Below are 71,494 nucleotides of genomic sequence, written 5' to 3'. Positions count from 1 at the left end.
GGCTCCTCCTTCCTAGGCTCTCTTCTCCGCACCCATGGGCTCTGGGCTGCACATGGGACGTGGGTTTTCCTATGGGTGATTCCCAAGTTCAGTGTTTTCTTAAATCATAGAGGAATCCACCCTTATTTGGTTTATGTGTCAGATGCCGACAATAAACTTGATTATCAGATGTCTGAAACAGCATTCTTCTTTTCCAGAAAAGTTGGTTTGTAATTTGCTTTTAACTTATTTGAGAGGCAGAGACAGAGAGAGTTAATGCAAATGAAAGCTACTATGAGATGCCACCATTTTCTCTAGGATGGCTATAATAAAAGGAAAAAACAGACAGTGACAAGTGTTGGTGTGTTGGTGCAGGTGGAGACACTAAAACCCTCAGATTTTTTGGTGAAAATGTAAAATGGTGGTAGCCATTGTGGAAAACAGTTTGGCGGTTCCTCAGTATGTTAGATATAGGGTTATCATATGACCCAGCCATAGGGATTCTGAAAAGGTTCTGGAATTAGTGGTGATCATTGCACAACTTTGGAAAATACTACAAGTCACTAAATCGTACACTTTAAAGGGGTGAGTGAGCTTTATGGTATGTGAATTATATCTTCATTTTTCAAAGTTTTTATGATGAAATAAAGACAAGAAAAACTGTATAAAATACAGTTTTTTGGACAATAAAGGCTTATTCCCTATTTGTGGAATATCCTATTCAATATCCTCCCAAAGTCCGTATTGACTTTGATACTCACAATTCAAAATCTGACCAACCAACCAAATCCTCCAAAGAAACACTAAAATAGTATGTAAAATGCTTTCATGATCAGCCTGTGATCCACTCATTCATTACAAGAATGCAAGGAAAGATACCTATAAACCTGCATATCTCAGCCATTTGTCCATCCTGTGGCCTGGGCCCCTGGGATCTGTGGCCTCCGCTAGCTAGGAAGGGGAACCCATTTTTCTATCAGACTCCTCCTGAAGCCTCCTTGCATTTTTGCACTGATCCTGTACCCCTGATACTGGGTGAGACCACAAAGTGAGCATCTATAAGTGGAGAAGAAAGAAGGTCATACTGAGGGGAAAGGGAATATGCACAAAAGACAGAGAAGGAGCACTTAATGAGGTAGGAGGGACACCCAGGCAACGTAGTTTCCTGGAGGCCAAATGAAGAACATTATCATCAAAGAAGACAGAATGGCCAACTACATCAAATGCTACTGAAAAAAAAAAAAAAAAAAAAAAAAAAAAAAAAAAAAAAAAACCAGAAAACTGACATTTGCTGTTTGACAATGTATGGCCTATTCTAACACCCGAGGGCTCCTTGGTACTCTCACAAGAGCAATTTTGGTGATGGGTGAGGGTAAAGTTTGATTATAGTAAATCATGTACTCCAACCTGAAAAAAAAATACTTAAATGTTGCCAACATTTAAAAGCCATCATCAGCTGGCCTACTTGTTGTCCAACATTCTATTATCATTATCCCACAGAATCCCCACCCCACTTCATGCCCTGACTACGGAAGGCCAGAAACTTCTAAAAGAAGCAGGAAGAGCCCAGATGTGGAGTTGGCCCATTTGAGACACCATTAGTCTTAACGCTTTCTTCTCAGGGGTTTCTCAATTCTCCTTTTCTTTCCCCAATGTCGTCTTCCTAATTTATGCTTGAATTGCTGCACTCCTCTCTAGTTTACTGCATACAGTCTCTGTTTTCTAATCATCCTACATGCTCACATTAAATAACTGCTCTTTCTCTCCCTGCCACTTCCCTATTTGAAATCCTTCAATACCCACCCCCAATCAATCAAGTGTTAATAAAATTTAACTTTTTGTCTGGTTTTAGAGACCTCTATAATCCAACTCCTATCTTCCCAGATTTGCACAAATTCTCATTGGGTCACATACACTACCCCACTTGCATCCTAGGATTGCTTGTTTCTGCTCCTCACCAGGCTCTAATTCTGTCTCCATCGCTGCCTCTCATACTTCTTCAAAGGCCCTTTCCAGGTCCCACCTGATGAGAGCCACGTGGCGACCTGCACGTGCTCACCCCTAACCTCCTGAACATGTACCTGCAGGGCTGGGGCCTCATGGCTTCTGACTGCACCTCCAGGCCGCAGAGGACTGCACCAACTCCCTGGAAATCAACTCTGGCTTCATAGCACAGAGGCCCCTCTGCAGGTGAGCGGCGCTTGTGGAGGATGCGGATCCGTTGCACCTGGCTGAGATCCCAAAGCGCCGATGCAGGGATAGGAGGGGGATGCAGTATTTCCAAGATGGAAGCGGCTCTGCTTGCGGGTCTCCTGCAATGCCTATGGTCTGAGCGGCCGCTCCTCGTCGGCCCTGGGATCCCAGACATGCTCCAGAGGGATGAGGAACTGAGACTTCACCAAGCCAGGCACCAGTTTTTCACTTTGTGACTATGTGTGTCTTTGCTGAGGCATATCCTGTCTCCTGGTCCTGTTGTACGTACCCCCAACACTTGACCAAGTGACACAACAAATATACAAGTATTCTGGAGCTCAATAGTAGATGTATTTTCTCTCATTAGAGATTAAAAAAAAAAAAAGTTCAATACCTATTCTTCATGAGATCTCAGCTTTCTAAGGAGGCTTTATCATCCCAGCTGAGATGAACCACCTTGCTCCAACTCATCACTCTTTTCTCAGACATAGCCAGAGCGCCCCACTGCTATGTAGCAGAATCATTTCTGACCTCCCAGATCCATTCTACATTTCAGGAGGACAGCGGAGCTTTAGAGGCCTTGAAATGCCAGCCCATGGCATTTCAATGGACTGCGGATCCATTCTCCACAGCTATTTTTAAAACTTGGCAGTTAGTTTTTATCAACATTTAAAAGATGGAAAATTTCTCATTAAGAAATATGGATTTCAGGCCGGCGCTGTGGCTCAATAGGCTAATCCTCCGCCTTGTGGCGCCGGCACACAGGGTTCTAGTCCCGGTCGGGGCGCTGGATTCTGTCCCGGTTGCCCCTCTTCCAGGCCAGCTCTCTGCTATGGCCAGGGAGTGCAGTGGAGAATGGCCCAAGTGCTTGGGCACTGCACCCCATGGGAGACCAGGATAAGCACCTGGCTCCTGCCATCGGATCAGCACAGTGCGCCGGCCGCAGTGCGCCGGCCGCGGCAGCCATTGGAGGGTGAACCAACGGCAAAGGAAGACCTTTCTCTCTGTCTCTCTCTCTCACTGTCCACTCTGCCTGTCAAAAAAAGAAAGAAAGAAATATGGATTTCCTCTCCTCTGGAAGATTCAGAAAATCTTGCCACACTGGCCCTGTGCTCCTGCCTTGAAGATGCTGAAGCTGAGTAGCAGTCACCTCCTCAAGATGAGGCTCACGTTCTCCAGTGCCCTGAGGTTTCCATCTTTTATCTTTTCTAGGTGCCTACACCTCACTCACACCCTGAAGGCATCTGAGCATGTGATTCCTGATTCCAACACCTCTACAGAAACAAGGGATGGATGGATGGACAGATGGATGGACAGACAAAAGGAAAGATAAATGAACAAACTAACCTAGCATGTGGCAAGAAAAAAAAAAAAGAAAAAATTACATTATCCATGTGTTTTATGCCAGCCAAGGAACTCAACAGCTAAATTTTCAGAGCTGTTCCCTCTTCTTTTCTTGTTCTGGATCACAAGCAGACAAATTCTAGTGTAAGCATCAGTGGAGAAAAGAGATATGCTTTTATATATAAGGACTTTCTATTTTTCCTTCTCAGAACTCATGAGTGTGGGGCAGCAGTCAAGATTTTTTTTTTAATCATTTCATGTGCCTCTGTGTCTGAAACTGGGAAAGTAAAGAAGCATGAGAGATCCAGGCAAGTCTTTGCTTTGATGTGCCCCCTGGTGCCCCACGCTGAGGCAACACATGGCTGTGGGTTTCCATTATTTGAGTAAATGTGACCTTTCTTACTCAAGGGGATTGTGGTTTTGATCAATTGAAAAGACCGGGTGGGCAGCCAGGGATCAGGAGAAAGGGTGAAAGGTGAGCAATAAATATGCCCGGGCATTAACACAATCAGGTTTATAAAAAAGGCACTCAAGCAAAATGGAACATCGGGGGTTTTCCAAAGAACTGACATGTTCTGTGTTTTAGCGATGGATTTATGGCTAATTAACTGTCCACAACCATTCTAACTCCTGTACATGGGAAAACATAAGCTGAGACAAAGAGTGATTGATTTTAGTGGGAAAGTCCTGTATTGTGGAACGAGAGAGAGGGGGAGGGCAGCATAAGGCAATTATTTGGAAGTACTGAGTTTGCACAGCTTAGATGTAGAATCGGGATTCTGTTAGAGACTGGGTTTTGTTGCTGCTGCTATTGTCCTTGTTGCTGTTGTTTGTGTTGGTTTAAGTATCTTCTAGTAAGGCAGCAGTCATGCCTGTCACAGGAGGGTGGCTGGACCACACAATTTACTAGAACCTTTTGAGGTTACTGTCATTGGAATCCAAAGGGAAAAGGTATTAATCAGCTCTCATTCTATAGAGATCATGATGCTATCTTTAGAAGAGAGAAAACAGGAGCTTTGGCTTTAACAGTATTGACTTTTTTCCATATTTAGCGTTTCGCCAGAGTTTCAGGGGCTGAGAAAGTGCTCACAATAGGAACAGGCACTATCACATTTTAAAAATGTAAATAATTCCTGTTCAGTTCATTTTGTTTCCTACTCATTTCTGCCAACAGTTCCATGTATAGCCACTTTCCTAGACTTGCAATATGGTCAAACCAGGAGTGTACACATCACTGATGAGCATCTGTCTTCATGAAAAATAAGGCCTAAGCACAAGTAACAGCAAAAAGATTTACTACCTTTGTGGTTCGACCACCACCACTCTCTAAAGATACATTGCTCTAAGGGCTGGCGCTGTGGCACAGCAGGTTAAGCCACCCCTGGCCTGTAATACTGAAGTCGCAGCTGCTCCATTTTTGATCTAGCTCTCTACTAATGTACCTGGGAAAGCACTGAAAGATGGCCCAAGAGCTTGGGCCCCTGCCACCCAATGGGAGACCTGGATGAAGTTCCAGGTTCCTGGTTCCAGCCTGGCCAGCCCTGGCCATTGCAGCCATTTAGGGAGTGAACCAGTGGAAGAATGATCATGCCCTTAGCTATTCATATCCCTTTATATTCTGTTCAAATAAATCCAAACCTCTGGTCAGGCTGACTGGGGAAGACCAGATTACTTTGCAACATCAGCTGGCTTTCTCAAGGCCAGTTTCTCAAATCCACAGGAATTATATATCTGTTTGAATAAACGCTCTATGAGTTAGTCATAAGCTCAGTAGTTAGCTTTTGTTCGTCAGAAGATGAAAAGGAAAAGAAAGATGTTTTTGGTATGGCTACACTATTAGAATGGCTACAATAAAAAAACACAGTACTAGGTGCAGACAAGGATGCAGAACAACTGGAGCTCTCACACATTGCTGATGGAAATACAAAATGATACAGGCACACTAGAAAACCATTCGTCAGTTTGTTATAAACTGAAATGTATCCCAACAATCCCACGCTCAGTGTTCGCCCTGGAGAAATGAAAACTTGTGTTTGCACACGACCTGGTAAAAACAACTATATGTAACTGCCCCATACAGTGGGATACTATTCAGCAATAAAAGGAACAAACTTGGTACTACACAGCTTGAAGGAATCATAAAGGCACTATGTTGAGAAAAAGAAGCCAGTTTCACCAAAAGGTTGGTGTGAGAAGTAAGAATTATATACTTGGTCCTCGTCCCTGGTTTCTGACACAGAGCTCCTAAAACCATTGTCATTTTCATAGTGACAGGAGCAGCTTTTGTTATTCATAACAAGTCTCCTTCAACCACATGTGAGTTCACATTTATAAAATGACTCTTAGTGGTACCCTAGACAGCTTCAGGATGAGAGCTGATTGCCAGAGGAATCAACCATGTAAACAGAGGGCCGGAACTTTCACCACCACCCCTGAAACCTTCAAGGAGCAGAGGGGCTAGAAACTGAGCTAATCATTAATGGCCAGTGATTTAGCCAAGCATGCTTATGCAGTAGAACCTCCATAAAACCCCAAACACTGGGGTTCAGAGAGTGTCCAGGTTGGTGAGCACATGGATGTACTAGGAGAGGGCATGGACGCTCTGCACTCTGCCTTGCTTACCTGCTCTATGTGTCTTCATTTGGCTGTTCCTGAGTTGTATCCCTTTTCTTGAGAGACAGAGCTCTCATATGCTGGTTTGCTCCCCACATGCCTACAATTACTGGACTGAAGCCAGGAGCCAGGAACTATTGAGTGGGTGGCAGAAATCCAATCACCTGAGCCATTACCACCTGCCTCCAAGTGTCCACATCAGCAGGAAGCTGGGATCAGGAGCAGAGGCAGGTATCAAACCCAAGCACTCTAAAATAATCAGCATCTTAACTGCTAGGTCAAACACCCACCTCTGAGTTGTTACCCATAATAAACCAGCAACAGTAAACTGAGTTCTGTGAGCCACTGTAGCAAATTATTGAGCCTGAAGAAAGGGGGGTGGGAATTCACCAACTTTATACCCCATCCATCTAAAGTACAGGTGGCCCCAATTTGTGATTGGCATCTAGAGTGGGGGAGTCTTGTGGAACACTGGGCCTTTAGCCATGAGGTTTTTCATAACTCTGAGTAGTGTCACAATTGAACTGAAGTGTAGGGCACCCAGTTGGTGTCCACAGAGTTAATTGGCTAGTGTCAGGGGAAACACCACTCATTTGGTGTCAGAAGTGCTGTGAATAAAAGCAACTGAGAAATACATACTGGATGATACCATTTTTAAGATATCCTTGAAAAGAAAAAACTACAATGATGGAAAACAGATTAGAAGATTCCACAGGCAGGGATGACAAGAGGGTGTGACTACAAAGATACAGCAGGAGGGAGATTTTGGAGGTGAAAGAACTGTTCCATATCCTGATTCTTGTGGTGCTTACAGAACTCTGTAACTCAGAATTGTACACTAAAAATGTCAATGTCGTCTTACGTTAGTTTTTTTAAACTATATAATTTTAAAAGATATGACAACTGTTAAAAGATATTGACCACTGTTCAATATATGCCAAACATGTGACTTAACCACCAAATGAAACAGCTTGAGCTGCATTAATGGAAATACTAAATCCAGGTTAAAGAACATTGTAGGCCTATGGGACCCTAAACTGATCACACTACATCTATAGTACTCTTATTTGGGATACTGATAGATTCAAGACTTTCAAGAGGAACATGACCAAGATAGTCAAGGGATAGTGGAAAGGAGTGGGAATAGTCAGCCTGCAGAAGAGAAGGAGTGACATTGTAACTCTCTTCAAAAAGTTTGTGGAAGGGGCCGGCGCTATGGTGCAGCGGGTTAAAGCCCTGGCCTGAAGCACCAGCATTCTATATGGGCGCTGGTTCTAGTCCTGGCTGCTCTTCTTCCCATCCAGCTCTCTGCTATGGCCTGGGAAGGCAGTAGAAGACGGCCCAAGTGCTAGGGCCCCTGCACCATTGTGGGAGACCTGGAAGAAGCTCTTGGCTCCTGGGTTTAGATCAGCTCAGCTCTGGCCGTTGCAGACATCTGGGGAGTGAACCAGCAGATGGAAGATCTCTCTCTCAGTCTCTACCTCTCTCTGTTACTCTGTCTTTCAAATAAAATAAAATAAATCTTTTAAAAAAATTTTGTGTAAAATGCATATTTTGAAAAAACTACACATGGATTTCAAAATTCTTTGCACATAAATAAACTTGCCTGATAGCTCAAGTAATTTCAGTACTTCTATTCCACAATGGAGGTCTGGATTGCATTCCTGGCTCCTGGTCCCAGGCCATTCATTGCAGGCATTCAGGGAATGAAGCAATTAATGGATCACTCTCTTTCTGCCTCTCAAATAAATAAAGTTTTAAAAAAAATAATAATCTTATATTTTAATTCTATTTTTCAAAGAACTTTTTGAATTACCATTATGTTAGAAAAAATGCCCAGTAATTTACTGAAACTTACACTGTATTACTTCTGAAGAAAATCTGGGTTCCCTAGAGAGGAGCTGCAAGAAGGCAGACCTCAAATCACTATAAAGAAAATCTTGTAATTCAAATTGAGAATAAATAAAATTACCTGCCTAGATAAACAGTGAGTTCCTCATCATTAGAAGTCATTGAAAATGTTCAAGCAGATGTTAAATAATCATCTATCAAGGTATTGTCAGAGGGATTACTTCACTGAGTAGGAGACTGATCTATTTAACCTCTAGGGTCTCTTCCAGCTCCACCTCTTCTATTCTAAATTATAAATGATGTTGTAAATCACCCTCGTGCTGTGTGCATCTTCAACTCCCTACAACTCATACTGAACACCATAGACTGAGTGCCACAAAATCCCTATGGAATCTTCCTAATACTCAGTGCTACAAACAGCCTTCGAGGTTACTTTGATGATTTCTACCCAGCAACAAGGAGGATGTGCATAAGAACATGTGAAACAACCAAAACCTGTGCCAAGAACAGACAGATGGCTTCGAACAAGGATGTCCAGGGAATTTTCGATGCTGCTCTGTGTTTGATGAGTTAATGTATAAGTGAACATAAAGTCTGAGCCCTATTTTGACTTGTCTGATCTGGCCTTTACTCTAGTCCAGACAAGAACACTGGGAAGCTCCATGTCATCAGATTACCAGTATGCAAAAGGAAATGCCCCTGTTCTCCCTTACCCTTTTTAATTCTTTGAATCCCCACCCCACCCCACCCCGCCCCGTGTATTTGATTCTCTAGCTTTCTCAGTATGAATTATCTAGGCCTGAACCTTTCAAAAGTCTGCCTTCAAATCAAAAGCAAGAGTGATTAGGTAAGATCCCAGCACGCAGGATCAGGGCAGGTAGCAGGCTTCACAAACATCAAGCCAACAAGGACTGGGACAAGCGGCTGGCTATGGAGCTTATTTTGTCTAGCAGGATGAGTCACAAAATTGCTCAATATTGGGACATCTTAAGTTGGAAGGGCAATATCTAAAACAACAGAGCAGGCAAGGATTAGATAGGACTTTGAGCAGGGGTCACATGGTATCGCAATGATCCTAAAAGAGCTCTGTTACACTGCCCAAGTCCAAGGCCATAACACCTTCATCCTCAGAATCCACAGGCTTACTCAGTTGACCTCATTTACTTGTGCCATCCTCCACTGCCATCCCGGGCCACAGCAGAGAGCTGGACTGGAAGAGGAGCAACCGGGACAGAACCGGCGCCCCAACTGGGACTAGAACCCAGAGTGCTGGCGCCGCAGGTGGAGGATCAGCCTAGTGAGCCGCAGCGCCAGCCCTTTTTCCAAATTATTTACAACTTTCTTTTTTTTAGGGTATTCACAAAAATATCATATATAACTCCATTTATTAAGTTCATTATTGCATTTTTAAAAGATTTATTTATTTATTTGAAAGAGTTACACAGAGAAAGAAAAAGAGGCAGAGACAAAGAGAGGTCTTCAGTCCACTGGTTCACTCCCCAGTTGGCTACAACAGGCAGAGCTATGCCAATCTGAAGCCAGGAGCCAGAAGCCAGAAGCTTCCTCCGGGTCTTCCCACGTGGGTGCAGGGGCCCAAGGACTTAGGCCATCTTCTACTGCTTTCCCAGGCCATAGCAGAGAGCTGGATGGGAAGTGGAGCAACCAGGATCTGAACTGGTGCCCATATAAGATGAAGGCACTGCAGGCACTGCAGGCAGCAGCTTCACCCGCTACACCACAGTGCCAGCCCCCATTATTGCATTTAAAAGTCTCTTTGGCGTTGGAAGTCACGTTACCTGTTGCAGCAGGTAATCACTGGAAGGAAACGGGAAGTTTCTAGAGTCCTGGTAAGATTGGTTTTTGTTTGTTTTATTTTCATTTTATTTGAGAGAGAGAGAGAGAGAGAGAGAGAGAGATCTTTCATTTGCTGGTTCATACCCCAAATGCCCACAACAGCAAGGACCAGGCCAGAAAAAAGCAGGAGCCAGAGCTGGGGAGCCAGGAACCTCATCCAGATCAAACTTGTGGGTGCAGGAATCCAAGTACGTGGGCCATCATCTACTAACTCTCAGTTGCATTAGCAGGAAGCAGTATTCAAAGCATGGAGTAACTGGGACTGAAACCAGGCACTCCAGTATGGGATGCAGGCATCCCAAGCAGTGGCTTAACCAGCTGTGCCACAATGCCTTCCCTGGCAATGTTTCTTGATCTAGGTATATTTAAATTAGAAATTCTAGTTGTGCACTTACGATTTTTATACCTTTCTGTATTATATTATATTTATGGAATAAGAATATTCCAAAGTTGGGGGAAGTCCTGGGCAGGGGATTCCCAACACCATTCTAGTTAGGGGGCATCCAATAATACAATCAAGAGGCCTCAGCCTGTGACTCTCAAATCCTATTTCTTTCTGTCCCTGTATGTGCGTGCTCACACAGGCACACACACAGAGATACAAACAAGATGTGTTCAGAGGCAAGAGAGCGAGACCAGCGAGCACAACCCAGAGGAGGGTGTTTGCCTTCTAGTCTCATCTCTGACTCAGGCAGCTCCGGGCTTGGCTGACTCCATTCTGCAGAACAGGATTTTAATATTCTATTCCTTAGTGTCAAAAGACAGGTCCTCCTCATTTCTACAGAAATTCAGACTCCCTGTGGCACAAGGAATAGGATAACTTCAAACATCAGTTGACTAATAATATGAAAAGTATATATTTTTGTACGTTTAGCAAAAAGAAAAGAAACACATCTCAATGTCAACAGCTACTTCTGCTGAGTGATGAGATGAATTTGACTTTTTTTTTTTACCTTAACATAGTGCACTGTTATATTTTTATGTGATCCTGTCTTACTTTCAAGAAAAAAATGTAGGGGCCGGCGTTGTGGTATAGTAGGCTAAACCTCTTCCTGTGGTGCCCATGCCATTTGTGTTCCAGCTGCTCCTCTTCCAATCCAGCTCTCTGGTATGGCCTGGAAAAGCAATAGAAGATGGCCCAAGTCTTGCACACCTGCACCCATGTGGGAGACCCAGAAGACGCTCCTTGTTCCTAGCTTCGGATAGGCCCAGCTGCAACTATTGTGGCCATTTGGGGAGTGAACCAGTGGATGGAAGACCTTTCTCTCTGCCTCTCCCTTTCTCTCTCTGTAATTCTACCTCTCAAATAAATACATTTTAAAAAAAAAGAGAAAAAATAGTAAAAATATTTTGTTAATATAGTATATTATCATTTTCAAATATAAGCATAAGCTAGTGTTCTTTGTATATTTTGAATACAAGCATCAGATGTTTGACAAATATTTTCTCTGACAGTAATTTATCTTATTCTCTTTGCAGTGTCTTTTGCAAAACAGAATTTTAAAGTTTATTGAAGTCCAATTTATCATTTTTTCTTTCATGTTATACTTTTGGCATTACATCTATAAACTCATCACTGTCAATCAATTCTTTTCTATTATTCTATTTGTAACAAAGAAATGATTCTCTGGTATTATTTGCCTCCATTTTGTAGATGAAGAAACCAAGACTCAAAGAGTAATTAACTTAATCAAACTCAGGTGGGCAGCAAATAATAAATCCAGGACTCATCTAAATTTCAATGCTCTTTCTACTAAATGACACTGCATGGGGCCAGCACCGTGGCACAGAAAGTTAATCATCCGTCTGGGGCGCTGGCATCCCATGTGGGCATGGTTCGAGTCCCGACTGCCCTTCTTCCAGTCCAGCTCTCTGCTGTGGCCTGGGAAAGCAGTAGAAGACGGCCCAGGTCCTTGGGCCCCTGTACCCACGTGGGAGACCCGGAAGAAGCTCCTGGCTCCTGGCTTCAGATCGGTGCAGCTCCAGCCATTGTGGCCATCTGGGGAGTGAACCAGCGGACAGAAGACCTCTCTCTCTGTCTCTCCCTCTCACTGTAACTCTCAAATAAAATAAATAAAATCTTTTTAAAAAATAAAATAAATGATCCTGCAATGCTAGCTAAACCTACTCTTCTTGAATACACTTTTGGCCTGGTGGTTAAGATACCAGATGAGACCCTCCTTGTCTCTCAGTTTTCAGCTAAAGCTCCCAAACTCAGCTTCCTGACAATGCAGACCTTGGAAGGCAGCAGAAGATGGCTCAAGTAGCTGGGTCCCTGCCACTCACTTGGGAGACATGGATGGAGTTCCCAGCCTGTGGCCACTGCAGGCATTTGAAAGGTGAACCAGTAGACAGGTTCTCTCTCTCTCTCTCTCTCTCTCTCTCATAAACATAAAATATTTTTAAAAGTTAGTAATTGTATTGTTTCCTTTGTGCTTCTTTCCTTTTTACTTTTATCTTTTAAAGTTTTTTTTAACTTAGGGTGTATGTGGTTTGCCTGCAGAAATGGCAATGTACAGAGTAAAAAAGATATTAATGCAAGTTCAAAGTTTATCATAATGATATTGTTAGAAACATGCTCTAAGGCAGCAATGTCACATATCATGGGAGTCCCAGAACCCATGAAGCGTCAAGGGTCCCTTTCCCTTGGAATACACATTTAACGCCATTTTTGCATTCAATTTTAGGAGTTCCAGATGCCATAGCTCTACAACATAAATGTGTGCAGAATTAATTTAGCCCATAGTCACATGGGGAAAATATAAAATAGCATTAAAAATGGGGCAGGCAATTGGCCTAGGTGTTTAGATGCCCATATCCTATATCCTGGGTTTGATTCCCAGCTCTGGCTACCAGTTCCAGCTCCCTGCCCCTAGTGGTGACTGGTCAATTAAGTAGGTTTCTGCCACCCATGTGGGAGATCTTGATTGAGTTCCTGGCTCTTGCCTCACCTTTGCAGTTAATTGGAGAGTGAATAAGCAAGTAGGATCTTGGAATTCATCTATTCATTCTCTCTCTCTCTCTCTCTCTCTCTCTCCCCATCTCTCAATCTCTCTCACATCTACCTCTCCTCCTTGAATAAATAAATCTAAATACACATATATGAAAATGCTATCACAGTTCCTGGGCATAGTAGGTACTCTATGAAAACTCTGAACTTTATCTGAAGTTAATTTGGTTACTCTCTGCTAATATCCTCTATGCCAACAACTGGCCACAGGAGGTCACTATTGCTCTAGGGAAAAATTTGAACAGCACGCCCTCCCAACCCTTCCCCATCCCCTTTAAAAGGGCTAAGTAATGCCTGTTCAAGAGGAAAGGGTGGGTGAGGGTGCAACTCTTCTATCTCTAGAGCATAGGTAGGGTTTTTTTTAATAATTAATGTAATATTAACATAATTCATTATATTTGAATGTTCTATGAAAAACATTGCATCAACATACTTCAGAGTTGCTCTTGGTGTAGAAAACAAAAAGCAAGCAAACAAACAAAGCACTCTTTGGGTTCAGAGATTTCATTCCAACCAGAAGATCCAGGGGGAGTTTCAATCACTCATTTATTCATTCATCAAGAATTTATTAAAAACCTACTTATGTGATAGGCACTAAAGAAATCATAATTGCCAAAAGATTTGGACATTCCTGCTTACTCTTAAATAGCTCTGGGTAATTAGGCTACAGGTTAAAGTAGCAATAGGAGAGATTTAGTTCGGAATCCCTACAAAGAACCTGGTCTCCCCTAACAACCTCTCTATGATATTTCTCAGGCCAAGTAGCCTGTAGTTACTATATCTGATATCCCACAGTACTGCCTGGGGTGACAGCCACCCCTCATTGCCAAGGTAAGCAGCAAGTAGTCACCTGTTAAACACTCACCTGGCCTGTGCTATCTTCCTTCTGGACGCCTATGGAGGCACAAGAGAAAAAGCCTACAACACGCATATGGCACTTGTGTTTTATGATAACATTTTTGAGAGACAATTCACAAATCATACAACCCCTTTTTAAAGGGCACTCATCAGTGGTTTTTCAAATATTCAGACAGTTGCGCAATCATCATCACCACTATTGAAACCCCATGCCCCTGGTAACCACTGATCTACTTTCTGTCTCCATGGATTTGCTTATCGTACACTCACATAAATAGAATATGTCAATGTGAAAATGGCTAAAGAAAGTAATTGTTACCTCTACTCCAACTACCATGGTTTCTGTTTTCAGAAAAGAGAAGTACAAAAATCTGCAAATCTTTAAAGATCCAGATCACGAACTCCCTTGGGAGAATTTTTTTTATCTTGGCTAAACAATATAGCCAAACTGAAGTGAAGGTGGTTTCATTCAGTGATTGAAATTAATCATCCTCTGAAATCATTTCTTTTTTAAAACATGTTCTACAAGATTGTAGAGCCTGCTCAGGTATGGTGTTTGTATCTATTATCTTATATTCTGAAGCAGGAGACAAGAAAAATGAGTTACAAGTCCCTGTTAGTCTACCTCAATTAATCATGAGATAAACAGCCCAGGTACAGAGAACAGAGTGAGCTGTGATAACTGGCCTGGCAGTGGAGAACTACATCCACAGAGAGAAACGGTGCCCACTGCTGGGCCGGCCATTTTCCTTCCACCAATCTTGCCATAGTAGGTACTAATATTTTTTGAGATTTACTTATTTATTATTCATTTATTTGAAAGTCAGAGTGGCAGAGAGAGAGAGACAGACAGACAGAGAATCTTCTATCCACTGGTTCACTCACCAAATGGCCCTGATCTGGGCCAGGCTGCAGCCACTGGGATTAAACATGACAATAGGTCTGATCTGATTTCATCATCATTTAAAAAATCATCTATTATTTTTCACTTTATGTTTCTGTGTGGGAGCAAACTGTTGAAATCTTTACTTAATGTATGCTAAACTGATCTTCTGTATATAAAGAGAATCGAAAATGAATCTTGATGTAAATGGAAGGGGAGAGGGAGTGGGAGAGGGGAGGGTTGCGGGTGGGAGGGACGTTATGGGGGGGAAGCCATTGTAATCCATAAGCCGTACTTTGGAAATTTATATTCATTAAATAAAAGTTAAAAAAAAAATAATGGTGGTTGCAGAGAGCTGTGGCCTGAGCTGAACTGGCAATGCTGTGACACTTGGCCTTTTGGTGTCATGTACTAGTTCTGTACAGTGAGAACATTGATGATGCCACCATTCACACTCCAGACAAAGGAAGATATTTTCTTGCTCATGTCTCAAAGCAGTAGGGATAATTTAGCTGACTTATGACTATAATGATAATCATGCTGCTATTACCATGGCTGGCTTGATCAACAATGTCTTTATTTTAAGAGGAACAGGTCCTTTAAGCTCTACATGTCTGCCTGGCTTTCTAAAAGGAACTTCAGGCATGGAGGGTAGGGGAAGGTGTTCCCCAGAACATAAAAAAGAAGGAAAACTTGACTTGTAAGTTTCCTTAATAAAATATATTATCTCTACATTCATCCAACTGCTTACTTATCTCCCTGGAATTGATTTGGAGGAGAATTAATAGCCAATCAATAAATAAATCCCTGCCATGCCTGACCCTGGAGCTGTGGTATGCTTGATTATATAAGTAGAAGCTCATTAATAATCCAAAACCTACCTGATTAAGTAAGGCTCTTTCCCCCAAATTCTAAAACTTCACTTCACTTGAATAATAATGATGTCTTATTTTTTTTTTAAATATCTGTTTAATTATTTAAGAGAGAGAGCACTTCCATTTGTTAATTCACTCACCAAATGCTCTCAGTGGCCAGGGCTCAGAAGTCCAATCTACGTCTCCCATGTGGGTGGCAGAAACCCAATGACTGGAGCCATCACCCCACCTTTCAGGGTCTGCATTGGCATGAAGCTGGAAATAGCAGCTGGGACCAGGGATGAAACCCAGGTATTCTGAGTGGAATCTTAACCATTAGGCTAAATGTTTGCCTCCAATTACCTTTTAGAACTTAACTAAAGCATTTCTTCCACCAGAAGACTTCCCTGCTCCACCACCATTCTCCCCTTCGAGTTCAGGTTCTTGCTGTCTAATCTATTCAGTGCCGCATTCATCACGTATATAATATTGAAATGATCCATTCCCTCTCTAGATGGTTGGTCCTATAAAGGGCACTTTTGAATCCTGAATACTTAGCACAGTGCCAGGCATCTAGTAGGTGCTTCATAGATGTCTGTTGTGGAATGGAAATAATCTAACACTCAATTCAGTACTCATTATCATTGGGTAAATCATATTAGAAGACATTCTTTTTTGGTCAGTAGTTTCCACTTTATCTCTACCTTTCTGTGACAGCAAAGAAATAAACCACAGGGGCCAGCTCCCTGCTAATGTGCCTGGGAAAGCAGCAGAAGATGGCCCCTGCATTCATGTGGGAGATGCAGAAGAAGCTCCTGAATCCTGGCTTTGGCCTGGCCATGGCCATTGCAGCCATCTGGGGAGTGAACCAATGCATGGAACATGTGTGTGTGAGTGTGTGAGCGCGCGTGCACACGTGTGTGGGTGTGTCTCTCTCTCTGTGTAATTCTGGCTTTCAAATAAATAAATATATCTTTAAAAAAATAGTGAACCACAATATTCTCTTATTGAGGGGATCTATCCCTGTACATACATACCTATGATAAAGCTGAACTTATAAACTGGGCATAGTAAGAGACTAACAACAACTAATAATAAAATAAAACAATTTAAAATGCATTGCAATGAAATTGTAAGAATAACTACTCTTGTACTTTGGGAACATTATTAAGTAAAATAAAGCAGTGTGATACCAGTCAGTCTGATAAGTACAATGGCTACTAAGAGACTAATGTATGGGTTGTGCACACAGCATAAATACACTGAACAAATTAATGTTCCATGTCCTGGGCAGAATATGAAATTTCCTCATGCTACTCAGAATAGCACACAATTTAAAACTTATGAATTGTCTATTTCTGAAAGTTTCCATGTAATATTTTTTTAATTATTTAATTATTTATTTGGAAAGCAGAGTTACAGAGAGAGAGATCCACTGGTTCACTTCCCAAATGGCTATAATGGCTAAGGCTGGGCCAGGCTGAAGCCAGGAGCCCAGAGCTTCTTCTGGATCTCCCACGTGGGTGCAGGGGCCCAAGTACTTGGGCCATCCTCCACTGCTTTCTGACATGCATTAGCAGGGATCTGGATCGGAGGTAGAAAAGCTGGGTCTGGAACCAGTGCCCATGTAGGATGCTCGTATCCCAGGTGGTGGCTTTACCCACTATGCCACACTGCTGGCCCCTCCATATAATATTTTTAGACTTCGATTTACCATGGGTAACTGAAACCGTGGGAAGTGAAACTGTGGATAAGGGGGTATGGTATGCTGCTTTACAATTGTATTACAAAGTTTAATCAGGCTACATATTTATCTTGGACCTTATACTGAGGTAATGTAATTCTTGTTTATTCTGTAAAGAAGGAAAGCAACAGAATTGACCATATACACATAATTATAAACAATCTAAATTTATTATTGGAACTAAGTTTCTTTTCAAAGTTTATACTCAAACTCTTTCTTTAGCTAATCTCTGTTACTTGCTTGTTATAGACATTTATCTGACTTAGTTTTATCTTGTTCTTTGTGTTTTTTAATGTTAGAAATTTCTTTTACTACTACTTATTAAACACCAGCTTAATATGGTCAAAAATTTCACCTCATCCTTCAACAATCCATTCTCCCTTTCCCCCAACCCGAATTCTTGACCAAGAGCCTTTCAAGTAAAGAGACGCTGTCTTCTGTGCAAAACTTGATGAAAAAAAGGGCAAAAGACCGTGTATCTTGACATAGATGCTGCCCACTCTCCTTGCTCTGCCCAGGACCTCAAAGACTCTAGCCCATGAACAGTCTCTTCACAAAGCAAATATGTGCTCCTGCCTTTGCTGCTTTAAGTAGACTCTCACTCCATTTTCCTATTTCCTTGTGAGTTTGACTTAAATTTTTCATGAAGGGGTAGACCAGGCTCTCCAGGCACGGGAAAATCAGCAAGTATCACCTAGGCTTTTGGAACTGCATGTTGGAGTCTTCATTTTCTTTCTTTCATTCTTTCCCTCTTTGTTTATTTTGCTTTCTTTCCTTCTTGAAAGGCAAAGATAGAGACAGAGAGATCTCCCAACTGCTGGCTCACTTGCCAAATGCCCACAATTCCTGGGATCAAGCTAGGAGCTAGGAACTCAACCCAGGTCTTCCATATGGGTGGCAGGAACACAATTACTTGAGGCATCACCACTGCCTCCCAGGGTGTGCGTTAGCAGAAAGCTGGAGGGAGGAGTCAGAGCTGAGCATTGAACCCAGGCATTATGATGTGGGACACGGACATCTTAACTACTAGACCAAATATCCTCCTCTGGAGTTCTCTGGACACTCAGAAATGTAGGGTTATACGAATATATTGGAGGAGCTTACAAAAACTTTGTGGAAAATTTTTCATTATCTTTTAATTCCATTTTTCCAGACTTTTTTGGAGCCCCCTCATATTAGAGTCCCATCAACTTTATTCTTACTTTCACAGTTTTTGAAAAAGATGGTGAAGTCATAAATGACTTCATTTTACAATATCTGTATCTTTAGTCTCTTTAGAGTGGGTCCTTTGAACTGCTTTCAGATAGGTGAGAGAGCCATGTTTGCAATGAGTTTGCTGAAAGGGTCCATGAGAAAAGAGTAGTAAGCTGGTATCTTGGCAGCACCTGGCTCTCAGCTCAAATAAACAGGACCTGCTTTTACTTTTTGGTTTTAATATTGATGTTCCCCAACAGAATAATGAAATAACTACAATAGCGCTGTGATTAAATACTCCCCATTGTGAATGCAATAGCTGTCTGAAATGGGAGAGTGATCAAGATGGCTGCCTAGAGAGGATCTGCACTTGCATCAGTTACAGGAAAGTTCTAGAACAAAGGAAGGACCATGTTTGCAGAAGACTGACTCAGGTGAAACTTTAGTGAAGAAGTGACAGGAATTGCAGACAGCTGACTCCAAAAGCCAGCTAAGAGGGAGGAACAAAGCATGCTGTGGCACTTACCCTGGCTCCCCAGAGTCACATATATCAGAGTTCACCTTGGTTCACACCAGATGTTGCAGTGCTTAATATATAAGTGATACAAATGAAAGAAAAGTGAAATATGACTGAAATGTTGGTATTTGTTTTCATATAACACTAGATTCTACCAACATGCAGATGGTTAAGTGCATGTTTACATTTTTCCCTGATGAATAAATATTAACTCATTAACTGAAGAAGAACACCACGCCGAGTGCTGGATACAATGCTACGTGGCAAATGCAATTGGAGAAGATAAAGAGCAGCTCCCGAGGCTCTAGTAAGGAGTCCTGGTCCTCGTCCTTGCCCATTCCCAAATGAGGCAAGTGGCAAGTGTGCAAATGAGAGGACACATGTCCTGAAGGCCAAAGAATCACTAGGTTAGATTATGAATCCTATAGGAATGAATATAAGAGGAAAAGACATTCATCATTGAACCCCTAAGTCATCATTTTTCTCCATATGAAAAAAGATCTTAATCTATATGAACTTTAGATGTCAGCAGTATTACTTTGCTCCTATCAATGAAATAACATTGGGTAAAACATCCACTGCACATTCTGTACAATGCCCAACAATGTCTCCAGGATGTCTCTGATATCCTGGCGGGGGCAGGGGGAGTGATGGGGGTGGGGCTACATTTTCATAGTTGCCTATGGTTCCAAGTTTTTCCTTCCTTTGAATTAATGAGTTCAGATTATGGATTGCTCCATCTTTATAACCCCTTGTTCCTGTTCAAGCTATGAAACTCAGCTCCTTTTTTTGATTCTTATGGAGGTGAAGAGACATTCACACAAAGCCCTTGTATTGAGAGAATTTACTTAATGGTTTTGTGAGATGAATGAGGTTTATATCACAATCCCACAGAAAACTTAAAATTGGGACTTAAATGCCCATACCAATCAAATGGCCTTATTTTAAGTGTTTATTTTCATCTATTTGAAAGAGAGAGAGAGAGAGAGAGAGAGAGAGAGAGAGAGATCTCTACCTACTGGTTCATTCTCACCAGGGCTGGGTCAGGCAGAAACTAGGAGCCTGGAATTCAATCTGGGTCTCCCACAAGGGTGACATGGGTCCAGGCACCTTGCCTATCATCTACTACCTTTCCAGGATGCATTAGTAGGAAGCTGGATGGAAAGCAGAGTTGCTGGGACTGGAACTGAAACTTTGATAAAGGGTGTAAGTATCTCAAGTAGCAGCTTAACCTGCTGTGCCACAGCACCTGCCCCTGCTTCTGCCATGTTTTGACACTGCCATTTCTACTTCAGCCTCCCTCCAGGCTACTGGCTACCACCCTCTCACCATGCTTCCCCACCCCCCACCCCACAATGTGAATATTGTAAAGCTGTGTTGTTGTTTGTTTGTTTAAAGATTATTTATTTTGAAAGTAGTTAGACACATAGAAGGAGAACCAGAGTAAGAATGAGAGTGAGAGTGAGAGCGAGAGCAAGAGCGAGAGAGATCTTCCTTCTACTGGTTCACTCCCAAATGGCTGGGGCTGGGCTAAGCTGAAACCAGGAGCCAGGAGCTTCTTCCTGGTGTCCCACATGGGTGCAGGGGCCCAGGTGCTTGGGTCATCTTCTGCTGCTTTTCCAGACTGGAAGGGAAGTGAAGCAGCCAGGATTTGAACCAGCGCCTATATGGGATCCCAGTGTCACAGGTGGCAGCTTTACCTGCTACCCCACAATGCCAGCCCCATGCTGTATAAATTGATTGCCTTCTGGAAAGCATTTTTTTATTTTTAATACTGTTTAATTTTTTATAAGTACAGATAATATTACAGCTTACAAAATGTTTTTTTTTAATTTTTATTTAATAAATACAAATTTCCAAAGTACAACTTATGGATTACAATGGCTTTTCCCCCCCATAACTTCCCTCCCACCCGCAAACACAAAATGGGTTTTCTAAGCATACTAGTTATGTTATAATCAGTAAACAGAAAGTCCAAGAAAAAGATTTTTTTTCTTCTTTCTATAATCTCTCTAATCCTTAAAACTTGACCTGTTGGTTAATGTACTGTAACTAGTTCCAACATCATCAGATTGTTTTTGTGTTTTGGATTTGCATGAAAGATTAAGAACAATTAAACTCATTCCATTCATAATGTTTATGTCTAATGCTGTGAAGACTTGCACTTTTATCAGTCCATTGAGCACTGAAACTCAATTTGAGTGTACAAATCACATTGAAAGGCAAAATAATAACCTTCAAAATGTGTGCCATGTACTATCGATGGCATGCCGTTAAAATATCAGGGCACTATGACAGAACTACTTTGGAAGTATGCAATAAAAATGATTGTAAAATTAGTTTTATAAAATGATTATTATTGAAATATAATAATTACAGATATTTTCCTTCCCTTTTATATAGAAGATGTACAGGAACTGTGAGATAGGTTGTCTTTGATCAAGGCTATGCTATGCATATCATACACTAGTATTACAATATGGATGTAAACCACCATAGTTAGTTATGGTAAGGGTGGCTGCCACAGAAATGCCTATTATCTTGTCAGTACAGGTCAACTTATAAAGGCCTGGCCAGTGCTAGGCATGTAGCCTAGTGGCAGGATTCCCTGGTCCCATGTTGGAGTACCTGGGTTCAATGCTCAGCTCGGGCTCTTGGCTCCAGTTTCCTGGTAATTTAGACCCTGCCAGGCAGCAGCAATGACTCAAGTAATGGGTTCCTGCCACGCACTTGGAAGACCAGGATTGAGTACCCATTTCCCAGCTTCAGCAAGACCTAGTTCTGGCCACTGTGGAGTGAACCAGAAGACAGGCGCTCTGTCTATCTCCACCTCTGCCTCTCTCTCTCTCTCTCTCTCTCTCTCTCTCTCTCAAATAAAATCTTTAAAAGAGATTTTAGATTTTATAAACTATGTTTAGGTTTACTGAATGTCTTCTAAAAAGATATGTCTGCTTGGAAGAAAGAGTAGTAGTATGTGAGTGCTTAATGAAATGTGATAGCTGACACCTCAGAGGAAATGTTCTTATTATCCACAAACTCGCAACATTAATAAATAAGGTAATCAGTTGTTAAAGGAGATGAGCCAGGCAGAAATTTGGCCTGGTGACTGAGACACCTCTTGGGGTACCTGCATTTCACATTGTAGCTCTGCTCCTGATTCCAAGTTCCTGCACACCCTGGGGGACAGCAGGTGATGGCTCAAGTGGTTGGTTCCTGGCCACTCATCTTGGAGACCCAGAAGTGAGTTCCTGGCTCCTGCCTTTGGCCTGGTCCAGCCACAGCTGTTGTAGGTCTTTGGGGAGTAAACCACACAATGGGCATGTGCTCTCTCGGTCCCTTTATCTCTCTCTCAAATAAATAAAACAAATAAATGTACAAAAAGTATAAACTAGGGGCTGGTGCTGTGGTGTAGCCAGTAAAGCCACAGCTTGCAGTGCCGGCATCCCATATGGGTGCCAGTTGGAGTCCTGGCTGCTCCACTTCTGATCCAGCTCTCTGCTGTGGCCTGGAAAGCAGTAGAAGATGGCCCAAGTCCTTGAGCCCCTGTACCATGCAGGAGGTCTGGAAGAAGATCCTGGCTCCTGGCTTTGGACTGGCACAGCTCCAACTGTTGCAGCCAACTGGAGAGTGAAGCAGCAGATGGAAGACCTTTCTCTCTTTTTCTCTCTCTCTGCTTCTCCTTTTTTCTCTGTGTAACTCTGACTTTCAAATAAATAAATAAATCTAAAAAAGGAAGGAAGGAAGGAAGGAAGGAAGGAAGGAAGGAAGGAAGGAAGGAAGGAAGGAAGGAAGGAGTGGGGGAGGGAGGGATCTTCCATCTACTGGTTCACTTCCCAAATGGTCACAATGGCCAGGGCTGGGCAAGGTGGAAATCAGGAGCCAAGAGCTTCATCTGGGTCTCCCACGTGGGTGCAGGGGCCCAAAGACTTGGGCCAGCTTTTGCTGCTTTCCCAGGCACATTAGCAGGGAGCTGGGTCAGAAGTGGGGCAGCGGGGACTTGAACTAGTGCCTGTATGGAATGCCAGCATTGGAAGTGGCAGCTTTACCCACTATGCCACGGCACCAGCCCCAATTATGCACCTTCTTATTTAACAAATATCTTCTTATTCAAAGTCCTTTTCTCATGAGTCCCACATAACTCATTTATTTATTCATTCATTTAGTAAGTACTTATTGATATCTCATTAGGTTCCAGAAGCTGTGCTAGCTACAGACGATACAGTTAGCAATTCTTTTACAAGTTAAACATATCCCTACCACATGACCTAACAATTCCACTCCTAGGTATTTAATCCTGAAGAAATGAAAACCAAGGAGTGGTACAGCAGGGTAAGCCACCTCTTGGGACACCCACAGGTTCAAGTCCCAGCTGCTCTGCTTCCAATCCAGTTTCCTGCTAATGCATTCTGGGAGGCAGCAGGTAATGGCTCAACTACTTGAGCCCCGGCTACTCCCAAGGAACCCAGATGGAGTTCCAGGTTCCTGACTGCAGCCTGGCCCAGTCCTGGCTGCGCTAGGCATTGAGGGAGTGAATCAGCAGATGGAAGATCGATCTCTCTCTCTTTTTTTCTCTCTCTCTTTCCACTCTGTCTTTTAGGTAAATTAAGATAAGCATTAAAAAAGAGTGAGAGAGAGAAATGAAAACATATCCACAAAAAGAATTACGCATGAATTTTTCTAGGCAATTCTCTTTAGCTGGGCATGGATGTTCTTAGCAACTTCCAGTCAAAAAATGGAAACAATCTAAATATCCAACATGTGAAATAAATTTCAGTGTATCCATAGAATGCAGTACAAGACTACAATTAAGAAAAAATTAACTATTGTATCAATGTATGAGTTAATGTAACAATATGGACAAGCTTCCGAAATATTATGGCAAATGAAAGAAGCCAGATATAAAAGAACACATCTAGTACAAAATTTATTTTTTTTTTTACCTTTTTTTTTTTTATCTTTTATTTAATGAATATAAATTTCCAAAGTACGACTCATGTGTTGCAATGGCTTCCCCCCCATACCGTCCCTCCCACCCACAACCCTCCCCTTTCCCACTCCCTCTCCCCTTCCATTCACATCAAGATTCATTTTCGATTATCTTAATATACAGAAGATCAGCTTAGTATACCTTAAGTAAGTATTTCAACAGTTTGCTCCCACACAGAAACATAAAGTGAAAAATAATAGATGATTTTTTTTAAATGATGATGAAATCAGATCAGACCTATTGTCATGTTTAATCCCAGTGAGAGTCAAGTTGGGAATTGATAATTTCTTTCTTTTTTTTTTTTTTTTTTTTTTTTTTACAGAAGATCAGTTTAGTGTACATTAAGTAAAGATTTCAGTCGTTTGCACCCCCATAGAAACACAAAGTGAAATATACTGTTTGAGTACTCGTTATAGCATTAAGCCTCAGTGCTAGTACAAAATTTATTGCACAATTTATATGAAAATCTAAAACGCCCAAAACTAATGTACAGTTTCACAAAATTTATGTTGTATTTAATCACAATAAAAAAGTGAAAAAAAAATGTATTGTGATAGAAAGCAAATAAGTGATTTCCTGGGGCCTGGAGTTGACTGCCAAGGAACAGAAGGAAAGTTTTGGGGGTAACAGAAGTGTTCTATATCTTGATTATGGAGTCATTATGTAGATGAACACCCTTGTCAAAACTCATCAAAGTGCATGCTTAAAAATAGGTGTATTTTATTAAATGTGGTGTCATGGCTTAGCAGGTTAAGCCACCATCTGTGACACCCTCATCCCTCATGGACACTGGTTCGATTCCTGGCCACTCCATTTCTAATCCAGCTCCCTGCTAATGCACCTGGGAAAGCAGCAAAAGATGGCCCCTGCACCCACGTGGGAGATCTGGATGGTATTCCAAGGCTCCTAGCCTCTGCCTGGCCCAGCCCTTGCTGTTGTGGCCATTTGAGGAGTGAACCAGTGGCTGGAAGAACTCTCTCTCTGTCTCCCTTTCTCTCTGTAATTCTTTCTTCCAAATAAAAAATAAATCATACATGTATATATATCTATACACCTCAAAAACATTGACTTAAAAGGAAAACACACATATACAGCTTTACTTACAAAGACAGGATGGGTCATGAGCACAAGTACTGCCACCTTACAGCTGCACCTCCATCTTAGGACAGTCCCCTATAACGAAGCACAAATCAGCAAGCAACACAACCCCACTCAAAAGCCCCAGAGCCTGTGCAAACCTCGTCTAGAGCCCACCCACCAAGAACCATCTCCAGGGTAAGAAAACCTACTCATGACCTTTCACCTGAAAATCCCCAGTACTTGGCCCAATGGATAACACATAGGAGCTCTAGATAAGGGTTTAAATCTGCAATTATCAAACTTATGGTCCCGGGGCTTCATTATACTCCTTTTTTTTTGTATAAAGATCTTTCTTTAAATTATATTTAAGTTATACAAGTTTCATATGTTCCATATACACAGATTTAGGACATAGTGGCACTCCCCCTCCCTTTTTTATTTATTTGAAAGGCAGAGTTACAGACAGAAAGAGGAGTCTTCCACCTGCTGGTTCATTCCCTGAATGGCCACAAAGGCTCAGCTGGGCCAATCCAAAGCCAAGAACCAGGAGCTTTCTCTGGGTCTCCCATGTGGGTGCAGGGGCCCAAGCAGTTGGGCCACCTTCCACTGCTTTCCCTGGCCATAAGCAGAGCTGGATCGGAAGTGAAGCAGCCAGGACTCCAATAGGCTGACCTGCCCACATGGGATGCTGGCGCCTCAGGCAGAGGCCTAACCTACTACGCCACAGTGCTGCCATCACTATACCCTTAAAAAAAACCTTATTGAATACCTAAATGAGGTGATATCTAGGAGTCATGTTTATTCATATTTACTGAGATATTTTTTCATTTAAAAGTAACAATAACTCATTATATACTAATATGTAATATTTTTAAAGTAACTATATTTTCCAAAAAAAAAATCTGTGGGAATAACATGGATTCACACTTCTGCAAATCTTTTTAAATTGAGGTTTCATAGAAGGCAGCTGGATCCCGCTCTGCTACCACATTCAATTACACATAACACATCTCTGGACAACTCCACTCAAGGAGAGTTTAAAAGGGCAAATAAGGATTGCAAATAGAGTTTGGCCTTGTGGGCCCCCAGGGGCCACGGATGTAAAGAACTGCCACCGTTGAAAGACCGCACTTGGATTCATCCCAAAAAGTACCTGCTGACTGCTAGGCACCGTTCAAAGCAGCAGCTTCGGTCAGACGGCTGTCCGAGAGACACCCAAGGATCAGGGGCGAGGGGGTGACCTGTTACCAAAGCACCGGCCATGCAGGCGTCCCAGAAACAGGGGTTCCAGAGACTGGCGCCCACCCAAGGCTGCCAGCCCGGCCTGGCTGAGGTGGAGCCTGAAGGAGCCGAGGCAGCCTGAGGTCGGCTGGCAGGGCAGGGCCCAAGTAAGGAATTTGTAGTTTTAAGTTTAAATTACATGGCTACGTAAATGGGGGGCAGGGACGGGGTGGAAAACGGACGTCTATTGGACCGAGGAGAGTCGTCTGGAGTCAAGCACAAGAAGATAACTCAGCTTCCGGTAGATTCCCAGCCCTGACTGGGTTTAAAGCGGCTTAGCCACGAGGGCAGCAGGAAAAGGCGCGCGCGCTACCTCGGGGAAGCTTGGGTCTCGGCGCCCGCCGTAGACGTCGTGCCAGACGCGGCCCGTTGCCTTGGAGCCGGCGGGACGCGGTTGGGCCTCCACCCCCGGCCGCGGACCTCGGCCACCATGTCCGTGCTGGACGCGCTTTGGGAGGACCGGGACGTCCGCTTCGACGTGTCCTCACAGTGAGTTTCCCAAGGTCCCCTGGGACGTGTGGTGTGGTTTGAGAGCGGCGGCGCTAATTCGGGACCTGCGGGCGGAGGTTTGCGCCGGGCGTCCGCGCCTCGGGAGACCCCCCAGGCCGGCTGGGCCGCTGCGGCTCCCGGAGGCTGGCGCCACAGCAGGAGCGCGGCTACACTGCGGTTTCCGCCGCGTGCCATCTTCAGCCCGGTTCTGGCCCGGAGGACACTTGATGGATGTGTGGCCGGGCGTGGCAGGGACCAGCTAGGGCTTGGGCGTCAAAGTAATCCAAGTGAGCTTGGGATTTCAGTGTGGTGTGGCGGAAGGATCGCAGGACAGGGACTCAGGACACCGGGGCTCTAAACCTAGGTCTAGAATCGCGGCTCTTGACTTCCATCATTCTGAGCCTGAGACAGAGAGGGAGGAGTAATAAGCACTCGAGTGTGTGTCCATGGTAAGCTTTCGTCCTGTGACCCTCCGTCGCAGGGAGGAAGAGGAGGCCTGTTCCGGAGCCTCTCCAAACCACAGTCCCGTTTTTAAAGAGACGTAGAAACTTCCTGACTGTAAGTCCAGGCGGGAAAAAAAAAAAATGATGTCCATTGAAATATTAAGGAATGGGAAGCATTAAAGCTAACGTTCTTAATGGATGACGTGGAACTTTTTAGCCACTTAGTATTCCTTATCGTGGGCTGCACGTTCTTAGATGGAAGGGTGAAATATGGATGCGTTTCTCCGGCGTAGTTGTAGCTGGACACCTAAACACTTAGCATGGTGTTAGATCCTTTAATAAGTTGGGAGGAAAAGGAATTTGTGAAATTACAAACCGTAGTTAGCTATCGCACGTATTCTCTGACTTTTTCTGTCTTTCTTGGAGTGTTCATCATCGAGCAACAGTCCATGTCATTAATGTCTTCAATTTACTAAACATTTGTCAGATGCTTCCTATGTGCTAGTTACCGTGTGGATCGTTAGAGATAGGAAGTGGATCGCATACTCCTCCATTCTAGTGAGGCAGACAGACAACTAACTGTTCTGAATGTGGTAATTACCCTCCTGAAGTAATGAACAACAGGCCGAGAGATCATAGAAGCAGGACAATTCATTTTGCCGGAGAAGGCTCCAAGAAGAAATAGTGTTTGAGTTGGGCACCAGAGGCTGGGGAGGGCCTTTTCAGGGTCGCAGGAATGTCCACCACGGGGAAGAAGGAAAAGGGAAAGTTCCACATGGGTCAGAAGCAGAGTCCTGGAGGACTGAACCCTGTTGGCTGGGAAGCAGGGTCTATTACAGGAGAGGTTGTAGCTACAAATAGGAAGTGAAGCTAACTAGGTTGTGACATTTTCAGCTGAGGACTTACTTCCTGTTGTCTCCTGTGTGTGTTTGCTAACTCCCAAAGATGCTTTATATACCCCTGTTCTGCAGCCATTCCTTCCATAACTCCCTGATGTCCTTTCCTCTGCTTAGAAACCTCTAGGGGTGTTCTTCGTTGACCAGAGTAAGGCCCATCCCTACCAGCCTGACATTCGGTGTTCCCATAGCCTTCGTTATCCAGCTGTTTTTCTCTCACCACTTCTCAATACCTCTTCCCCAACCAAGCCAATCTTCTTGCGTGTCCTTGTGATTTCTTGCTCCTGGCCCTTAACTGTGGACTCTCCCCTTCGCCTTTCTTCCTGAAAATCTTGCCCCTTCTTCTTGTACTGGCTTAGTCCAGGTGCCACTGATTTCCAGCTTCTGGATGCTCTTGAAGACCTTTTATTAGTGAATGCATGAACACTTGCTGCAGTTTTATTTATACTTTTAACTGTTTTGTATGCATTTATGTTTTCTCCCTAAATAGATTGTAAGGGTATTGTAATTAAACAAAAATTTAAAAAATTTAAACCATTATATTTATTTTAGACAAATGAAAACAAGACCTGGAGAAGTCCTGATTGATTGTCTAGATTCAATTGAAGACACTAAAGGAAATAATGGTGATAGAGGTGAGTATACTTTCTCATTATTTTATATTTCTGGCTTAATTCACAAAGGTTTAACCATACTATCTGGAGAATATATGAAGCAACAGCATATGTAAATATACTTGTGAGGGGGGCTGGCATGGTGGCTCACTTGGTTAATCCTCTGCTTGCGGCACCAGCATCCCATATGGGCGTCGGGTTCTAGTCCTGGTTGCTCCTCTTCCATTCTGGCTCTCTGCTGTGGCCCCGGAAGGCAGTGGAGGATGGCCCAAGTCCTTGGGCCCTGCACCCGCATGGGAGACCAGGAGGAAGCACCTGGCTCCTGGTTTCGGATCAGTGTAGCTCCGGTTGTAGCAGCCATTTGGGGAGTGAACCAACGGAAGAAAGACCTTTATCTCTGTCTCTCTCTCACTGTCTGTAACTCTGCCTGTCAAATAAATAAATAAATACACACACACACACTTGTGAGAATGGGAAAGTTAAAATCCATACATGACACTTCCCGGGCTGAAGCAGAATGAGTGGTATTAACCAGTAGCCAGGGGTCTCTGGTTGCCCCTTACCTTCGGTCCTTCAGTAAGTCCAGGTTCTGATAAGTGCATGGCTCCGTTTAACTGTTAGAATTCCAGGAGCCCTGTTTGCAAGGGAAATGAGATACTTATGACCCTTGCAGCTCTCTCCCCCAAAAAGGACAAGGGGCCATGGAACCTAAGTAGATGCTAGCTGTGGTACATGGAGCCATACTTTGTTTTTAAGAAACCCAGGAGTAATGCAGTTACCTAAGATTAGCATCTGGAGATGTTGTGGGGAGCAGATTTAGTGCTGCATTATGTAGTCTATTTATAGGTCAAGTACTGGAACATCCTGTGAGACTTTTCTGTCACTGAGAAAGAGCCACAGCTGGACTCTAGAGTCCTTCCCATACCAGTTGTCCCCAAGACTGGAACTTAAAAAGCCCAGGCTACATATAGCAGCTATCCATAAGGCCAGTGACCAGTAAGCAGCAGGTCTTGGAAGCATCAATACTGGTTTTCCTTTTTAAAGATTTGTATGTTTGAGAGAATGACAGAGGTGGGGGAAGGGTGGAACAAAAGAGACAGAGTTATCAATATCCTCTATTTCCTGGGTCACTTCCCAAAAGGCCACAGTAGCCAAGCTGGGCCAGGCCAAAGCCAAGAGCCCAGAATTCCATCCGAGTCTCCCCTGTGGGTGGCAGGGCCCCAAGTACTTGGGCCATCATCCTCTGCTGCATTAACAGAGAGCTGGATTGGAAGCAGAGCAGCTGAGACTCGAACCAGCACTCTGATGTAGGATGTGGGTGTCCTGAGTGGCCAGATAACCTCTACACCACAGTGCCCACCCCCATTATTGTTTTTCAAGGATGAAAATAGGAGATGAGGTGTAGTAGCTTAATGTATCCAGAAAAGCCCTTTTTGGAGCAAACCACTTGCTGGGCAGAGGAGTGAATGGGGAAATGGAGGAGACTTCAATCAGGTAAGGGGATCAGTAAATCCTAGGGAAGGATCCATAACCCCTACACAGAACGTCTCTCTGCAGCCTCCAGAGTGGCCACTTGCCCTCTCAGCCTTTCTTCTGGTCTGCTCTGGGGTGAAATTATAAGCCTTTGCTATTATAAGCCTTTCTTCTCTGTGACCGGAACCTGTCACCATAGCGGCTTGTGGGTAGCTAGGGCCCACACTTAAAGGAGTCCTTATATCACATTTCTGAAATGTTCCCAGGTGAGAGTGAAATGTGACGATCTAGCAGCAAACAAGAAATCCTGGTTTATGCCATAGAGGTTTGAGTAATAATAATATCACCTTCAAGGTACCTGCATCTTAACAAAATCTGAGTTAACCTGAGAAAGCCAAGTGTAAGCTTGATGATGCTCATAGTTTGACAAAAACTCTTACGTGGCAGCCCGTCCACTACTACAGACAAAGACCATGGATAATAGAACTTTCTGTGAGTTGGCACTCATTGACTGCAGAGTCCTGGTGAAGCAGGTAGGACAAGAAAACCTTCCTGGACAGAAATCCCCACCACAGGGCCTGAAATCCTACTGTTAATAAAAACAGCTCTGTGTCTGCGAGACCTCAGAAACCTTTGTTCAGATGAAATTTGATAGTTGTATGAAGAATTGCTGGTTATGAGGAGATAGAAAAGGAAAGGAGAATCCTGCCTTCCAGCTGTCTTCCCCTACTTTCCAGCAGTTTGAAATGACCAAGTTAAGGCATTGCCCAGTTAGAAACCCTGTATTAAAACGATGAGTACCTCCAGAAGATTATCACGTTTAATCCACCTGGACATGCAGTGATCAGATTAGCTTTGTGCGTGGATGCTATGTGACAATGAAACAGGGGCAGCCGTATTTCAGCATTTGAGAGATTAGGAGAAACGGACAGCTGTATCTTGGTGTCTAGGAGGCTGGAGAGAAAAGTCCATGCACGGAACACTGGAGTCAGAGCTGTAGGATAAGGTCATTCAGGAGCAAAGAGGCAGTGTAGGAATGCTGGATACTTACAGGAGAAGTATCAAGAGCAGAAAAAATAAACCATTCACCAGAGGCTTAATAAGGCATTCCTACTCCTAAATTTTTTCTTGTGATCCTGATAGGAAAACATAAAAGAATTAATTAATAGATTTCTGGACTGATAGCCCAGTTGTAGAGGCAAAATGTCTCCTGAGAGAAATGGCATGAGGAAAGCATTAACCAATTTATTTAGTTTTTTTTTTTAATCTTTTTTTTTTTATTTTTTGACAGGCAGAGTGGACAGTGAGAGAGAGAGACAAAGAGAAAGGTCTTCCTTTGCTGTTGGTTCACCCTCCAATGGCTGCCGCGGCCGGCGCACTGCGGCCGGTGCACCACGCTGATCCGATGGCAGGAGCCAGGTGCTTCTCCTAGTCTCCCATGGGGTGCAGGGCCCAAGCACTTGGGCCATCCTCCACTGCACTCCCTGGCCACACAAGAGAGCTGGCCTGAAAGAGGGGCAACCGGGACAGAATCCGGCGCCCCGACCGGGACTAGAACCTGGTGTGCCGGTGCCACAAGGCAGAGGATTAGCCTAGTGAGCCGTGGCACCGGCCCCAATTTATTTAGTTTTTAAAAAGTTATAAAAATGAATTGGTAAACAATGAAAATATTTTTAAAATAATACATGTTAACATTTTGAAAGTTTACTATTTGTCAGTCACTGTTCTGGCTGGATCTTTTATATAATATTTAATCTCATTTCATAATAAAATGTATATATCTCTCTATACACACAGAAGTAGATATTACTATCTTTTTTTCCCTTCAAATACTGAGGAACAGAGAGGTTAGTTAACTTTTCTAAGATCACGTAGCTACTAAATGATGAATCAAATTGCCTACATTGCTTTCTAAACTGCTTTCTAAACTATCACATTATTCTCCAATCAGAAATTTTGAGTTTTCCTAAGTTTCAATCTTAAACCCCAACCCAACCCTCCTGCCTGCAGTGCTAATAGATGTAACTCTGAATTTCTTGGTATTGCATTGCAGAGCTGCTAGTTTGTCCACAACCTTTCTTTGCCTGTGCCACTGGTTTCCATTTGTCCCCCAGGTCCAGCACCCTCCGCCCTTCTCCCCTCACCCTGAGAAGATGGCTTATGTCAGTTATATCAAAGGGCTCCTCTGCACTCTGGCCTCCAGCCAGAAGAGCTGTGGCAGAAGATCAAAAGGAGGCAGAGAAGTGAGGCTTCAGTATTTATTTCCTGGGTTCTTTCCCAGTGCTAGGCTGGCTTTGTCTCTCCTCTCAAAGCAGTTGTCTCCATGAGTCTTATTCCTTCTAGATGTTCACTGCTCCCTCTTCTTGCCCCTTTGGCTCAGGGATGGTCGCAGGTTTGGTGATTCCTATGGTGCCTATGGCCTATATGGTTCCTAACCTCTCACCCATGCCTTTGTGGTACGTCTATTTGTAAATGAACTTTAGTCATCCATCCAGCCCACCGATGCAGTGCCTCATCTCCTGTGATCTTTTATGAACCTTGCCCTCCAGCCACGCTTCAGTACTTTTATTTGTCAAACATAACCTGTAATTTGCCACAGTCTCCTTCTGAGTGCCCTCCTTTTTTTCCATTTCTCATTTGCTATCCCATCTCACTCTGGTATTTATTAAGGCTTCGTTCCCCTGACTTTAGACATTCTGGGGGTTTTCAGGGAGGAGAGTATGACTTGGCTGTTTATTACCAAAATATTTCTGTAGTTATAATTTGGAAAACTGTTGTGTTTAAGAAGTTGAGTTTTATTATTTCATGATATCCTAATATGTGGGGAGCAACTGGGAGCAACTCAGACTAGACTAAGTTACTGGAATTAAGACTTATTCTATGCATCTGCTCTCCCACAATATGGCGCTGAGAAGGGAGAAACAGCTTCTACACAGCTGCCTCCAGTTCAACCAATAAACTGTAGGACTTGCTCCTGATTGGAGGAGAGCAGCGTACTCGGCGTGTGGGTAGCAGAGTTGGGATTGGTGGAAGAGGACTATAAAGGAGGAGAGAGACAACATGCACCAGGAACATCTAAGGGGAACATCTATCTGAAGGAACACCTGTGCAGCCCCCGAGAGAGCCGGCCAGCGGTGTGCCGCTCCCCCGCGGAAGTGGGGAAAGTGGCTAGGGGGAACCGCCCTTCCACGGAGGTGGAAGGGTCGGTAGCCAACCCAGAAAGAACCAGCAGCAAACCCGGGGAGGGCCGAGCAGACAAAAGAACAGCGCAGGGTCCTGTGTCGTTCCTCCGCGAAGAGGGGGAGCGACACTAATATGCTAATTGTGTTGTAAATATCTAAAACACATAGTTTACCATGCTCAGATTTATTTGACTTTCTTTCCTTTTTTTAAAAAAAAAAAAGATTTATTTATTTATTTGAAAGGCAGAGTTAGAGGAAGAGACAGAGAGATCTTCTGCCTGCTGATTTACTCCCCAAATGGCTGCAACAGCCAGAGCTGGGCTGCTGTAAAGCCAGGAGTCTCCCACATGGGTGCAGGGACCCAAGTACTTGGGCCATCTTCCACTGCTTTCCCAGGCATGTTAGCAGGGAGTAGATTGGAAGTGGAGCAGCCAAGACTCGAACCAGCACCCATATGGAATGCCAGTCCCATAGGCAGCAGCTTTACTCACTGTACCATGGCACCAGGCCCAACTTTGTTTTTTTTCTTTTTATTGTGGCATTCTTAGGAATTACTGTTATTCCACAGGACACATTTTGAGAAATAGTTTTTCTAACTTTGTATTTCAGTTTAGGGACATCAGTCTGATGCTAATAATGAGACATACAAAGCCAGAAACTGACTTCAGCCCGTTCAGCTTATAGCAAATTTGGGTATATAAGTATATGGAACATCTAGATGAGAACTACTAAGTGAATACTCCAGTGCAGCATTAGTGTATATATGAGCATCATTTGAAAACTGTAATATCGGTGAATGGCTTTATAATTATACTATCCCATACTCATTCTCAGTTGTACCCATGTGACCTAAAAACGGAGACTCTACAGCAGCTTCTACCAAGACAAAAACATAATACACACGAGCAGCATTGTAGTATAGGAGGTTAAGCTGTCTCTTGGGATGCTCACATTCCCTATCAGAGTGCCTGGGATCAGGTCCTACCTCTACCTTCACTTCCAGTCCAGCTCCCTGCTGTTGTCCTTGGGAGGCAGCAAATTCCTGTATCCCTTTTAAAATCCTCAGATTTTTGTCTTTCTGGATTCTGAATCATTCATTTTATATTTTACATACAAATATTTTCAATTAATATATATGAGAAAAACATCTATCACTGTTGCTACTAATATTGGGCTAGAAGTTCCATGTCCATGCTATTTTGTGCTACAAAAATGTGACCTTACATGAACTAATCTATTTTTGTTTGCTTTTAGGTAGACTCTTAGTAACAAATTTAAGAATTATTTGGCACTCTTTGGCATTACCCAGAGTCAATCTTTGTAAGTATCTTTGTTCAGTAATTTAAGGGGAAAAAAATCCTTTGTCAGGGAGTCGCATAGTAACTTTGGATACCACAAAAGCTGTATCATGAGATATGTAAAATTTGAAATTGATAAAAAGATTCAAAAACACTAGACTAACCAAACTGCATCATAATGCAAAATAAATGGCTTATTATTATTTTTCAATCTGTCTATTTTGTATCTTGAATACCTATGAGATAAGGGCTTCCATGTTGAATGGTTTTGTTTTTTGCTTTTGGTTGACAACTTGCTGTAACTTCTGTTTCAAGTAATCCCACAGAAGGGAGATCTAAGCTCTAATAAAAGTAGTGTCTTGTGTCCAATTTTGCTTCAATTTTTTTTTTAAGCTGTTACCCAGCTAGACTTTTTGCTTTTATGTGATGTGAAAATTTTCAGTAAATGATGCTGTTCAGGTTTTAGAGAAGCAGCTTCCTTTTTCCCATGTTATGAATGCTTTTATTTGTTGTTCAGAGGCAGAATTGACTTTCCAGTTCTTTTAATTATTTAACTTAAATTTGTAGTTTCATAAAAAAAAGTTTAATTGTTTTGCTATAAGTGTTTAATTTTTAAAATTAAGAATTCTGTTTATAGCTGTATTACAGAAGTTTTTTTCCCTAAGTTTAGTGTATCATGTTCTTTAAATTCTTTGCTTTTGAATTTTAGCCATCGGTTACAACTGCATATTGAATATTACAACAAGGATTGCTAACTCTGTAAGTCTGAAAAATCTTATTCTGAAAAAACATAAGATATTTGAGTTTAATACTTGTTTCACTTTAAATGAGAAATTCCTCTTAAAATCCAAACTTTTAAATAAATTTGTCTTTACAGAAATTGCGAGGTCAAACAGAAGCTCTTTATATACTAACAAAATGTAACAGTACTCGTTTTGAATTTATATTTACAAATTTGGTTCCTGGAAGTCCAAGACTTTTTACTTCTGTGATTGCAGTACACAGGTATTATGATACTTTATGAATTATTGAAAATTTTATTTATTTGAGAGACAGAAACAGATCGCTAATCTACTAGTTCCAATCCTCAAATGCCCACAGTAATCCCTGGCTGGGGCCAAAGCTGGAGGCTGTGAATGTCCAGGTCTCCCATGTGGGTGATAGGGACCCAACTACTTGAGCCGTCACCTGCTACCTCCCAGGATACACACCAGTAGGAAGCTGGAATGGGAAGCAGAGCTGAGACTTGATCCCAGGCACTCAATATGGAATGCAGACATCCCGAGTGCCATATTAACCAGTACACCAACTACCCATCCCTATTGACTACTCTGAAGACAATTCTGTAATATAGGGATTTACAGGGTAAGGTATGATGCTATCTTCTGCAAGCTCTATTGCTAGTGATATAGAAGTTTTTCATGTATTTCATACATTTTTGGTCATTTGTAATTTCTATTGTGAATTTCTTATACCCTTCTATTTTAAATTTTAATTTCTGTCATATTTCTTAGTTTACTAGTTTGGTATTTGATTTTTAATTTTGTTAAATTTTTAAATATACATAATTGTTTATTTTTTTTACTTACAATTCACACAACCTAAAATTCCACCTAACAAAATACATCAATAAAGGAAATAGATTATATAAGTGGGTTCTAAACTTATTAAGAAACTTAAATTTTAATGAGTAGAAAAGCTAGCCCAACTTCATGTGGACTAAGATTGCAACCAGCTGATCAAAAGTTAACCAGAGTTTTCTTTTCCATATTATTTTTCAGAATGGAGACATGGAAAGGAACAAAGTAATAGGGTTTTTATTCTCTCCCTGTCTCTCCGTCTCTCTCCCTCTCTACTTTTCCCTTCCTCTCCTCAGTCTCCTTTGAAATTGTACAGACTCATTCTGTTTTTCTGAATGGAGGTGGATGTGAGCAGTGTCAGCAGATTGTGGTGTACAGAATAATTGAACCCCTCTTTATGTCAAAGAATAATAGTACCTTTGACTAAAACTAGAAATTGAAGAAAGGGAAGCATTTGATAGGAAAACAGAAAATACATTCCTATCATTGAGGCTGTATGATGTGTATTACCTTGAAAATTAGACATCTAAAAAAATAGGTTACTAGAATAAAGTGAGCAAGAACTATACTAAAATAAGAGAGAGGTCTACAGAAAACTATATTCACCAAAGCTTATTGAAAGGAAATTTGAGTGATGGACATAAACACGAATGTGTGTTTTGAGTGAGTGAGTAATCAAAGCCTAAGTCAATTTTGGTTCTTCTTTATAGAGCCTATGAGACGTCTAAAATGTATCGTGATTTTAAATTGAGAAGTGCACTGATTCAAAATAAGCAACTGAGATTATTACCACAAGAACATGTATATGATAAAATCAATGGAGTATGGAATTTATCCAGTGATCAGGTATTGTGCAAACAACTGATGAATTTTGGGGTTTTATGAACATTTTTTCATTCTTGTTTGGGTTCATACAGTCATTCCACTGTAATTAAATTCAGTATTACAGCATTTGATAAATTATCATCATAACTCTTGGTATAAAATAATCTTCTGGTATCTAATTTTATTATTTTATGCTCTTTTTAGCAACTTTTGTTCTGTATAGGATTTGGAGCTGGAATGAACCTTTGGAATCATCTGGCTGGGTCACCTTTTCTCATAGATTAAAAACTCAGTTCCCAGGAGTTGCGTTCTTGCTCATTCAGTTTGCCCCATACTATATTGCCCTCTACCTCTTGATAACTTGTGCTAGTGAAAGAGACCATACTGAGGACAATCATGGAAGCCTTTTAATATGATTTTTGAGAATTAAAACATGCAACTCATGTTGATGACTCTTAAATCCATTCTAATTTTTCTTTTCCTTTTGAAGTTACTACCATTTGGAACGTGTAAGCCCGTAATAGCTGAAACAAGTAAACGTAATTAAGTTTTCTAGAGAAAATTTTATCTCTTACTAAGAATAGTTTTCAGCTTGTGTGTATGTTATAAACTAGGCTGATAACCACTGTTGTATTTGAATGAAATGCTTCTTGCTAAAGCATTGAATCATATACATAAATTGTAAATAAACCTTGCTCATTTGGGGAGATTTGGTTTTAAACTGATAAACGTTCTATAGGATATAGACAGCTCCCCATATGAATAATTCTTTCTCATTCTTTGGGTCAGGGGTCAGCAACATTTTTCTGTGAGAGGATAAATAATAAATATGTCTTGCCATTGTAGCATGAAACCAGCTGTTTGATGTAAAGTGAGCTTGGCTGTGTATCTGTAAAACTCCACTTATGGACACTGATGTTTGAATTTAATACAGTATTTATATGTTGCAAAGTATTCTTTTGACTTTTTTCCAACCATTTACAAATGTAAACATTTTTATTAGCTGTGGGCCCATGGGCTGTGGTTTACCAGCCTCTGCTTTAGATCATAGCTTAGATGTCACTTTTTAAAAGCAGCTTTCCATGAGTTCCGCTGCAGCTTGTACTTAACAAATGTACTCCAAATCATTACTACTATAAGATAGAGAGTGTGGCTATAGCTCCACATTAGATTGCAGGCTTTATAATGGTAGGGGGGTGTTACTCTGTTGTTAGATCCTTACCACCTAGGACATGGCATTACCTTTTTTTTTTTTTTTTTTTTTTAATTTATTTGACAGGTAGAGTTATAGACAATGAGAGAGAGAGACAGAGAAAGGTCTTCCCTCCATTGGTTCATTCCCTAAATGGCCGCCACAGCCGGTGCTGCACCAATCCGAAGCCAGGAGCCAGGTGCTTCTTCCTGGTCTCTCACGCAGGTACAGGGGCCCAAGCACTTGGGCCATCCTCCACTGCCCTCCCAGGCCACAGAATAGAGCTGGACTGGAAGAGGAGCAACCGGGACTAGAACCCGGCACCCTTATGGGGTGCTGGCGCTGCAGGCAGAGGATTAACCAAGTGAGCTGCGGCACCAGCCCCGTGGCATTACTTTTTTAAAGATTTATTTTATTTATTTGAAAGAGTTACAGAGAGGTTGAGACAGAGAGAGAGGTCTTCCATCCACTGGTTCACTCCCCAAATGGCTGCAATGGCCAGAGCTGAGCCGATCCAGAGCCAGGAGCCAGGAGCCAGAGCCAGTATCTTCTTCCGGGTCTCCCACGCAGGTGCAGAGCCCATGGACTTAGGCCATCTTCTACTGCTTTCCCAGGCCATGAGCAGAGTAGCTGGATCAGAAGTGGAGCAGCAGGACTCAAACCGGTGCCCATGTGGGATGCCAGTGCTGCTAGTCAGGGCTTCAACCTGCTCCACAGCAGCAGCCCAGTACCTGGCATTTTTGATTAATCAGGTTTTGATTAATGTCTCAGGATTATCACATATTTCATTTTATTAAAAATAATGGTTATTGTCAACCTAAGTTTCATTCATTGAAAAACAAGAAGATATAAAACTTATTCTCGTTTTTTAAAAATATTTATTTAGTTTATTTGAAAGTCAGAGTTATGCAGAGAGAGAGAGAGTTCTTCCATCCGATGGTTCACTCCCCAGATGGCCGCAATGGCCAGAGATGCGTTGATCCGAAGCCAGGAGCCAGGAGCTCGTTCTGGGTCTCCCATGTAGGTGCAGGGCCCCAAGGACGTGGGCCATCTTCTACTTCTTTCCCAGGCCATAGCAGAGAGCTGGATGGGAAGTGGAGCAGCCGGGTCTTGAACCAGTGCCCATATGGGATGCTGGCACTGCCGGCCAGGGCATTAACCCATTGCACCACAGCACCGGCCCCTATTATTATTTTAAACTGTCCTTGGGAGTTTCTGAATTATTCTCTTTTTTCAAAATAAGAGGAAACAATGACATAAAGAATTATTCCTTATAAATTCAGACTTAGTATTAATTAGTGGGATTTGATGAGGGAATAAGGAAGGCTAGCATGTTTTCTTTAGCAATTTCTTACAAGAAGAGAGTGGAGGGGAAGAAATAAATACTTACACATGTGTTTGTTTTCATCTCTGGTGTTTCAAGTCTGGTCATTCCAGAAGACGGCCTCTTAGGTTCTGGTTTTGATTGTGTATTAATATTTTATGCTCAACTTGAAAGTTCAGAATAAGGCCGGCACCGCAGGTCACTAGGCTAATCCTCCGCCTGTGGCGCCGGCACTCCGGGTTCTAGTCCCAGTTGGGGCGCTGGTTCTGACCCGGTTGTTCCTCTTCCAGTCCAGCTCTCTTCTGTGGCCCGGGAGGGCAGTGGAGGATGGCCCAAGTGCTTGGGCCCTGCACCCACATGGGAGACCAGGAGGAAGCACCTGGCTCCTCTCTTCGGATCGGCGCGGTGCCAGCCATTGTAGCCATTTGGGGAGTGAACCAATGGATGGAAGACCTTTGTCTCTGTCTCTCCCTCTCACTGTCTGTAACTTTACATCTCGAATAAATAAATAAAATCTTATAAAAAAACGGAAGTGAACATTGATTAATCTATCCTTCTGTATTTTACAGGGAAATTTAGGAACTTTTTTTATTACCAATGTGAGAATTGTGTGGCATGCTAATATGAATGACAGTTTTAATGTCAGTATACCCTATCTGCAAATTGTAAGTACATGCTAACCTTATTCTAATGCAGAATAATTCCTGTTCAGCAGTCAATAGGACTTTGCAGATTTAATGCATTTTTCTGTCTCCTTTTTTAAGTGTATATCAACTTCTTGCAGGTTCTGTCTTAGCCACTGTCACCTCCAGCCACTCACTTGGTTAGATTACCTATTGACAGCCAGGTGCCAGTGTTCCATGGTTCTTAACTGGGATTGTGTGTACTCCTGGTGAAGTGTAAAGTAGTTAGATGACAGGCCAGGCTTTCATAACAATACTGTTAAAGCTTTTCTCTTTATTCTCTCTTTTTCTCAGAGTTCAACTTCCAGTGCCCATCTATCTGGAAGTGTGATGTGTTATCACCCAACATAGAATACCCATCTCTGGGCTTTTGGTCTTCTGGTTTAATGTTAGATACGCTGTGGCTCTCCATTAACCCCCAGCATGTTTTATGTGTGTATCACTTTTTGACAGGCACCATCTGCCATTGTGCTGTTACCCCTCCTCTGTTCTCCCAGACCACTGGAGTCACTGCCTGTCTCCTACTGACAATCATTACCAATAATGAATGCCCATAAGCTGACTTTTTAAATGTTTGTTTTTATTTATTTGAAAGGCAGAATAAGAGAGAAATCTCCTATAAACTGATTTACCCCAAATGCACTCAACAGCTGGGTCTGGGCCATGCCAAAGCCATAAGCCAGGAACTCCATTTGGGTCTCCCTGGTAGGTGGCAAAGACGAGCCATCATCTGCTGCCTGCCTCCCATGGTGTGCATTAGCAGGAAGCTGGATTGAAAGCAGTGGTGGGTGGTACTCAGTCCCGGGCACTCCAATATAGGATGTAGGGCTACCCAGCAGCCACCTAACCCACTGCACCACAAAGTCTGCCCCACCATTAGCTTATTCAAAAAAAATGGAAATTCAAGTTTTGTTTGTTTTGTTTGTTTGTTTTTTTTGACAGGCAGAGTGGACAGTGAGAGAGAGAGACAGAGAGAAAGGTCTTCCTTTGCCGTTGGTTCACCCTCCAATGGCCACCGCAGCCAGCGCGCTGCGGCCAGCGCACCTCGCTGATCCGATGGCAGGAGCCAGGAGCCAGGTGCTTTTCCTGGTCTCCCATGGGGTGCAGGGCCCAAGCACCTGGGCCATCCTCCACTGCACTCCCTGGCCACAGCAGAGAGCTGGCCTGGAAGAGGGGCGACCGGGACAGAATCCGGCGCCCCAACCGGGACTAGAACCCGGTGTGCCGGCACCGCTAGGCGGAGGATTAGCCTAGTGAGCTGCGGCGCCGGCCCGGAAATTCAGGTTTTTTAAGAAATAATTTAGCCACCTGTGATGTGAGAAACAGAAGGCAATGTGACTTTTAAAAACTAACACAGGTTCAGGAAGAACCATGAAAGCCAGTGGTTTGCCATGATGAAAAGATTGCTAATCTTTTATCCAAAATATTCAGAAAAGTTGATTGTCTGTAAGTAAAGGGTATTTTAGTCAATTTTTTTTATGTATGTCATGGATGTCATCTTTGTGTTTGCCACCTGTTTTCAGGATGCATCTGGGTTTATTTACTTGAACTCTGTGTGAGTTTCAGGGAGGAAAGAAGGATAATTATATTCTTTAGACAATGAAAAGTAGATTTTGTGTAAAAGCTTAAAAATTTGTGTTGACAAGATAATAACATGCATTTTTTATTTCCATTTTATATCTAGCGTTCAATAAAGATTAGAGATTCAAAATTTGGTCTAGCTCTTGTCATAGAAAGCTCTCAGCAGGTAAGTTATTTTAGATTTTTATTAATATTTGGTAGATTATAAATACTATGTGACAATCTAGATTTTGTTTTATTTATATAGTAACCTGTTTACCTCCCAAGAATATTAGCTGTTGGTTAATGAAGTCCTTCAGTCTTATAGTAATTGTCCCCATAGGAAGAATTTTGGCTGTTTTCTTATTGTGCAGCCATAATCATTATTGTCACTATGATCCTCACTTTTATTATTAATGACATAATCAAGTCACTGTGCTTTAGGCTTTTTAAGTATTTATGAATCTAACAACCCTGTTACATAGTACTATTTTTTCCCCATTTTCTGGTCAAGAAAACAAATTTGGAGAAGTTAGGAACCTTCTTATGGTCTCACAAGTAGAAAATTGTGGGACTAGATTATGATTCTAGGTTTGACTGATTCACAAGACAATCTCTGAGACTGCAGATATATACAGAAACATTCACAAATCCTGTTTGAGATTTTATATTCTCACACAAAGATTATACTGTGAGTATAATGGCTCTGCCCTCATTGTGCCAGGTTTTTGCAAAAATACATTTAGAATATATATATATATATATATATATATTTTTTTTTTTTTTTTTTATTTTTTGACAGGCAGAGTGGACAGTGAGAGAGAGAGACAGAGAGAGAGAAAGGTCTTCCTTTGCCGTTGGTTCACCCTCCAATGGCCGCCGCGGCCGGCGCACGGCGCTGATCCAATGGCAGGAGCCAGGAGCCAGGTGCTTTTCCTGGTCTCCCATGGGGTGCAGGGCCCAAGCACCTGGGCCATCCTCCACTGCACTCCCTGGCCACAGCAGAGAGCTGGCCTGGAAGAGGGGCAACCGGGACAGAATCCGGCGCCCCGACCGGGACTAGAACCCGGTGTGCCGGCGCCGCAAGGCGGAGGATTAGCCTAGTGAGCCGCGGCGCCGGCCAATTTTTGAAAGGGGATTTTTAAGACTACTCTAAATTCTAAATCTAAATATGACTGTCTCCACATCCCTTTTCCATATCCAGTAGCTTCCATTTATTGAGTGCTTGCTGTGTTCCAAGAACTACCAAGTTTCTTGTGTATGTTAGCTTGCTTAATATGTACAACTTGATAACCATTTTATGGATAGAAAATTTAAGCTTAGGAGAGATTAAGGAAAATAATTTTCCACGTATCATACAACTAGTAAATTAGCTACAGAACCAGAAAATCAGCCCAAAAGCCTGTGCTCCTAACCAAAATCATATGCTCCTTAATTCTTTAACAGTCTTCTCTAGCATGGTCAAGTTTCTTTCTTAAATCTTCAAGGAGATATCCTCAAATAGGCAATAAATTTCTTCTTTTAATGTATAGTCTTTCAATATATAGTCTTTTAAATGTATAGTCCTTTTCAAGACTTAGCTTAAGAAAAAACTTTGTTCCCTTGACCTTCATAATCTGCTATGTAAATTTTGGAGCATCAGGTTACATTCATAGATGAAATGATGTGATCACAGGGTATGCTTCAGAATCATCCCGAGTGGGTCGATGAGTGGGGGTGACCAAGAATCTGGGGGTGACAGATTAAAGAGTTGACCATATGTACTGCTTACGCTGCATGTTGACTGTAGTCATGGAAGATCATTAAGTATTTTTGTATTTTTGTCTGCACTTGAAATCTTTCATGATAAAAAGTTTAAGAAATCAACTTACGTATTATACTGTGAAACAAGGACAGTTAGAGCTGTAGCTTGTTGTATGTGAAAGCATGTGTGTGAGAAAGTTTGTGGAGGGACTGGCATTGTGGCGTAGCTGGTAAAGCCACCACCTGTGATGCTGGGATCCCATGTAGTCTTCAGTTTGAGTCCTTGCTGCTCAGTTCCAATCCAGCTCCCTGCTAATGTGCCTGAGGAAGCAGCGGAAGATGACCCAAGTGTATAGACTCCTGCACCCCCAAACTCCTGGCTCCAGGCTTTGGTCTGACTCAACCCTGGCTGTTGTTGCCCTTTGGGGAGTAAGCCAGTGCTCTGTCTCTCCCTATCTTTCTGTAACTCTGCCTTTCAAATAAATAAAATAAAATCTTTAAAAAGAAAAGTTTCTGGAAAATAGAATTAAATGATAAATTTACTTTGGTACAAAAAATTTTTAATCCTATTTGCTTATTAAGCATCTTCAAAAAGTTCATGAAAAATACATGTTATAAAAAAAACTATGCAGGGCCAGTACTGTGGCATGGTGGGTAAGGCCACCATCTGTAGCGCTGGCGATGCCACTGTGCCGGCATCCCATATGGACATGGGCACCAGTTTGAGCCCTGGCTGCTCCACTCCTGCTCCAGCTCTCTGCTGTGGCTTGGGAGAGCAGTAGAGGATGGCCCAAGTCCTAGGGCCCCTGCACCCACTTGGGAGACCTGGAAGAAGCTCCTGGCTCTTGGCTTTGGATCAGCCCAGCTCCGGCCATTGTGGCCATTTGAGGATCTAACCAACCAATGGAAGACCTCTCTCTCTCTCTCTCTTTCTGCCTCTCTGTAACTCTGCCTTTCAAATAAATAAATCTTTATAAAAGGGGGGGGGGGGATATGCATGGATTTCAAATTTTGTCTCAATTCAATTTTTTCATTTTTTTTAAGGTTTTTTTTTTTTTTTTTTTTTTTTTTTAATGCGGAGTGACAGAGAAAGAAAGGATGGATAAGATAGTGACAGACATCTTCCATCTGCTGGGTCGCATGACTGGGGCTGATCTAAGCCAAAGCCAAGAACCTGAAACTCCACACAGGTCTCCCACATAGGTAGCAGAGGCCCAAGTGCTTAGGTCCTCTTCCGCTTTCCCAGGAGCATTAGCAGGGAGCTGGAGTGGAAGTGGAGCAGCCAGAACTCCAACCAGCACTCCAGTGTGAGATGACAGTGTCACGGGTGGCAGGTTAGCCCACTGTGCCACAATGCCAGCCCCTAATTCCATGTTTTCATGAACATTTTGAAGTGCCTTCAAACTATACATTCTACTTCTCAGGCTTATTTGTTGTTTTTTCTTTCTTTCTTTCTTTCTTTTTTTTTTTTTTTTTATTGCAGAGTGGAGGATATGTTCTTGGCTTTAAAATAGATCCTGTAGAAAAACTACGAGAATCGGTGAAGGAGATAAATTCACTTCACAAAGTCTATTCTGCCAGTCCTATATTTGGAGTGGATTATGAGATGGAAGAAAAGGTAACTTGTTCAGTATATGAACAGCAGAGTTTGCTGACAACTTTTACATAGTGTGCAAAATTCAGGTGTGTACACATGGTGTACAACTGAATGGTAAAATGTTTAAAATGATGCTCAAATGACCACAGCCCTGAACCTCTCCAATTTTTGCCTATCACCTGTCTTATGACTGGCTGTTCTGCAAGTTATTCCTACCATTCTCAGTGAAGCAGCCTAAGTAAGTGTCCATGTGCAGGGCTCCTCTGATGTAGACAGACGTGAGTCTCTCCGTCAGAATTATGCTTATTCTACTTCAGTCCCCAGGTAGCTTGGGCAAACCTTAGAAGCTTCATGGATACCATTCTCTGCCCCCACTGCCCCACAATGTAGCACCTCCAGGAGTCTGATCCAGCAGTGTGGCCTGCATCCATTCCCACTGGTGGATGCCTTTGCCACACTGTTTGTGAAATATTTTGAATGTTAGGCTCACATGTCTGTTCTTTGCCTTCTTCAGGGTTTCTGGCTATTGAACCAGTCCTGGCTTTCCTGGCACATGAGTTCTCTTTCGGTTGTATTTACCTGTGAGCTGCTACCTTCGTCATCCAGTCTGTCACTGATGTCCTCACTACCCATTTGATTAGAGATGTTCTCGCTGTGCACTCTGTCCCTAGTAGTGCTGGAGGCTCTGTCACTGGTACAGTCACTGTCCATCCTATCAGAGGTGCTGTTGCCACTGCCCTCACTGCCTTCTCTGTCACAGTGCTGTCACTGGCCACCCTATTACAGGCTCCCTTGCTCTCCGTTCTGTTGCTGGGACTCTAACTGTACACTGCACTGCTGGTGCCCTTGCCATTTACTGCTGCATCACTGCCCTGCTGGTACCCGCAAGTAGAGCCATATTACAGCAGGAATCTGTATGCCTCCTCTTGCTCTTATGCTATAGAATGTGACCAGAGAAGATCAAGAAGCAGGCTATGCATTGGAGTACAAATTCATGATTCAGAGGGCTACACTGCGGTATAGTAGGTTAAGCCTCTGCCTGCAGTGCCAGCATCCTATAGAGGCACTGATTTGAGTCCCGGCTACTCCACTTCTGATACGGCTCTCAGCTTATGGCCTGGGAAAGCAGCAGAAGATGGTCCAAGTGCTTGGGCCTCTGCACCCACGTGGGAGACCCAGAGGAAGCTCCTGGCCCCTGGCTTCAGCTAGGCCTATCTCTGGCTGTTGCGGCCATTTGGCGAGTGAACCAGCAGATGGAAGCTCTTTCTGTCTCTCCCTCTCTGTCTGTAACTCTGCCTCTCAAATAACTAAATAAATCATTAAAAAAAATTCATGATTCAGGCCCTCTGACCTCACTGAGGCCTTTGTGGCCTGCTGGTACTCCTTGTACTTCGTTTTTTTTTTCCTCTGCCTGTCAAATTCCATGTATATCCCCTTCCAGCTAAAACCGCTGGGTCACTGACACTATGTTATAATGCTATATGGATTTCATCTCCTTAACCATTCTTTTTCTTTTCTTCCCAGCATGCACTTCTTTGAGCATTCTCCTTTCACTCTACTCTGCAGACTCCTCAGTAATCACCTGCTCCTTCTGCATCTTCAGCTTATACTTTTATGATTCACTCCTGATCCTTCTTTCCAATCTTGATGCACTCAGCTTAGCCTGGTTACACATACTCTTGACTATTTTCATAAATTGAAACCTTAAATAACAAAAACTTCTGAGTTTTTTTAGTAATTTAACTAAGTATCCAAGTCAATAAAATAAGCTAGGACTTGGATGAGTATCTCCAACTTGGCAATTTTATTACTTGTTAGTTTTAATAGAATACAAATGGTGGTGATTTTTCTAAGATTTGAGTAGTTTCTATCTGTGTTATCCTTTTACAAGTATTAATTGTTCTCATTCTACATTTCTTTAAAATAGTTAATTTAATTAACCTCATCACTGATGTCTGTTAACATCTTAATGATTTTCAGCCACAGTCCCTTGAAGCTCTGACAGTAGAACAGATTCAAGATGATGTAGAAATAGACCCTGATGATCACACGGATGCTTTTGTGGTGAGCATCGCAAAAGAGAATTGTTACATTTATTACAGTTTTTATCTGAGTCATGTTTAATTAAATAATAGTTTAAGTTTGTAAAACACCATAGACCTAAAAACTTTTGATAAGAGTTTTCTTTTTGGTAAGTGAGGGAGTTTCTTTTTTGACTTTGCTTTTAAATTACCAAACTGGGAACTAATTTGAGAACATAGTTATTCATAGGATTTTATACATGTGACAAGTTTTTTGTTGTTGTTCTTTAGAATAATAAAACATGTTAAATATTACAGTTAGTTAATGTCCATTCTTGCCATCATTAATCTTCACGAGATGGACTTCCTTAGTTAGAGATACATTATTTATAAAAGGATATGTATTTGTGGGAGACCAAGAAAAGCACCTGGCTCCCAGCTTCGGATCAGCGCGGTGCGCTGGCCGCAGCGGCCATTGGAGGGTGAAGCAACGGTAAAGGAAGACCTTTCTCTCTGTCTCTCTCTCTCTCACTGTCCACTCTACCTGTCAAAAAATTTAAAAAAATAAATAAAGTAAAAAAAAAAAAAGGATATGTATTTAAACAATAACTGTACTGTTTCCAAACTGGCGTCTTTTTTTTTTTTTTGACAGGCAGAGTGGACAGTGAGAGAGACAGAGAGAAAGGTCTTCCTTTTGCCGTTGGTTCACCCTCCAATGGCCGCCACGGCTGGCGCGCTGTGGCCGGCGCACCGCGCTGATCTGAAGCCAGGAGCCAGGTGCTTCTGGTCTCCCATGGGGTGCAGGGCCCAAGCACTTAGACCATCCTCCACTGCACTCCCTGGCCACAGCAGAAAGCTGGCCTGGAAGAGGGGCAACCGGGACAGAATCTGGCGCCCCGACCGGGACTAGAACCTGGTGTGCCGGCGCCGCAAGGCGGAGTGTTAGCCTATTGAGCCGTGGCGCCAGCCATTAGCCAAACTGGCGTCATTTTATTAACAGCCAAAGTGATAATAATGCTTTCTCAATCCTGTGGTCTCTGAATCTGACCAGATTACCTCTCTGGCAACAAATATTTTGAAACAAAGGTGTGAATTAGCATAAAATATTTAGTTATAAACTATTATTACCTCAGACTGTGCATTTGCTGACACGTTGAATTACTGCGTGCTTTGTTTTGTTTTTTTGGCAATTTCTTTTAAAAAAAATATAAGAAATTGTACAGCATGAAGTCATTCTTTTTATTGCCTTTAAGTTAACAATGCTAAGTATGTGTTACTTACACAGCACATTTTTTAGAGCTTAAAGCGTAACTCCTGTAGACATTAATACTGATTTCAAAAGGAAGTATATTGTGCTAACAGCATTATAGAGAATGGTATGGAAACCACGAAACACACAGTAACAGAACGTAGAGAACAGTCACAAAATCATTCTCCAAATTAATTACCTCTTCCGGAGCCCACAGATTCATTATTCTATGTCCAGTATGTGAAATATAATTTTCTTTTTCTTTCAGGCTTATTTTGCTGATGGCAATAAGGTAAGGACATTTTACCTGTAGTACATGAGAAAAAGTTTCTATTTTCCAATATTTAGCATGCACAAACTTATGTGAACCCTATTTTTTGTTTTTTTCCTTTTCCTTGCCCACCTTCTCTATTCCCATGCTCTTATAAAAAAAAAGCAACAAGATCGTGAACCTGTATTTTCAGAAGAACTGGGGCTTGCGATAGAGAAATTGAAGGATGGATTCACTCTGCAGGGACTATGGGAAGTAATGAGTTGATCTTGAGTTGAGCTGGATTTCTGTTTAAAGACATCTCAAGATTAAGGATACTAGTCGCCTGCTATAAGGCATGGAATAGTTTTTATATTTATAGCTTTTACATTTAAAGAAAGAATTTTTTACTGACTACAGAAAAACTCATTTAGAAAACTGCCAGTTTTCTAAAATTAATATTCAAGATTGTAATCAAAATGTATCTAGTTTGTAAATGTTTATTTTGTACCTAGAGCTTGTAAAATGTGAATTCTCAGATATTAAATGACTGTATCATGTTGGGTTTAATAAAGAATTTGTGCAGCACCGTTTAATGTTTTGAAAGTATTATTTGAAAGAATGAAATTAGTCTTGTGAACTCACAAAATACTCCTTTCTTAACTATGAAAATCCTGTTTAAATTTATTGTTACATAGCTCCAAATGTAAACCAACTTTGATACAAATTATAATCCTTAAGCATGTCATTTTAGGCATAATTTCTGGAAAGACTGAAAATTATAACTAACTCTGGAGAACAACCTCTGTAATGTTGCCACCATCTCAATAAGTAATTTTGATATAGGTTTGACAAAAATACAACAAGAATACATTTATTTTGTAAGAAAATTATTTTATTCATTTATTGTCTTTCTCTTTGTTTTCACTGAAGCTTTGAACTTTACAAAAATAAGATTGTTTTTCTGATTTGTTGGTTAAGCAAAATTTGGTGACTTCTCTAGCATCATTTGAAGTTTTTGGCCACTGCTTCAGTATAGAAGCATTGTAAAGAACCTTTCTCAAATAATTGAAATTAGCCAAAGGCGTCCTTTTTCTCTAGTGGGAAAAGAAGGAGTGTCTAAAAACATTTGAAATAAGATGCAACTATATGTGCAACCATTAACAGTAACCTGGATGCTAACCAAAGATTGTTAAAAACGAGTGAACCAGTACTGTTAATGCTTTCCTTTGTTTAAACTGAAAAAGATTTCTACAGTTTTAAGGGGTAAAATTATAATAACCTATCTTAGGGGGAAAGGTTATTTGAAAAAAATGTGTATGGCACAGATAATATGCTACCATAAAAGCTGTTGAAGTACTCTTTTTCAAATTGAAGAGACTTTACAAATTGTCAACTAGTAAGGAATAACCTCAAATGTCATAGCATGGTATTTGCATCTGACTCACTAATCTTTTCAAATGTTAGGTGTTACATGTAGAAAGAACTGAGTCATTTATTGTTTAAACAAGGGAGCAGCTGTTAGTTTTTTCTAGTGTGTTAAAACCTTTAGTGGCATCTATAAATGGAAAAAGAATCAATGAGCTCTTCTTTCAGCTGTTTAGTTTTAGCAGCTGACAAGTACCATTGACTTCACTGTGATGTAAAATAAAAGAAAAAGGCCTTTACTCATAGAGACCTTGAAGTTTAAAAATACTCATGTGCAGTTCCCTGATCTGGGCACATTCATTCATTGAACAAGTATTTAAGGAGCACTCAGGAGACCCTGGGACTATAGCATTGAACAGAACAAGAAAAAAAAAAATCCCTTTCTTCAGGGAGCTTATGTTCTTTTGGCCATGTTTACAAATACCAGCCATGGAAATTACAATATCTCTGTACCTCAATGAGGTCAGAATATGATTATTTAATAAAGTACTTCATGAAGTATATATATCATCTTACATAAACCAAGGATCTGTTTTCTTTCAAATAACTTATACATTCCATAATACAATAGTTTCTTATAATCAACAATTTACATTAGGATTCCAGTTACATATCATTTTAAAAAAAAAAGTCCTGTTTTCCAAATTGTATGGCTATTGTAGCAATTCATTCTGAGTTTGCTGTGCTCTAGTGATGACTGTTCTCATGGGGTTACATTCTGTTCTGGTTCTTTAACCTTTTATTTAATGAAAGATAATTTCCAACACTTAAAAGTACAGAATATATCTTTTAAAAAAAATATGTATTTATTTGAAAGGCAGAGTTACAGAGAGGCAGAGAGAGAGAGAGAGAGGTCTTCCATTTGCTGGTTCACTCCCAGTTGCCGGAGCTGCGCCGATCTGAAGCCAGGAACTTGGAGCTTCTTCTAGGTCTCCCAGGAGGGTACAAGGGCCCAAGGACGTGGACCATCCTCCACTGCTTTCCCAGACCACAGCAGAAAGCTGGATCAGAAATGGGGCATATAGGACTCGAACTGGCGCCCATATGGGATGCGGACACTGCAAACAGCAGCTTTACCCACTACACCACAGTGCCAGCCCCCAGGATGTATCTGTAGTCATCATATTAGGGGATTTTTCTCTCCCAAGGTTTGACTTTTAACTTTTTTTTTTTCTGATCTTGATGCTACCTTTAAACCTTTTGCCTTTCATTGTACTTAGGCTTATTTTTGTTTGCCACATTCATTCCTTTGTATAGCAGTGCAAAGTGTGAATGAATTAAATAGCTTTGTAATTACAATTTTTCCACTTAAGATAATTTACAATGTCAGAAAATTAGCAGTTTCTCTGCATTTATTTTTTCAGTCATGATGGTGATATTATTTTAAAAGTTTCATGGAACTATAATAAGTTTCCCATTTCTAAACGGAAAATCTATGTCACTGTTTTAAGTAAAGTAAAAATGTGTAACGATTATTGGAAAGGTGATCTTGCTTATGAGTGTACAAATGAACTCACCTCTTATCTTGACCTTTTCATCATTAATTCAGAGAGCCAAGTAGCTTGCCACTAAACCAATTTTAGAGGAGTGACTCATTTTTATGATTCATTTTTCTATTAGTTCAATAAACATTATCTTGGGGGTAGCCTTTATAAGCTTATCTTCTAATGTTTTCTATATTTTAAAGCTTTCCCCTTCACTCAAATGCTTGTTTCTTAGCTGTTTCCTTGGTGATTAAAAGTTCCAGTTGTTACTTTCAATCTACAACAGCTGCAAGAACAACTCTTTCCAAACCAGCTCTCCTAAATTCCCGTTGTTAGAGTTGGTATCTATATTTAGCTGGTGGGATTAAATTGCAAAGGCTTCAAGCTGGGCAAAGCACACTGATCTGCCTTTTTACAGCTAGACCTGTGTGCTGCAAGGAGCTAAGGCCTTCAGTGTCCCCTTCCTTACCCAGGTTACTCACAAGATGGATTCCCAGCGGGAACTCGCAGAGGAACTGCGGCTTTACCAATCCACCCTGCTTCAGGATGGTCTAAAAGATCTCCTGGATGAGAAAAAATTCATCGATTGCACCCTCAAAGCAGGTGACAAAAGTCTGCCTTGCCACAGATTGATTTTGTCCGCTTGTAGTCCTTACTTCCGTGAGTATTTTTTGTCTGACATTGAGGAGGAGAAAAAAAAGGAGGTAGTACTGGATAACGTGGATCCTGCTGTGCTTGATTTGATCATCAGATACCTGTACTCTGCCACTATTGATCTTAATGATGGAAATGTGCAAGATATTTTTGCCTTGGCCAGCCGCTTTCAAATCCCTTCGGTGTTCACCGTCTGCGTTTCTTATCTTCAGAAAAGGCTTGCTCCTGGCAACTGCCTAGCCATCCTGAGATTGGGACTCCTTCTTGACTGCCCGAGACTTGCCATTTCTGCCCGGGAATTTGTGTCTGATCGCTTTGTACAGATTTGTAAGGAAGAGGACTTTATGCAGCTCTCTCCCCAGGAACTGATCTCGGTCATTTCAAATGACAGTCTAAATGTAGAAAAGGAGGAAGCCGTCTTCGAGGCAGTGATGAAATGGGTGCGAACAGACAAAGAAAATAGGGTGAAAAGTCTTAGTGAAGTGTTTGATTGTATCCGTTTTCGCCTTATGTCAGAAAAATATTTTAAAGATCATGTTGAGAAAGATGATATAATTAAAAGCAACCCAGACCTCCAGAAAAAAATCAAAGTTCTCAAAGATGCATTTGCAGGCAAACTCCCAGAACCTAGCAAAAATGCAGAGAAGGCTGGGGCTGGCGAGGTGAATGGCGATGTTGGCGATGAAGACTTACTTCCTGGTTACCTGAATGACATTCCCAGACACGGAATGTTTGTCAAAGACCTCATCCTTTTGGTTAATGACACAGCTGCAGTGGCTTATGATCCCACAGAAAACGAGTGCTACCTTACTGCACTGGCTGAGCAGATCCCCAGAAATCATTCCAGCATTGTCACCCAACAGAATCAGGTATTTGTGGTAGGAGGGCTCTATGTGGATGAAGAAAACAAGGATCAACCTCTGCAGTCATACTTCTTCCAGGTAAGAAAAATTACATTCATGGAGGCATAAAGGGAAGTCTGTTTTTCACCCTCCAGTTGGCCAATTTGTGGATTATTTGGGCTGCCTGCATTTGTTTCTAATTGATGTCCTGTCCTACTCCCTTGTACTTTTCCTACTTAGAGGATTGACAGAAATACTGCATTTAACTGTGTGTTAAGATTTAATAAAAGTCTTGGTGAAGAATGAGGTTCTAATTAATGTTTAACTCAAAGTTTTGCTTTATTCTCTTCTACCCATAATACCATGTTAATAGTTGATGGTGACTATCATCCTTCAAAGCCCTAAATTTAATATGTACACTCTGACCCTTAAAGTCGGTTAATACCTCTGCCTAAATCAGTATGAAGAGTTCAAAAAGTTCATGGAAGATGCATACTATGAAAAAACTGCAGAATGCCAGGTTTTTTGCATGAAACTAAGCATCTTTTAATTCAAGTTTTTATGAACTATTTGAAGTACCTCATACTTTACAAACAAGTAATAGACTTTTATTTTTTTCCAAGTTTCCTTGATTTGATGTTCTTAGAGGTAGCATGTCATCTTTTATAGTAATGGCTAAAATGTTGATAAGAACTTGTATATGTTCTACACTTTAGATTATTCTCCAGGAAAGACTGTATGCACATGTCACTAATTTGAATTAAGTAATCATTGTTGGAAATTATTATTTTATGCTATCATGTTTATTTGGACCAGAGTTGTGCTCAGACGTTATTACAAATCTTAACAATCTGTTTTGTGAAACCCACAAGTTTCCAAGAAAACAAATCTGCCTAAGAGAATTGTTGTAAGTTTGTTTAAGAGAATCATTGTGTTTATTTCATATTATCAACACCTTATACATTATCAGTTTGTGCAGGAATCAGTGGCTTAACCTTCATCTTCAATAATGCCAATACCAGTATTTTGTAGCTTACAACTGGCTCAGAAGATTTTGTTTAGGTCATAGCTAATCATGGCCTGGGGCTTAGGGGTACTTGAGCTGGAATGGCCAAAGATAAGCTAGTGTAGAATGTCAAGCCACAGCCGTTATATGCTCTCAAAGTATGTGACATACTGTGTATTCACAAAATACTACCTTTAATCAGCTTTTTCTGATCTTTCAAAAATGTAGTTGTAATACATATTAATCATGTTTCTTAATTTTCAAAGTTCTGTTGAAAAATGTTATCATAGGTGTTTAAACAATGGGCTAGAAAATTTCCTAAACCGTGAATTCAGTAAACTTTTTTCTTAATTTTATTTAAGTTCTATAAGTTTCACGTATTTTATATATATTCAGAAAATTCAGTAAACTTTAAAAATGATAAATATCAATGAAAAAAGCTATAAATATGAGTGTACTTCACAATACTTGTGTGAAATGCAATTAAAATGTTTGTTTTGATGCAAAAAAAAAAATGGATCCATGAATAGCTTTTTCATAACACTCATTTTCCACAGTCTTTTTGAAGACCCTTTGTCTGTCCGGGAAGTAAAAATATCAAAACACAGACAACAGACAGAAATTTAGAAATTATAGGTGCAAGGAATGATTCTAGCCATAGAATAATTCCTCATAGAGTTTATTTTATTTCACAATTATTATTTATGTACTGCATTTATTAAATATACCCACAACCTAGTCCCTAATCAAGTGTTCAGTTTCATCTTTGTCCTATTCTCTTCCACTTTATTCTCTATTCTACTACTACCCTTAATTGGCTGACATGGCGTCTTATTTCTGATTCAAGAAAGCTGCTTCTGTTCTCTATAGCTACAAAAACAGTATACAAAGTTGAAGGTCAACTCCTTATCTCTGTCCATTTCTTGCTGCTTTTAAAAGGTACAAATAGTAGACAAGATGTCAAGAGGAAAACAGCTGACCATAAAAAAATTGTGACAAGACAATATTTGTATGAAAATTTCAGAGTTTGTGTTTTCTGCTTGGTCATGTATGTTTAATATATATTAATTTAGGAATGATTTGATGTTTACTATATGTTGCAAATAGGCTGTGAGAATTCTTTATCTTAGTAAAAGGGATTTGAGTTTCTTTTTTCCATTGAATTAATAGATTCATTAGATTTTTGAACAGCACGAGATTTTAAAGTAATCCAGGTCCAAACCCTAATTTTAACAATGAGATTAAATAGCTTGACAGCTCATCTATCAAAAAGCCTGGCAGGCAGTGTACTGTGCTGTGTGCTATAGAAAGTACCCTATAAGGGGTAAAGAGGAAGGCGGACACTGTTGTAGAATGGGAATTAAGCCCCCAGGTTTGGAATTACAATGCCCACCATTCCATTTTTAAAGCAAACTATGGATTTAGACAGCATGGGATTTGAATTCCACCTGAAAGCTCTGAGTGTGGAAGATTATGTGATCCTTCTGTGTCTCAGTTTCCTCATCTATAAAATGGGGATGATAAGGTGCCTGTCCTGGAGGACTAAATGAGATTATCTGAGTAAAGAATTTAGTGCAAAGCCTGTCACAGGGTCAAAACTCCATAAACATTCATTATTATTTCTACTATGGTATACAATACCTTTTTATTACATGTTTTCTCAAAAATGGAAACAGAAAAGCTAAATATATTTGACCTGATTGGACACTCGTACCAAAACATCATGTAGTACTCCATAAAGATGTATAGTTTTGTAGGTCTGTTAAAAAAAATTTTTTAATAAAAAAGCGAGAGGCAAAAAACAGTAACAAACAAACAAGGAAACAGCAAGGCTGTCAGTCGATGTGGAAATCAACTGGATGCAGAGCTAGCAACGCCATGTGGAGAATAAACCCCTCTTGCCATCCAGTCTTCATTTGTGCTTTGGTTAGCTGATATTACTACACCAGGTAAGTATACAATAGCCTTTTATATCCACATCTATTTTTGGTATCCAGTGAACATGGATTTTGCTGTGTTTTCTTCTGCTGCCTAGAAGTAGCACAAGTCTGCAACTGGATTCCCTCAGAAAGCAGGGGGTTTTTTTTGTGTGTTTTTTTTTTTTTGTCTTGGTGTTCTAAAATGCAAATGAAAAATCTTAAAATTAATTACCAGTAGTGGTGCTAAAGCAGGTGGCAGCCAGGCCAGAATCACCTATTCCACAGCATGGCCCTAGGGAGGGCCACAAGAGGGCTACAGAAGTGACAATGGCAAAAACCTACAAAGATACTCCTTAATACAATTAAAAAAAAAAAAGTTTTTCAAGTGACCCCCAAGAAAAGACCAGGAAATTGACATTAACAACCTGCCTGTCTCACAAGTAATAAAAAGCAAAATGTGTAAAACTAAAATTTTTTAAGAAGAAAGATAGGAGACATTGCTCAACCTGCCAGTTGTCTGAGGACTGAGCGACAGGTCCAGCTGTCCCGAGTGCTGGCTTGAGGATCATGTTAAATTTAGCATGCAGGGGTCATTCACATACCATGACCCTCCTTCTGTGATAACCTTTTTCCCCAGTGTCCTGAAAGTATTAGAATTCCTTGTTTCACAGCTGATCAAAGAAGTAAAAAGGAAGAAAATTTGACAAAAACCTTTGGTGATTCTATTTTATTCCTCCTTTCATTTTGAAGCCTTGGCGATTTTGGTACTTTTATCTGTTTTGGTAGTCCCAGTAGATGTTCTCATTCTGTTGGTAATTCTAGGCTACAATATGATATTTTGGGACTGTAATTTTGTTTTACTTGTGAGATCTTTGATGATGTCAGTAAATCCTAAACAGCACATACAGCATAGCATGGTTGGTGGTGCACCTGTAACTTTCCTCAACATGTTCCACAGTTCCTCATGGTTTTTGTTTTTTTTGTTTTTTTTCCCCAGCTTGATAACATAGCATCTGAGTGGATCGGACTTCCACCGCTGCCTTCAGCCAGGTGTCTCTTTGGACTGGGGGAGGTGGATGACAAAATCTACGTAGTTGCAGGCAAAGACCTTCAAACAGAGGCTTCACTGGACTCAGTACTGTGCTATGATCCTGTGTAAGTTGGCATGACATTCCTGCTCCCTGAGCATTCAAGTATACGAGTACCTGTAACACATTCATATTCTCTCATTCTGAGAGACACTAAAAGCATTGAAATTCTATTCAATTTTAGGGCTGCAAAATGGAACGAAGTGAAAAAACTTCCTATCAAAGTCTACGGCCATAATGTGATTTCACATAAAGGGATGATATATTGTCTAGGAGGAAAGACAGATGACAAGTAAGTGCCCTGAAACCTCCTTATGATTTATAGCCAAATGATTTTTATTACAAGAGTTTCTTCCTCTTTTCATGTAAATCTATATACTGAAATAGGACTTGATTCCCATTCACTATATATTGGAGGTAAAATTTCAAAAATAGCGGTTTGAAAAGTTACCGTAAGATATTACAAATGGTTTCCAAAGGGAAAATTATGAAATTCAGAAGTTGCAAGAGTAAATGTGTAGACACTAGGCATGCTAGGTAAGCTCAATAATAAATTTTCTTATGTTGGAAAAGCAGCATCTAAGAGCACTAGGATCACAATCTAGTCTCCTATTTACTATATAGAACCTAACTGGTTTTCTTATTCACTTAGCCATAAGTAGATTAAAAACTTTAATGTACTTTTTAATATGGCATTTAAAATATATCTACTAAAATAATAGTGCACTAAAAGTATCATGGATTTGTACTTTATGTTCATAAAAGGGAATTTAGATTGGTCAGTTTGAAACTGAAAAGTACAGTGACTGGAAAGAGGACAGTTACTTCTTCAGCGATGTTTTACGTATTCACTCCCTGACAGGATATTCAATATATTTAATAACTGCTCAAAAACAGGCACTAATCAACCAGAACACATAATCGCTGCTGTTGCCACTAGTGCCCAGGCTCTTGTCAAAATACCTGGATGAAGTTTCATGTATATGGCTAATTTGATACCTAGGCGCTTCTCAAGAGATAGATAATTGAGAAAGAGATCTTATAACTCGGAAAAGTGCATTCGCAGTACTCCAGAAGTCAGGCAGTTTAACTAGTAGGCTTTCTGCTAAAACAAGCATTTGTGGTTTAGCAAGTGAAATCGCATCTCTTGCCCCTGAAAACTGCTCAGTTTGGCTTGTCATCATTTGCCCAGGCTGTTTAATTACCATGGATGTCCAGTCTTGGAAAAGGTTGACTCCTGATTCCAGCTTCCAACTGATCAGACCCTGGGAAGCTGCAGGGATGGCTCAATTAATTGAGTTCCTGCCACCTGCATGGGACATCTGGACTGAGTTGCCAGCTCCCAGCTTCAGACTAGACCAGCCCCCTGGACACTGCAGGCACTTGAGGAGTAAAACAGTGGTTGAGAGCTCTTTCTCTCCCTCTCTCACACTTTCTCCCTGTTTCTCTGTCTCTCAAATTTTTAAAGCAACGATTTTCATACAATCTGTTGATATTCAAAAATAATATATTCTGAAATTTTGGTATCTTCCTTAATCCCAGCTATTCCCATCAAATGAATATTTAAACAAAGGTATATTATAAACCACCTAGTGCCAGATCTTATTTTGGGCATATTTCCTGAGTAAGTGGCATAGAAAATCTCCATTAAGCAGTGTTCTGACTTTAGAAACCCAGGAGCCCTTCCAAAAATGATTTAAATTGTTTCCTTCGAGTAGCATTAGTAACTAGGAAAATGATATGTCAGAAAGAAGCATGCGGTTCTTGTCATGAGAATATATTAATCTTGACAGTATGATTAACCAAGACAACATTGCTTGACAAATGTCAACATCAAGAACTTTGAGTGAGTCATTATCTAAAAGTAAAGACTGAATTGCACAAATTATAGCTAACGTATTTGAAGAACATTCTTTTGTATCATGTTCTTATCAAGAAGTTTTTGTTTTTTAAAGATTTATTTGAAAAGCAGAATTACAAAGAGAGAGGGAGAGATCTTCCATCTTCCGGTTCACTCCCCAAATGGGCACATGGCTGGGGCTGAGCCAAACCAAAGCCAGGAGCCTGGAACTCCATCTGGATTTCCCACGTGGGTGCAGGCACTTGGGCCATCATCCTCCACTGCTTTCCCAGGCACACTAGCAGGGAGCTGGATTGGAAGTAGAGTAGCTGGGACTCAAACTGGTGCCAATATGGAATGCTGGCATTCCAGGTGGTGGCTTAACCTGCTATGCCACAACACCAGCCCCAAGAAGTTTTCAAGTGATACCCATAGTTAGTATTAGGGAATGCCTCTGTTGCAGGTACCTGGCCTTTTATAAGATTAAGAAACAGCTGTCCTGGGGCCAGCACTGTGGCATAGCGGGTTAAGGCTCCAGCCTGCAGTGCCGGCACCCCATATGGATGCCAGTTCGAGTCTAGCTGCTCCTCTTCTGATCCAGTTTTCTGCTATGGCCTGGGAAAGCAATAGAGGATGGGCCAAGTCCTTGGGGCCCTGCACCTGGGTGGGAGACCTGAAAGAAGCTCCTGGCTCCTGGCTTTGGATCAGCTCAGTTCTGGCCATTATGGTCATTTGAGGAGTGAAGCAGCGGAATGGAAGACCCACCACCCCCCACCCCGCCGCCTCTCCTTCTCTCTCTGTGTAACTCTGACTTTCAAAAGAAAGAAAGAGAGAGAGAGAGAGAGAAAGGAAGAAAGGAAGAAAGAAACAGCTGTCCTCACAAAAACTTGGAGCATTTCTTTGTTATATATAGAGTTAAATCATTATTTGGAATTCTGAACTCTCATCACTAAGTAATGGGTAACTTTACTAAGAATAATAATTCAGATGAATCCAGGGTTTTCTGAGAGCATTTAGTACATAAAACTCTTCTCATCACTCATCAGCACAGATGCCTACATTGTCTAATGTATATCCAACATTTCTTAAAATGCATCTGTGTATTAATGGTAAATAAAATGAGAGATTGTATTAGTTAAGTGTAAAATAGGCATGTGTTCATCTGCCTATTACTATTATTTTTAAATATTTATTTGACAGAGTGACACAGAGATCTTCCATCTGTTGGTTCATTCCCCAAATGGCCCCAGGGAAGCCAGAAGCCCAGAACTCCATCCAGATTCTCCCCTGTTGGGTGGGTGGCAGGGACCCAAGCACTTGGGCCATCATCCATTGACTTCCCAGGCACAATAGCAGGAAACTAAATGGGAAGCAGACCAGCAAATACTCAAGCTGGCACTCACATGTGGGATGCCAGTGTCATAAGCTGTGGCTAGCTGTGCCATACTGCCAGCCTCCCACCTGATTATTTTTAAGTTAACTTATTCATTCCTAAAACATTCAAATAATGAAATTAATAAATTAATATTTCTTATTACTGAGGCATAATAAAGGATTTGTGATTTTTTTCCCACCCAACTAGCATAAAAACAAAGTTTTCCATTGAATTTATTAGCAGATAGAATTAGAATCTGCTGTTCCTGAACTCCTAAGTGGTTGCCTAGAAGTAGAATAATTATTTACTTATTTTTAAGACTTACTTATTTGAAAGGCAGAGTCACAGAGAGGCAGAGGCAGAGAGAGAGAGAGAGAGAGGTCTTTCATCTGCTGGGTCACTTCCCAAATGGCCGCAACACCTAGAGCTGGGCCAATATGAAGCCAGGAGCCAGGAGCTTCTTCAGGGTCTCTTGTAAGGGTTCAGGGACCCAAACACTTGCTTTCCCAGGCCATAGCGAAGAGCTGGATCAGAAAAGGAGCTGCTGGGACTCAAACTAGCACCCACATGGGATGCCAACACTGCAGGTGGCAGATTGACCCGCTATACCACAGCACCAGCCCCCCAGCTAATTACTTTATAAAATAGTTTTGCTTTCCACATTTGGATTGTCCTTTACCTAGCAGCAAATGTTCACGTTAAGAACTCTGTGGAGTTTTTCTGGTCCTCTGTCACACTACATACTTTATAGGAGAACCAATGCCAACTTACTACTGAAGTTGCTTTCAAAAAATATTTTAAAATGGATATTTGTTTTCTTTTCTGATTACAGAAAGTGTACCAACAGAGTGTTCATCTACAACCCCAAAAAAGGCGACTGGAAAGACCTGGCTCCGATGAAAACCCCGCGTTCCATGTTTGGAGTGGCGGTCCACAAAGGCAAGATCGTGGTCGCAGGGGGTGTCACTGAGGATGGTCTTTCAGCTGCAGTGGAAGCTTTTGACCTCACAACCAATAAGTGAGTTGCTGAATCTCACAGTCACTGTGCATTTCAGTTGTTACCTGATAAAAATTAAGCTTTCAGTTAGCATGTGGCAGGGCTAGGGGCAGGGAGTCATCAATTTAAGGGGAGTATTTTCATGAGGGTTTCTTCTGTGGCAACTGAGAGTAAAACTCCTAACATTTGGATGCACCGAGTGTGACCCTCAAGTTGATGCTGGCATGCCTTGCTCGTCCTTACTTGTGTTAACTGTGTGAATGGAGTCATGCTAAGGTAACACTTCTGAATAACTGTGTTCATGTAGATGGATATACATGTCTCTGTGGAGTTATTCAATTGGAAATATGTAGTTTCATTAAAGATGAGAATATCTTATTAATGACTGATATTAAGTATGAATGCTTCAGAAGTTTGGTTTCTTTATGTTTTTTAGATGTTTTTTAAAGCTTGTTTTTTAAGCTTTTAGCAACACTATGAAAAATACTTGGTATTCTTATATAAAATTAATTTTTTCAGAATCTTTGTGCCCACACATCTAGATGAGTATATACTTTCATAGTTTAGCAATAAGTTAAAAATCAGAGTACTGTTACTAGTTTTTTTAGAAACTATGTATGTCTGACTACAAAATAATAACTGAAAGTCACAAGCAACTTTTATGTAATAGAACCTAAAAGAGCACTAAAACATATTTTAAGACTGTATATTAGTTAAGCACTCATAATATAAAAAGTTAAAGAAGCAGCACAAAATTGTAAATCCTCTGTTCCTAGAGTTCTTCATATGTTTGGATACCTATATCCTTTTTTTTTTAATAAAAAGACAAGCTATACCAAAATGTTACTTATGATTATATCTGGAAACTATGATAATGAGGGTATTTGTTTTCTTCTATAACTTTCTGTACTTCCTAGATTTTTATAGTGTATATGTATTATTTTTATGGTTAATAAAAATAGGTTTAAAGAAAAACTATGAGGTTTTTAGTTCTTTAGAACTATAGTTCTGGGGTAATGCAGTGGAGAGCTACCACATGACTAACTCATTCCCAGTTCTTGAAACTTCCAGCCAATGTGGTTGATTTTATCTTCAGTTGTCCTATTTCAGATGGCTGTTAACATTAAAAAGTTCTCCTAAAACCTTTATATTGTAAAGTACAAGTCATTAAAAGTAAATTTACCATCTCCATCCGTAGCTTCAAAACTATCTTTATCATATACCTTTATTGCAAAGGATTGGAGAGTTCTTGAGAAAAGCTTGAAATTAAGAGTTTTTAAATGTTTGTATTAGTATTCAAATGTGGGCCACAGAACCCCACTGTTTATGACAAATAGTTTGGCAACCACTGCTGAAGGTGCTAAATCATGAAATATTCTAAGTGTGATCTATTGAAAGCTTTCTATTTAATATGATTATTACATCTTTCAAATTTAAGGAATTTTAAAATATTTTCTAGTTGTAAACTTCTACTTTTAGATGCTTATGCTACTTGAATTTTTAAAGTATTTCCTGTTCAGTAAATACATTTAATATGTTAAGTTTTACATTCACTATATTTTCAATAATACCCAGATGGGAAGTAATGACTGAATTTCCCCAAGAAAGAAGCTCCATCAGTTTGGTCAGCCTGGCTGGATCTCTGTATGCCATCGGTGGTTTTGCTATGATTCAACTGGAATCTAAAGAGTTTGCACCCACTGAAGTCAATGACATATGGAAGTAAGTTCTCTTCACTCTCATTTTCAGAACCAGATATTAAATCAGATAAATGAAAATTGAGCAATAATTCTGTAGCAAATAATAAGCCAGACTTTTCCAATATGCAGGCTACTTCTTGGTTATAGACCAGACACTTCAAATATAATTGTACCTGCCACATACTTCATCAAGTACTGCTTACAATTAGCTGTGAGCTTGGGAAAGAACTTATGTGGACCTATTTCTTAGTCAGTAAAACGACAGTTGGCTCTATTCCAGCTCTATTCCAGCTCTCAATGGACAACACTCTAGATATCCAGTAGAGTGAAGGCAACTTACCTTTCTTTCCCTTTTTATTTTTTCTTAAAGATTGTATTTCATTTGTTTGAAAGAGAGTGGTAGAGACAGAAAGAGAGAGAGGTCTTCCATCGGCTGCTTCACTCCCCCAAAAGGCTGCAGCAGCTGGGCAGAGCCAGGAGCTTTTTCTGGGTCTCCCACGTGGGTGCAGGGGCCCAAGGACTTGGGCTGTCTTTCCTGCCCTCCTAGGTGCACCAGAAAGTGGAGCAGCTGGGACCCCAACTGAGGTCCATATGCAGGGCAGGGCTTTAACCCGCTGCACCACAGCGCCAGCCCCAGGTTGCTTATCTTTCCACCAGAGTAGTTTATTTCCTAAGAAAACAGAATTGTGGTCGGCCGGCGCCGCGGCTCACTAGGCTAATCCTCCGCCTTGCGGCACCAGCACACCGGGTTCTAGTCCCGGTCGGGGAGCCGGATTCTGTCCCGGTTGCCCCTCTTCCAGGCCAGCTCTCTGCTGTGCCCAGGGAGTGCAGTGGAGGATGGCCCAAGTGCTTGGGCCCTGCACCCCATGGGAGACCAGGAAAAGTACCTGGCTCCTGCCATCGGATCAGCGCGGTGCGCCGGCCGTGGCGGCCATTGGAGGGTGAACCAACGGCAAAGGAAGACCTTTCTCTCTCTCTCTCTCACTGTCCACTCTGCCTGTCAAAAAAAAAAAAAAAAAAAAAGCAGAATTGTGAAAAAACATTTAACCTCTTTTTAAAGATCTCCATGAAATCATTAATTCTATTTGGAATTTAATTTAAATAGTCTTTCAGTTGTTTGAAGATTTGGTTAACAAAAGCTTTTTTTTTCAATTTTTATTTAATAAATATAAATTTCCAAAGTACAGCTTCTGAATTATAGCTGCTTTTCCCCCCATAACCTCCCTCCTACCCGCAACCATCCCATCTCCCACTCCCTCTCCCATCCCATTCTTCATCAAGATTCATTTTCAATTATCTTTATATACAGAAGATCCACTTAGTATATACTAAGTAAAGATTTCAACAGACTGCACCCACAAAGATACACGAAGTAGAGAGTACTGTTTGAGTAGTAGTTTTACCATTAATTCGCATAGTACAACACATTAAGGACAGAAGTCCTTCATGGGGAGCAGGTGCATAGTGACTCCCGTTGTTGATTTAACAGTTGACACTCTTATTCATTTATTTATTTATTTGACAGAGTTAGAGAGAGAGAGAAATGTCTTCCTTTCATTGGTTCACTCCCCAAATGGCCACTATGGTCAGCGCTGTGCCTATCCGAAGCCAGGAGCCAGGTGCTTCTTCCTGGTCTCCCATGTGGGCACAGGAGCCCAAGCACTTGGGCCATCCTCCACTGCCCTCCTGGGCCACAGTAGAGAGCTGGACTGGAAGAGGAGCAACCGTGACTAGAACCTGGTGCCCATATGGGATGCCGGCGCCGGATTAACCAAGTGAGCCACGGCACCGGCCCCTGACACTCTTATTTATGATGTCAGTAATCACCCAAGGCTCTTGTCATGAGCTGCCAAGGCTATGGAAGCCTAACAAAAGCTTTTTAAATAGAAAAAAGTGAAAGTAGCAATCCATTTTACCTCCCATATAGGCAGTTCTCCCAAGTATGACCATTGCAATTTTTGCTTGGGCCTAAAAACAGGAATGTTTTAAGGGGATCGTGAGGCCTGTTTTAGTGTCTAATGCAATGAATGTTCTATAGAAACCAGAGTGTATCCAGGACATCTCAGGAGCTTGTGCTGTTGAGTCACATAGTCAGAGGCAGAGTGTTTGGTGGGTAGATGCTTGCTCAACATCAAGAGACCAAACATGCTTGCCCATTACCCCTTCTGCCTCAGCCCATGCCCTGTGCTTGCTTATCTGAGTTTACAGGAGGTAGATCCTAGGTATCTTAGGTGAACATTGCAAGGCTGGCAGCCTTTACCTGGTCTCTCATCAGATTGTCCAGAGCCTCACTACTTACAATGTCCTGTTGTCTGTAGAAGAGCAGTGTTGTCATCTGAGAGCTTCTCAGGAGTGCAGAATCCTAGCCCCACCAGAACCTGCATTTTAGCAAGATTCCCAAGTGATGTTGCATATTTAAGTTTATAGGTACAGCTTTGAAAGAGTACCCTTTATGCCTGACCAGTGAAGGCATACCACTAAGGCTGGAGTGAAACATGGATTTTTTTTTTTCCTATATCTGAACCAGCAGATGTCTTATCCTTAGCTACTAAAATGAAAGGCTGCCTGTCACTGCCTGTGACACCAGTATCCCCTGTGGGCTCTGGTTCCTGTCTTTTTTTTTTTTTTTTTGACAGGCAGAATGGACAGTGAGAGAGAGAGAGACAGAGAGAAAGGTCTTCCTTTTGCCATTGGTTCACCCTCCAATGGCCGCCGTGGCTGGCGTGCTGCAGCCGGCGCACCGTGCTGATCCAATGGCAGGAGCCAGGTACTTATCCTGGTTTCCCATGGGGTGCAGGGCCCAAGCACCTGGGCCATCCTCCACTGCACTCCCTGGCCACAGCAGAAAGCTGCTCCATTTCTGATCCAGCTCTCTGCTAATCTGCCTGCAAAAAGCAATGGAAGATGACCTAAGTATTTGGGCTCCTGCCACCCATGTGGGAGACCCGGATGAAGCTCCTGGCTCCTGGTTTAGGCCTGGGCCAGTGAACCAGCAGATAGAGGATCTCTCTCTCTCTCTCTCTGTCTCTCTGTCTCTAACTCTGACTTTCAAATTAATAAATAAATATTTTTAAAAGTTTATTTTTAAATTTTCATTTTATCTGAAAGGCAGAGAGAAAGAGACAGAAAGACAGACAGCTTCCATCAGCTTGTTAGTCTACATGCCTTTGATTTGGCCAGTTCGAAGCCAGGAGCCAGGAATTCAATCCAGATGTCCCACATGGGTGGATAGGACCCAAGAACTTGAGCCAGCCACCTGCTGCCTCCCAGCTAATCAATTAACAGGAAGCTGAATCAGAAGTGGAGGAGTAGCTGGCGCTGTGGCACAGTAGGTTAAGACCCCAGCCTGCAATGCCAGCATCCCATATAGGCACCAGTTCAAGTCCCGGCTGCTCCACTTCTGATCCAGTTCCCTGCTAATATGCCTGAGAAAGCAGCAGAGGATAGCCCAAGTCCTTTGGCCCCTGTACCCACGTGGGAGACCCATAAGAAGATCCTGGCTTTGAATTGGCTCAGCTCTGGCCATTGCAGCCATTTGGGGATTGAACCAGTGGATGGAAGACCTCTCTCTGTCTCTACTTCTCCATGTAACTCTGTTTTCTTCTTTAAAAAAGAAGAAGAAGAAGTGGAGGAGCCAGGACTTGAACCAGGCACTCCAATACAGGATGCTGGTGTCCTAAGTGGCAGCCTAGCCACTGTGCCAAGTGCCCACCCTGCTTAGGATGCTTAAAATGTATCAGTTCCTAGGCCTTAACACAGACCAATTACATCAGTTTCTGGAGGTAGGGCCTGAGCATCCCTAGTTACTAAAATCTTCACTGATGATTTTAATGTACAGCCAAGGTGGCGTATTAGTGATGTTAACGAATGATGCTGTCAATCAGCCGAGCCTCATTTGAGCCACCCTGGTTCCTAAAGGTAGACAAAAGCCACACAGCCCTGGCAGGAGGAAGCCGTGGGCAGCAGAGGAAAGTAGAGCATCTTCTGCTAGTTGCCCTTACATCTCTGAGAGGAAGCTTTCTGGTTGTTATCAGGACAGTAGTTCCCAAACTTGCCTGCACATTGCAGTCACAGGGAGCTTCAAAAAGTACCACCACCTCCGTCCCACCCTTACTGTGTTTTAATTGGTTCGGGATATGGTCAGGGTTTGGGAAGTTTTAGAAGATTCTCAGATGATTCCATGTGTGCAGACAAGTTTGGAAACCACTAGAGGAGCCAGTGCTGTGGCATAGCAGGTAAAGCAGCCACCTGCAGTGCTGGCATCCCATATGGGCTCCGGTTCGAGTCCCAGCTGCTCCACTTCCAATCCAGCTCTCTGCTATGGCCTAGGAAAGCAGTAGAAGATGGCCCAAGTCCTCATGCCCCTGCACCCTCGTGGGAGACCTGGAGGAAGCTCCTGGCTCCTGGCTTTGGATCAGCACAGCTCCAGCCATTGTGGGCATCTGGGGAGTGACCCAGTGGATGGAAGACCTCTCTCTCTCTCTCTCTCTCTCTGCCTGTCTTTCTCTCTCTGACTTTCAAACAAATAAAATAAAATCTTTAAAAAAAGAAACCACTAGAAAGGGAAGAGAGGGCATTTATCTGCTTGGCTATAAAGTTTGACATTTAGATACTGGTATTTTCTAATCTGGTATAATATCTGGAGCAATTGATTCTCACATTTTGCTGTGTATTAAGTCTCAGCTGGAAAGCTTTCAAAAATCCTCGTGCCCAGGCCACCCTCCAACCTGATTAAGTCAGTCTCTAGGGGTGGGGTCCGGGCATCAGAATTTTTTAAACATCGGATTTGAGAACCAGTGATGTGCCGCTGTGATTCCATATGCAACATCAGCATCACTTAGGTACTTGTTAGAAATATAAATTCTCAGACCTCACTTGAATTAGAAACTCTGGGTGTGGGGCCCAGCAACTGTTTTAACAAGCCTTCCAGGTGACCCGGATGTGCCCTAAAGTTGACAGCCACTGATCTAGAGAAAGGCGGCTACTCACTTGCCCTTGACTTCCTAGTGAACCTCTATATCCGTACACGCAAGGAAATGAAAGCTCAGTACATCTTATTCTAAATCTATATACTCTACTACTGTGATGTGTAAAAAACATTTACATTCTCACATTTTTTTCGTTGAAATTACTCCATTATTTAGGATTGACCAAGCTGAACATAAAAACATGACTGAGGAAACAAACATTGTTTTTCTTTAAAGATTTATTTATTTATTTGAAAGGCAGAGTTACAGAGAGGCAGAGGCAGAGGCAGAGAGAGAGAGAAAGAGAGAGAAAGGTCTTCCATCCTTTGGTCCACTCCCCAAGTGACTGCAACAGCCGGAGCTAAGCGGATCCAAAGCCAGGATCCAGGAGCTTCCTCTGGGTCTCCCACACAGGTGCAGGGGCTCAAGGACTTGGGCCATCCTCCACTGCTTTCCCAGGCCATAGCAGAGAGCCAGATCTGAATTGGAGCAGCCAGGGCTAGAACCAGTGCCTATCAAGGGATGCTGGCACTGCAGGCTATAGCTCCAACTGCTACAGCACAGCACCTCAGGAAACAAACATTTTTAAACCACATTTAACTTCAACCTCCTGTTGCTTAAATGTGTTCCATTTTTCTTTATACTATTTAAAATAATTCTTTCTCTCAATTTGTTGCTCCAAATTTTAAATAATTAAGATCCTTCCCTTTATTAGTAGCAAAATGTTTTGTTTACTTTTCTCTACATAAAAATCACTCAGTGGAAGCAGGCATTGTGGCACAGTAGGTTAAGTTGTTGCTTTGAATGCCTGCATACCGTGTTGGAGTGCTGGTTCCAGTCCTGGCTGCTCTGCACTTTCTCTCCTGCTTCCTGTTAATGCACCTTAGAGGTAGCAGATGAGGCCAGAGTACTTGAGTCCCTGCCACCCATGTGGGAGACCCAGATGGAGTTCCTGGTGCCCAGCTTTGGCCTGTCGTGGGCATTTAGGGAGTGAACTAATGGCTGGAAGATCTCTCTCTCTGTCACTTTGCCTTTCAGATAAATAAGTCCACCATTTTTTTAAAAAATCATGCAATATAATTGTTAAGAATTAAGCATTGATCAAATTAAGCTACATGATGCATAACTTATATAAATATCAGTTAATTTTTAAAAATTGTTATCAATCATTTGGAAGCCATACAGAGAGATCCAATTACTAAATTACTGAAATGCCCACAACAGCCAGGCTGAGCTGGGGATAAAAGCAGGAGCCAGAAACTCAATACAAGTGGGTGGCAGGAACCCAATTACTCAAGCTGCCCTTGCTGCCTCCCAGCATCCACGTTATCAGGAAGCTGAAGTCACGAGCTAGAGCTGGGTGTTAAACCTGGGCACGCTGATCCTGCAAACCGGCATCTTAACTGCTAGTCTAAATGCACACAACGGTTTGGTTTGGTTTTGTTTTAATTTGAGATTAAAATATAATATTTGTACATTTTAATGGGGTAACCAGCTAACTTTAATAATTATTATTTTAAATCTCATTTATGTAACAGAATAAGTTGGGATATCTCCTGTGCATCAAGTATTGATAGCTTATGGAGGAAAAAAATACTGTGGTGGATGGATTTATTAATTGTCGCCACATACATTTGGGCTTAGGAAAAATGCTCAAGATAGAATAAGTGCTGGCCGGCGCCACGGCTCACTAGGCTAATCCTCCACCTAGCGGCGCCGGCACACCGGGTCTAGTCCCAGTTGGGGCGCCGGATTCTGTCCCGGTTGCCCCTCTTCCAGGCCAGCTTTCTGCTGTGGCCAGGGAGTGCAGTGAAGGATGGCCCAAGTGCTTGGGCCCTGCACCCCATGGGAGACCAGGAGAAGCACCTGGCTCCTGCCATCGGATCAGCACGGTGTGCCAGCTGCGGCGGCAATTGGAGGGTGAACCAACGGCAAAGGAAGACCTTTCTCTCTGTCTCTCTCTCTCACTGTCCACTCTGCCTGTCAAAAAACTAAAAAAAAAAAAGATAGAATAAGTGCTGTCATAAATATCATATAAAGGACCATATGAGAAATGAAAAGGCAGCAGAAACCTCTGCTTGAGGAAGGCGAGAAGGCTTCAAAGAGAAGGCAGCGTTCAGGAGTTTCTCAGAGAGAGCATTCCAGGGACCTGGCTGAGGAAGCACGTTAGGCTCAGATGTTTCAGCGGCATTGAAGGTATCCGTACTTTACAGTCACGAATAGTCAGAGATGAAGACCAGTTCACAACTGGGCTGAGCGTGTTCTCAGAAAGAACAGCAGAGAGGAAGAGGAGCAGTTTTATGGAGAGACCACTGTGTGTCAGGTACCATGGTAGGCACTAGTGAAAGGGAGCAAATGAAATCAGAGTTAAGTTCACAGACAGCTTCTGTCCTTCCCCAGCTCTCACTCGGAGAGGACAGGTCTGTCCCCTGTCCATTATTCCTCTTCCCTGGGCAGTCCTGGATTCCTAGAGAAGGCTGAGCTCCCTGGGTCTCCACATTCAGGATTTGGAAGGAACTCAGGTTTGTTCTACCAGGCAGGTGTTTCCTCCTCTAGCTGAGGGCTGGTAGGGTTTTTGCAAAGATGCACATTTGTATACTGAAATACTGGGAAATTTATAAAGCTACCTACTCAAAAACTGATTATTGTTTTTTTCTTCCCTCAGGTATGAAGATGATAAAAAAGAATGGGCTGGGATGTTGAAGGAAATACGTTATGCTTCAGGAGCTAGTTGCCTAGCAACACGTTTAAATCTCTTCAAACTGTCCAAACTATAAAAAGGTGACAAAACCCAATAGATTGGGAGGTGGTTTCTTTGGTTAACAGAGCTTTAATTTATTTTTTTTAAAGCATGTACAGGGATTCATGTGGAAATTATTCAATATTATTGTCTAAGCAGGGAGCAGAGAGGATCAAAACCTCACAGTCACTGAATCTTCAGTGTAATGATCAGAGCTTAAAACCATTTTCTAATAAGAAATTAAATTTTTAGTTGAACAAATTAATTCTTTGTTAAACTGTCTCACTCAGTAGATTGTAAAGAAAGTTGCTAAACTGAATCATTTACCAATTCTTTCCTTTGTATTGGGATACTTTTATACTGGTTTTCTATTACAAATGAAATTGGAGAATTGTGCATCTACATTTTAAAAACATGTTTAGAATATCAAAAACATTTCCTCATGCTAAATCCTGTGTGTTGTATTAAAGATTACATGCCATAAGGAGACTTTGGAAGTGCTATTAAAGGAGTATAAAAAATGGGTCTCATTTGAAGGAAAAAGTCTCTAAGTAAAAGTAGTTAAATCCAAACAGCCTTTCTTTTTTTTTCCATTCTTTTTGCGACACTGACATATTGTGATTTCTAAATAAAATTTTTAAAAAGTTAAATTTAAAATTAGTAACTAATAGTCTTCAAGCCATTAACTACAGCATCTGCGGCTGGCAGATGGGGGTGCATGAAAGGAAATGGATTGATTCTTTAATTGCTGGGGTGGAATTAGGGGGCATGGGGGTGATGAGGGTGTGTATTC

The 71,494-nt window shown here is 41.7% G+C and overlaps 2 protein-coding genes across 10 annotated transcripts; both read left to right on the top strand.

Annotated features, from left to right (window-relative positions):
- Nucleotides 1–26,511: 26,511 nt before the first annotated feature.
- On the top strand, nt 26,512–49,254 carry BBS5 (Bardet-Biedl syndrome 5). 9 transcript variants are annotated; one of them, XR_016230827.1, is made up of 13 exons: nt 26,537–26,731; nt 28,623–28,705; nt 34,594–34,659; nt 35,347–35,396; nt 35,515–35,642; nt 36,928–37,063; nt 40,128–40,223; nt 41,926–41,988; nt 45,028–45,162; nt 45,656–45,835; nt 47,122–47,205; nt 48,680–48,703; nt 48,848–49,254. XR_016230827.1 is itself a non-coding variant. In XM_002712271.6 (12 exons), exons 1-12 carry the CDS (start codon nt 26,673–26,675, stop codon nt 48,947–48,949), a joined length of 1,026 nt encoding a protein of 341 aa, XP_002712317.1. In that variant the 5' UTR covers nt 26,512–26,672; the 3' UTR covers nt 48,950–49,254. The 9 variants fall into 9 exon arrangements, 5 of the variants coding, with proteins under 5 accessions (XP_002712317.1, XP_017198400.1, XP_089184361.1 ...); XR_016230830.1 differs by having other exon boundaries at nt 26,619–26,731; nt 34,598–34,659; XM_002712271.6 differs by lacking the exon at nt 45,656–45,835 and having other exon boundaries at nt 26,512–26,731.
- Nucleotides 49,255–51,257: 2,003 nt separating this feature from the next.
- KLHL41 (kelch like family member 41) lies at nt 51,258–71,273 on the top strand. Its single transcript, XM_002712266.6, has 6 exons — nt 51,258–53,168; nt 56,992–57,149; nt 57,267–57,374; nt 61,130–61,315; nt 62,870–63,016; nt 70,627–71,273. Exons 1-6 carry the CDS (start codon nt 52,059–52,061, stop codon nt 70,736–70,738), a joined length of 1,821 nt encoding a protein of 606 aa, XP_002712312.1. The 5' UTR covers nt 51,258–52,058; the 3' UTR covers nt 70,739–71,273.
- The last annotated feature ends 221 nt before the right edge of the window (nt 71,274–71,494 follow it).

This window comes from Oryctolagus cuniculus, chromosome 3 (assembly GCF_051225735.1).
Source record: "Oryctolagus cuniculus isolate XC-2025 breed Fujian yellow rabbit chromosome 3, ASM5122573v1, whole genome shotgun sequence".
NCBI classification, from domain to species: domain Eukaryota; kingdom Metazoa; phylum Chordata; class Mammalia; order Lagomorpha; family Leporidae; genus Oryctolagus; species Oryctolagus cuniculus.
Note: the sequence above shows the minus strand (reverse complement) of the source record. Positions and strands in the feature narration are given on the sequence as shown.

Excerpts from the sequence above, each read along its gene's own strand:
- BBS5 (XM_002712271.6), top strand. The coding sequence starts at position 26,673 with ATGTCCGTGCTGGACGCGCTTTGGGAGGACCGGGACGTCCGCTTCGAC. Across the intron at positions 34,660-35,346 it reads ATTACCCAGAGTCAATCTTT|CCATCGGTTACAACTGCATA; the intron begins GTAAGTATCTTT and ends TTTGAATTTTAG. Across the intron at positions 35,397-35,514 it reads CAACAAGGATTGCTAACTCT|AAATTGCGAGGTCAAACAGA; the intron begins GTAAGTCTGAAA and ends TTGTCTTTACAG.
- KLHL41 (XM_002712266.6), top strand. The coding sequence starts at position 52,059 with ATGGATTCCCAGCGGGAACTCGCAGAGGAACTGCGGCTTTACCAATCC. Across the intron at positions 57,150-57,266 it reads GTACTGTGCTATGATCCTGT|GGCTGCAAAATGGAACGAAG; the intron begins GTAAGTTGGCAT and ends ATTCAATTTTAG. Across the intron at positions 63,017-70,626 it reads GAAGTCAATGACATATGGAA|GTATGAAGATGATAAAAAAG; the intron begins GTAAGTTCTCTT and ends TTCTTCCCTCAG.